At 37.0% G+C, this 72,089-nt stretch overlaps 3 protein-coding genes and 3 non-coding genes across 6 annotated transcripts; 3 read left to right on the forward strand and 3 right to left on the reverse strand.

The window, feature by feature from the left end:
* Window positions 1-780: 780 nt before the first annotated feature.
* On the forward strand, window positions 781-2,111 carry LOC112717331 (uncharacterized). The gene is made up of 2 exons (XM_025769396.1): window positions 781-1,303; window positions 1,432-2,111. The coding sequence occupies exons 1-2, from the start codon at window positions 781-783 to the stop codon at window positions 2,109-2,111; spliced, it is 1,203 nt and encodes a 400-aa protein (XP_025625181.1).
* A 9,362-nt stretch (window positions 2,112-11,473) lies between these two features.
* Window positions 11,474-13,744, reverse strand: LOC112715183 (uncharacterized). The gene has a single exon (XM_025766952.3). The coding sequence runs from the start codon at window positions 13,093-13,095 to the stop codon at window positions 11,767-11,769; it is 1,329 nt and encodes a 442-aa protein (XP_025622737.1). The 5' UTR covers window positions 13,096-13,744; the 3' UTR covers window positions 11,474-11,766.
* A 17,589-nt stretch (window positions 13,745-31,333) lies between these two features.
* Window positions 31,334-31,437, forward strand: LOC112719460 (small nucleolar RNA R71). Its single transcript, XR_003161762.1, has one exon. It is a non-coding gene; the product is annotated as a small nucleolar RNA R71 (small nucleolar RNA).
* An 18,309-nt stretch (window positions 31,438-49,746) lies between these two features.
* Window positions 49,747-50,943, forward strand: LOC112717335 (uncharacterized). Its single transcript, XM_025769399.1, has one exon. The coding sequence runs from the start codon at window positions 49,747-49,749 to the stop codon at window positions 50,941-50,943; it is 1,197 nt and encodes a 398-aa protein (XP_025625184.1).
* A 1,289-nt stretch (window positions 50,944-52,232) lies between these two features.
* Window positions 52,233-52,336, reverse strand: LOC112718487 (small nucleolar RNA R71). The gene has a single exon (XR_003160825.1). It is a non-coding gene; the product is annotated as a small nucleolar RNA R71 (small nucleolar RNA).
* Window positions 52,337-62,990: 10,654 nt separating this feature from the next.
* On the reverse strand, window positions 62,991-63,074 carry TRNAM-CAU (transfer RNA methionine (anticodon CAU)). Its single transcript is given in 2 exon segments — window positions 62,991-63,026; window positions 63,037-63,074. It is a non-coding gene; the product is annotated as a tRNA-Met (tRNA).
* Window positions 63,075-72,089: the final 9,015 nt, after the last annotated feature.

The raw sequence follows: 72,089 nt of genomic DNA on the forward strand, positions 1-72,089 counted from the left end.
AAGGGGAGGATCCTACCCCTCCCTCAAGGTACGTCACACATTTCACTTAACCTATTTCTCACCTGCACACTAACTGACTAGGGCGTCGGAGTGTCTTTGCATGTGACACCCCCTCTTTCCATAACAAGAGCTCGGCTACCCGGCAGATCCGATCCCAGCACAATCGCAAACGAAGCGTTCCCGCCTCCTCAAATCTCCACCCGAACCGTCCGGAAACCGTTCAACCGAACATTGGCGCCGTCTGTGGGGACGCCTAAATGGACGTCGTGCCGGGCATTGGAGACCAAGGCCGAGCAGCCGGCGCAGAAGGGGCAGCCTCTGTCGCCTCACCGAGAGGGCAACGAAGGTCCCCCCCGACAACACACTGAACCACGCACAGGAATGCGACCCTTCGGAGGAACTGGCGGTGACAGCGCCAGAATAATGCAAAAGCTACGCCATAGGGTCCAGAACCTGGAACGACAACTAGCCGATCAGGAACATGATCGACGAACCACCGATCCTAGCTACTCCCCGTCTCCTGAAAGCCGAGAGAGAGATTCCCACCGAAGTCGCCCCCGACACGCCTCCGCTTCCAGAACGGAAGCGAAAAGCACCCGAGAAGATTCGCCTATCCCGAGAAGACGAAACGACACAATCATCTACTCCCGGGGGCGAGATCGTGAAGATGGAGAAGGGAGGCCTGTGAGGACACGGCGACCCGTGATAATGGGCGCCACCCCGTTCCATTGATCCGTCCTCGAGGTCCGGTTGCCGAAGCACTTCGACAAACCAACAGACATGAGGTACGATGGAACCCAAGACCCTCTGGAACACCTCACGGCCTTCGAGGCTAGAATGAATCTGGAGGGAGTAGGAGACGAGGTGAGGTGCCGGGCCTTCCTGGTCACCCTGGCAGGACCTGCGATCCGATGGTTTAACGGCCTCCCGCAGGGATCCATCTATGGGTTTTCGGACATCTGCCGTGCCTTCTTAGCTCAATTCACAACACGAATAGCAAAGACAAAGCACCCGATCAACCTGCTCGGGATAACCCAAAGGTCCGGGGAGCCGACCAGAAAATACCTGGACCGGTTCAACGGCGAATGCTTAGAAATTGACGGCCTAACCGACTCGGTGGCCAGCTTCTGTCTGACGAACGGCCTCCTCAACGAGGACTTCCGAAAACACCTCACCACGAAACCGGTTTGGACGATGCACGAGATCCAAACGGTAGCTAAGGAATACATAAATGACAAGGAAGTCAGCCAGGTCATGGCTGCCAATAAACGACACTCCGGCTACAATCAACCTAGGCAACAAGGTAATGGAGAAAGACAGAAAGAGCAAGCCAGGGAGGGAGGGCCGAGCAAGGCATCCAGACCATTTCCCCGGATCAAAAAATTCACCAACTACACTCCATTCGCTCTTCCCATCATGAAAGTTTATCAGCAAATAGCCAGAAAGGAATCTTGTCAAAACCCCGACCACTTAAGGAACGTACGGGGGGAAACAAGAGCCTCTACTGTGACTACCACAAGGGCTATAGGCACCAAACACAAGACTGCTTTGACTTGAAGGATGCACTAGAGCAAGCGATAAGGGATGGTAAACTAATAGAATTCTCCCATCTTATAAGGGAGCCGAGGAGGCGACATCGCGACCAAGACGAGGAAGGCAAGACCCGGTCGGCAAAGCGGCGACAAGAGCCAGAAGACAAAGACCACGGTCTCACTGTGATAAACGTAGTAACTGCCAAAAATACCGCGCCAAGGTCGAGATCGGCGCACAAGAAAGACGCCAAGGTCCTGGCGGTCTCCTCCTCGCTGGTGCGAAGCTCTAAGAAGCCCCCATCTATCTCCTTCGGCCCGGAAGATCAATGGTTCGACGAGGCCCTTGAAAATCCACCCATGGTCATCACGGCCAGAGTGAGAACCGGCCTCGTCAAAAGAATCCTTGTCGACACGGGGGCAGACTCGAACATTATGTTCCGCAACGTGTTCGACGCACTAGGGTTAAGGGACGCCGACCTATCGACTCACCAGCATGGGATCATCGGGTTAGGAGACCACTTCATCAAGCCAGATGGAGTGATATCCCTACCGATTTCTGTGGGACAGGCCCAAGGCTGAAAATCGGCAATGGCTGAGTTCGTGGTTCTCCAAGATTCCACGGCCTACAACATCATCTTGGGGAGGAAGACGATTAACGATGTTGAAGCGATAATCAACACAAAGCTACTAGTCATGAAGTTTGTCACCGACGACGGATCTATAGGGTCCATAAGGGGAGATCTAGGAACGGCGGTCGCTTGCGACAACGCCAGCCTCTCCCTAAGGAAGAAATCTAAAGAGGAGTCGGGAGTGTTCCTGGCTAACCTAGACGCCAGGGTTGACGACAAGCCCAGACCAAAACCAGAGGGGGACCTGGAAAAGTTCAAGGTCGGTGACACGGAGAAAAAGTTCACGGTTGTCAATAGAAACCTTCCACATGAATTGAAAGAGCCTCTGGTAGAAATGATCAGGGCCAATGGGGATTTGTTCGCCTGGACACCGGCTGACATGCCGGGCATAGACCCCAAAGTCACGTCACACCACCTAGCCATCAAATCGGAAGCCCGCCCGGTAGCCCAGAGGAGGAGAAAGATGTCGCGGGAGAGGGCGGAGGAGGTGGCCAGGCAGACGGCCAGCCTCCTAGAAGCAGCTTTTATACGGGAACTAGACTACTCGACTTGGCTTTCGAATGTAGTTCTGGTAAAAAAGCACAGCGGCAAACAGAGAATGTGTGTAGACTACTCCGACCTCAATAAGGCATGCCCTAAAGATTGTTTCTCCCTCCCCAACATAGATGCACTCGTCGACGCGGTGGCGGGCTACCGGTATCTGAGCTTCATGGACGCCTACTCCGGCTACAATCAGATACCGATGCACCGACCCGACGAGGACAAGATACCAAAGGCTGATGAACAAAATATTTTGCGAGATTGGCAGGACGACTCACCTCGTTATCCCGTTTTCTCGGAGCTTCGGCAACAAAAGCCCTACCCTTCTTTAACCTCATGAGGAAAGGGATAGCATTCGAATGGACGCCCGCATGCGAGGAAGCTTTTAGACACTTCAAGGAAATCCTGGTGACACCCCCTGTGCTCGGGAAGCCGAAGGCCGGGGAGCCATTATACCTATACCTTGCCATAACAGGAGAAGCCCTGGCTGCGGTTTTGGTACGAGAAGAAGGAAGGGCTCAACAGCCAGTCTATTTCGTGAGCAGAGCCCTACAAGGGGCAGAACTAAGGTACAACAAACTGGAAAAGCTAGTTCTGGCACTCTTGACCTCTTCGCAGAGGTTAAAACAATACTTCCAAGGTCACCAGGTTGTCGTAAGGACGGACCAAGGAATCCGACAAGTACTCCAAAAACCCGATTTGGCGAGAAGGATGATAACTTGGTCCATTGAACTTTCCCAATATGACATACGATACGAACCCCGGCAAGCAATCAAGGCGCAAGTGATGGCTGACTTCCTGGTAGAAGTGACGGGAGATCCAACCGAAGAGACGGGCACACGATGGAAGCTCCACGTGGACGGAGCCTCCAATCAGACGTCCGGGGGCGCCAGGATCATCCTGGAAAGCCCAGCCGGGGTCGTATACGAACAGTCGATCAAGTTCGAATTCCCCGTCTCGAACAACCAAGCAGAATACGAAGCCCTCATAGGGGGCTTAGCCCTAGCAACGGAAGTTGGAGCGACAAGGTTGAAAATATGCAGCGATTCACAAGTCGTCACCTCCCAAGTAAACGGGAGCTACCAAGCCAGAGACGCACTATTACAAAAGTACTTGGAGAAAGTCAAGGATTTGAGCCAGAGGTTTGAGGAGGTCACGATCCACCACGTTCCAAGAGACAGGAACACACGGGCAAATCTCCTATCAAAACTGGCTAGCACAAAACCGGGAGAAGGTAACCGATCTCTCATCCAAGGTATGATGAGGGAGCCGGCAGTCACTCTGCACCTGTCAAGGCTAAGCCCCTCATGGTTGGACCCCATCACCAGCTTATTAGAAAATGGCAAACTCCCTGACGACGAAAAAGATGCTAAGAAACTGAGAAGGGAAGCAGCCAAGTACGCGATCATCCAGGGTCAGTTGTTCAGAAAAGGACTCAACCAGCCCCTATTGAAATGCCTACACCCCGACCAAACGGACTACGTCCTCAGGGGAGTCCATGAAGGATGTTGCGGCCATCACATAGGGGGCAAAGCCCTAGCAAGAAAATTAATCCGAGCTGGATACTATTGGCCATCAATGATGGCAGACTCTAAAGAATTTGTTAGAAAGTGCGTCAAGTGTCAAGAGAACGCCAATTTTCACAAGGCACCGGCCTCCGAGCTAAGCTTGTTAACGTCTTCCCGGCCATTCTCACAATGGGGAGTCAACCTCTTGGGGCCCTTCCCGGTTGGTTCGGGACAAGTCAAGTACCTCATAGCCGCCATTGACTACTACACCAAATGGATAGAGGCCAAGCCTCTGGCCAGCATATCCTCATCCAATTGCAGGAAGTTCATGTGGAGACAAGTGATAACACGGTTCGGCATCCCGGAGATCGTTATCTCGGCAACAGGACACATTTTACCAACAAGAAGTTCACGGAGTTCTTGACAGGCCTGGGTATAAGGCAGGAGTTCTCCTCAGTTGAACACCCCCAAACAAATGGACAGGTTGAGTCCGCAAACAAGATCATCCTGTTGGGACTTAAGAAGTGGCTGGATGATAAAAAAGGTGCTTGGGCCGACGAGCTTGCCTCGGTCCTTTGGTCGTACCGTACAACCGAATAGTCATCTACCGGAGAAACTCCCTTTCGACTAACATATGGGCTAGATGCGGTAATACCCGTGGAAATCGGGGAATCGAGCCCACGACTACTTTTGAAGGGAGTGGGGGAAGCTGTGGGAGAAGGACCTAATAGACGAAGTCAGAGAGATGGCCCACCTGACGAAAACAGCGCTGAAGCAAAGAATGGCCCTGCGCTATAACACCAAAGTACTCAGAAGAGAGTTTGAACCAAACGACCTCATCTTAAGGCGCAATGACATCGGCTTACCGACCCCGGGAGAGGGCAAACTGACGGCAAACTGGGAAGGCCCCTACAGAGTTAAAGAGGTGATTGGCAAAGGCGCTTTCAAGTTGGAAAGGCTCAATGGTAAAGAGATCCAAAGAACGTGGAACGCGAGTAACTTGAGAAGGTTCTACTCCTAGCACGCGTAACGACCTACCGACCAAATGAGCTAAGTAGCCAATCCATGAAATTATACTTTTTGCTTTGGCTTATAGACATTTTGTGCAATTACCGACTAAAATATACTTGTCAAACTTTTGTTTGTTTACTTTTCTTGGACAACCCATTGCGCAAATGAACTCCACACAACGCGACGATAATATGCGGCCCCGAGACTGATCACCCCGGGAGCCCGTCAACTACCGCAACAACAAACGGCTACACTAAAGAGCCACGACCTGGCTCAGCTAGAATACCATCAATACGATAAAAATAGTACGAATAACAACGCTGAATATAAACGACGACACAACTAGACGAACAGGAAAGTGTTAACTACAATAAGACGGGCAAACGACCCAAAAAAGTTGTTCATGAAAGTCAAAACAACTTACAAAAAGTTTCACGAAGTTACACAATATAACAAATCATTTCCTAGGCATGTCGACAATCTTGCCGTTTTTGATCATCTTGAAAACACCAATTGCCGACGTGTCGAAGTCAGGGGCAACGATTTTGACCTGAGCCTTAAGGGCTTTCTCAGTCGCCAGTATTGCACCTTTCCCCTGCTTAACGACCTCCTTATACTTTGTTTTCCACCCCGCAAGCTCAGTCTCGGCAGCCTCCTTCGCCAGAACAGCCTCGTCGCGTTCTTTCTCTAGTGCGGTCACTCGCCCTTGAGCCACGCCGACTTGACCTTCCAAAGCCATTTCCCGCTCGACAAGTCGTGAAACGGTGGCATCAGACTGTTCCAGTTTTTTCTCAGCAACAGAGGCCTTATTTTCGGCGGCTTGGAGCTTCTCATTAGCTTGGGTAAGTTGCTCCCGAAGAGTTTCAACTTCGCGTTTAAAAGCATTGTTGGCCTTCCCGGCAGATTCCAACCTCTTGCGGAGAGATTCCATCCCAGACAGCTCAAACTCGGCCTTCCGAGCTATCACTGCGCCACGCAGGAGGGTACGATACATCCACCTTGCTTGCCCGGCAAGAGATGACTCGTGGAAATGCTCTTCAGTGCCGGGAATCAACTGAGCATCTATGAAATTCTCGACGTCAAAAATTTTCTCCATCACAGTATGAACCCCCTCGGGACTACTGGACGCTCTCCTCCTTTTGAGGCTGGGCACCTCTTCCACCTCATCGTCAGCTACTGGGTTGGACGTCGAACCCCCAGTATCGACCACTTCGTGGAAGGGAAAACGCGCACCTCTTTGTCGTTGCGAGCCAGGGCATCTTGAACCGAGTTACCGACCTCATCGGCCACAACCCCCTGCTCGGAAGTGGCCTTGCTCTTGTCCTCGGGGGGAGGAGCCGACTTCTCATTGGCTGCCTCATCGTCACTTACGCACAAAAATGTCTGGAACAAGTCAGGGAGACCCTTCACCTCGGCAGACATCCCCACTGAAACAGGACAAGATGATGGTTTAATCACAAGGGAGTATTGGAAAAAGCAAGAAACGAAAGTAAAGCTCAAGTTAAAACTGCTCACAAATATAGTTCCGACCGACTTCCCGATCACCCATGAGGAGGTGAGGATTCACATGATTCCTCCCGAAGACTGCCAATAACACGTCGGCAATCTTCTTGTCGACGGCGGACATACCCTTATAGGACACTTTAATAAAGGCATTGGACCCCGCCCCGAAGCTCCAATACGTCGGGATGAGGTGTTCCCCCTCTAACGACAACCAGAAAGGATGACGACCTTTGACGGGACGCACCTTGAAATACTTATCTTTGAACCCATGGTAGGAGTCCTCAAACAAGCCAAAAATCCTTCGACTTTGGGCATATCGGAAGGACATGAACCCCTTCTTATATTTCCCTTCCTTCGAAGGGTTTGTAAGGTTGAAAAAGAAAAGAAAAACCTCCACAGACACCAGCAGCTCGAGATATTCACAAACCATCTCGAAACAGCGGATTGAAGCCCAACTGTTCAGATGCAGCTGCGACGGTGCCACGGAAATCCGGCCCAGAAGCGCCATTTGGAAGGCGGAGAAAGGAATACGAACCCCCACTTGAGTAAACATGAATTTATAGAACCAAATCCAGTCGGCAACTCGGGGAGCATTGAAGTTGATCTCATATAAACGCTCGTGGGGAGCCGGGACGTAGACATCGTAGTTAGACTCCTCGTCGGTACCGCCGCATAAGTACTCGTTTTGGTGGAACTCAGTGAGCTCATCCTCGCCCATTTGATTGGGGGAGTCCCTCAGGTCGGAAACCACCCAGGCGTAGGGGTCGTACGCCGCGGGACCATCCAGTCAGTCTAAGAGGTCGGGTACTCGGAGTGAATGCAGAAGCCATACTCAATCTATTCTGCAACTAAGGCTAAACACGGCTAAAAGATAACACCCAAACAAAACCTACCCTAGAATGGCAACCTCCTCCTAATACACCTACTTAGGGCTTAAGATCAACCATCATGCAAAGCTAAAACAAATGGCATGCACAAAAAGGAAGCAATGGCAGAAGCAAAAAAAAACAACGAAAAAGGATAAGAAAGATGCAGAATTACCTGTACTGATAGCAAAGATCCGAAAGGAAGACAACAACAATGCTCTGAAACTGTTGAGGGAGAAGAAGATGGGGATGGCTGAATTGGAAACGAAGGGATAAACGCCAAATGAATACCAAAGGCGTCACAAAACCGTTTTAAAACTACCACCAAAAGGAGCGCGAAAGCCGAGGGGCATATCAGTCTTTGCACGAAGGGTTTTAAACCCATTATGAGCATTTAATGCTCGACACGAAAAACGAGGCGGTGAATGATCGCCCCAGCAACAAACAGGCACGCGCGCAAGAGATACGTCCCTCCCCCCCACGGACTGCCGACTTGGCGACAACGCATGAAGTCAGAGATAACACGCCACCAATAGCCCACGCAACTATTGCTGACGCGTTGGGGGCACTGTTACGGCCTGGCCCAAAGGGAACTTGGGTCGACCCGACCTGAACGATCGAATGATGCACTCATATCCGGCCTGAGCACGCGTCCGGGACAGCTGGCCGTCACAACTGTACAAGGAAACTTCGAAGAAGGTGGGTTCTACCTTCGTGGGACCCACATCTGACATAGTATATAAGGGGAGGGTCCTACCCCTCTCCCAAGGTACGTCACACATTCCACTTAACCTATTTCTCACCTGCACACTAACTGACTAGGGCGTCGGGGTATCTTTGCAGGTGACACCCCCTCTTTTCATAACAAGAGCTCGGCTACCCGGCAGATCCGATCCCAACACAATCGCGAACGAAGCGTTTCTGCCTCCTCAAATCTTCACCCGATCGAACCGTCCGAAAACCGTTCAACCAAACAATAATATATATTAATTAAAATTAACGATTATAAAGATTGAATTGAAATTTCCGTCCTATCAAATTCGACCTTCGTGTACATGCCTAGAGCATATTGAATGTGTGCTCCTGTTACCATACTCCAAAAATGGGTATAGCCACTTGTCCAGCGTATATAGCACCGACAAATTGAAATGGTAACGAACCCCGTCGGTGCTTCATCAAGTTATGTAAATAGCTTATATAATAAATGAAATACAGATATTTTAACAACAATTCCTATGTATTCGATACATGCTTTTTAAGTAATGTTTCTTCACCCAGCTGCCCCTACTCAAATTTCATGATTAGAATTTGCGTTTTACTTTAGTTTAAATTGAATATCATCAACCCGTCTGTTAAGCCGAATTCTCTCACCGAGCATCTAGAAAACAAATATATTTTTTTTGAGATAATTTTAATAAACATATTACAATACATTCTTGATATATTTTTATTACAATACTAATATTTTTATTCATAATAATATTACGAAAACATAAATATTTTAAAATTATATCGACTTTATCTTAATATTATAGATTATAAAAAAAATAAATATTTATAAAATTAAACTACTTTTACAAAAAGAATTATATAAAAACATTTCTATCAGCTAAATTATATTTAATAAATATTTAAAAAATAAAAATAAAAATATATACTAGAAAATAAACGATAAAAATTTAAAATTAAACAAAAAACTAAAAAATATGCATATAATAATAATAAAATATTTATATAAATAATATTATTAGATTATTTTTTAATTATATTTAATTATAAATTTAATATATTTTTTTATAATTTTATGAATCTATTTGAATTATATTATTTTATTAATTTTATCTTTTGTAGAACAGAAATATAAAAAGCTAAGAAATAGATAATGAGAAAAAAAAGAGAGATAAGATAAAGAAAAAAAAAGAGTAAGTTTATTAATTTTGGAGAATTTTTTTTATTATAATTGTAATAAAAAATATCTCGTGACACTTTTAGTTTATCAAATTAGTAAAATAAAATTTAAATTATAAGTTATATATAGAGTGGAAAGGGTAGAGAGAAATAGAGAAGGAGAGAGATAGATAAAATGATGGAGGAAGGAAATTTATTAATTTTAAAAGAAATATTTCATCTTAGTTTTAATAAGAGTGTCATGTGATATATATTGGTTGTTAAATTAGTAATATAATATTATTATATTTCAATTTCAATTTCAATATTTTAATTTTAATTTTAATTTTAATTACAATTAAAAAATATCATATTATATATTTTGATTGTTAAATTTATTATTAATTATTGATGATGATATATAAAAAAGATAGAATGAGTATAGGAATAAGAGAAATAGAGTAGGTGAAAAAATGGAAAAGATAGAAAAAAAGAGAGGAAAAGGAAGAGAGAATTTTTTTATTTTAAAAAAAAAATTGATTTTAATTGTAATGAGAGAATGACATGTGATAAATTTTAATTATAAAATTAATAATATATAATAGATAATAGATTTATCTTATTTATTTTTAAGATGGTTTTACATACAATATGTACTTAATATCTTAATAACATATTTAAATTAAGTTTGTTTTAACTTAAGTTATTTGGTAAGATTTTGCATGTCTTAAAATAATAGTACCATAACCGTTGCACAAATAGAAAATAACACAAGTAATTACTATAATTATTTACTGAATAAGTAGATAGATATATCATAATTGTTTAGTATCAATTAAAGAGAAAAAAAATAAGAAATGTAAATTTTTTGTATGATAGTTATTCAATTGTATCCACTTTTTAGATAATTATTGACATAGGTGATGTAAAAAATAAATTTTTTATTAATATAATACTACGTAATATATAATATTTTATACTTGAAATTGTATGAAAATTAAAGTGTATTAAAAATACGACTAGTGTTGTGTATTTATTATATTCTGACTCCATGCGTACAAACCATTGAATGGATAAAAAAAGCCAAGGATACATAGATCATAAAGCTTGACTCAGCTTATATCAGATAGACTTAGGGATATAAAATAAAATTAGTTATGAACGCAATTTTGGCAAATATTAAACAAAGAAGGCATCAACACTGTAGAACGCGGAAACACATATAACGATGATGATATCCCAAACCACGTTAAATGAAAGCAGAAAGAGAATCCCCTATGGCTAAAATATTATTATTGAAAAAAGAGAAAATGGAGACAGATCCCATGCAAATTAAATTAAAGCCACTTTTAGGAAAACCAGTATTAAAAGGTGATGCTTCATATATACGTATGTGTCAAAGCAAATGAAACACAAAGCATATGACGGTGGTATTGAAATTGAAATATCCGATATGAAACAGACATATTTGATATTTCGGTGTAAATATTTACTGTCACTACTCACTAGATTTGTTTAAGAACTTCAAGACCATACTTTATTTTAATAATTATTTTTTTTGACAAAATTGATTTTTATATAAGCAATAATTATATATGATAACAAATAATTTACATTTAATTTAGATAATTTAACTGAAAAAGAATTTTAAATAAATTTTTTATTAAATGGTATAATTTTCGTATTTGTTCATAAATTTTTTAAAAATAGTACGAAATAATTATTGTTTATATTTTTTATTTTTGAACATTTTTATAATCAGTTGAGTACAATTATTTGTTACACTTCTATAAAATAATTAGTTATGCTTATAACTTATAAACATAAGCTTCAAAATATTATTTATTCTTAAAATATTATTTCTTAACTTAAAGTTAATTAACCCTTAAAAAAACTATCAGCCTTATATGATATTTTACGCCTAAAGTTGTAACCTTAGAAATATCTTTTCTGGTGACCTAAAACTGCAAATGGAGATAACATAAACGGGAAAAGAATTAAATAATCAGAAACTAATAATTACTCATGAAGCCTTAAATCAAAAGGCAAAATATAATTACACACTATATTATTTTTCCTGAATTCGAACTTATTATATCTGTGGAATAAATATATATAGAAGCCCAAAAAATTAAAGCCTTGCGGCATTACATTATTATACATTATGAGTAACAACTTCGGTTTTTGCAGCTATGATTAAATAATTTGCAACGTCAATTTTTGTTTTAATTAATCAACGTTGTATATAAATATAAAGTATAAGCTGTAATTAAATTTTTTGAAATTTAATCTAATTTTCCTTCCCTTCTTCCCCACCTTCTTCCAAGTAAGTCTTCTTCCTCGTCTCAGCCCTGGCCACCAAACAAATCAGAAAGAAACACGTGGCATAAATCCCATGAACCTTCCAATTAGTCCTTGGCGCCTGCCGCAGCACGACCCTATGAAACACCGTCATGTAGTAATGCAGGCCCACTGAAAAGCCCACAAACGTTTGGGCCAGGCCCAATAGCCTGGAGCCCAGGCCACAGTCAGTAGAAAACACGAGAACAAGGTACATCACCAACAGGAGGAGGTAGAATACATAAGCCAGCGTCTGAAGAACCTGCAGGCAAACGTACGTGGACCGCGAAGTAGCGTAGAAAAACCTCAACGGCTCAAGACCGGTAACAATGGAGGAAAGACAGAGAATGAAGAAGTAGATCGAGAGATAGGCTTGGATGAAGATCAAGAGTTTCTGGAGAGAGAAATAGGTTTTGATCTTGTTGAAGAGGAGAGACACGAGAAGCAATGGGATAAGAACGAAGGCGCATGATAGCAACGTGGCTATGGTGGGTGCGTACTTGTTCCCAACGTAGGGTTTGAAGCCCTTGGTGATTTCTTTGTTCGCTTTCGTGATGTAAAGCTTTGAGGTCGTTGAGATTCTTTCAAGGTCTGGGAGGAGTGTTTGTTGGAACTTGATTGGTAGATCTTTGAAATCGGAGAGGGCTAATTCGTCATTTTGATTCTCCTCCTGATCGAAAACCCAATCGTCGTTGTTACTGGCTTGTGATTGTTTCTTGGTTTTGTTGCTGCTCGATTTTTTTGGATTTTGGATCTGATCAGGGTTTATCTTAGTGGTGCCGGTGGTTTTTGTCGTTTTGTTCTTGGAGGAGCTTGATTTTAATGGATCCAACGATTCTTTAGTTTGAGATGAAAGATATAAAGAAGCAGAGGATTTTGACGTGGAGTTGAGCTTCTTCTTCTTGATTTTGAGTGTGGTGGAGTTGAGCTTCTTGAGGGAAGTGTCGGTGACGGTGGTTTTGGCTATCTTGGTTTGATTCTTCTTGTTGATATTGGATTTGATGGTTTTGGTTTGGTTCTTGAAGGAACCAACGCCGTCGTTTTTGGTTTTAGTTAGCTTGGTGGTGGTGGTGGGTTTCTTTTTCAAGGGTGGCTCATAGGACTCCTCTTCTTGTTCTGAATCAAATTCCAATAACATTCTTCTTCTCATGCTACTACCACTGTTATCACTAGATAGAGCTTTGGATTGAGGCTCACTCAAACAAATTGATGCAAAAAGGAGCAACAGAACAGAAAGAAAGAGTACCTGCCTGAAACCAATGTACACACGTGGAGCCATTTTGTGAATGTACACTGGCTTCAACTTCAGGATCTGATTAAAGGGGAAAGGGTATGTGTATGAGTATGGTTAATTTCGAAGAAGATATGATTCTACAGTAATGGAGAATGGCCTAAAAGCCTACCCAAGAATTTATATTAATTAGGGGGAGAGGGAGGAAAGTAGTGGAGGATAAGAGTGTATTGCTGTCATAGAGTGATGGCAGTGAAATGAGTGAATGGTTTTATAGTTTGTACTGGTTTTTATTATGGGCCATGTAGGGGGCGCATGGTATGAAAGAGAATATGGAGTTGAAAAAGAGTTTAAAGGATCTCTAATAGTGTAAATGTGTAATATATAAGTGTCAAATTGGGAAGTGGATGGATTGAGAAGAAAACATTAACAAAAGGAAAAGAACTCTAAACCGCTCAATGATTATTTCGAAAAATAACGAAATTTTTAATAAAAATAAAATATTTTTTTATTTTTTATTTTTATTTTTATAAAATTAATTAGTTTTTTATTAATATTTTTTTACATTAATAGAATAAATTTATATAATATATTAAATTATTAATTTATTTATTAAAAGTCAATTAGAATTGGCAAATATTTTTTTTAGAAGTTTCGTTGTCTTTAAAGATAATTATTAATACTGTTTACCTTTTTTATATTTTTGTTATTTTTTTTAAATGCATTAGTTAAATTTAAGGTATAAAACTAAAAAATATTAGTAGTTTTTGTTTTTATTTATAAAAATTAAATAAAAAATATATTAGTAATTAACATGTCACATAAATATATTTTTAAGAGAGATTATTAATAGAGAGACTAATTAGTCCTACAAAATTAAATATCAAATATTGAAAAGGATATTTTTTCTTGTCAAAGATTTCAAAATCTTTCAAAAAATTATTAGAAGCTGTGATAGATATTTACCCAAAAATAAAACAATATATACAGGCATCTATATAAAATAAAGAAAAATATTAGGAAGCAATTGGCTAATGTTAATTTAAACATACGATAAAAATAAAAAAGGTTCATCACTTAAAAGTTTAAATGTAAGAAAAAAAGTATTAGATCATCTAAAACTTCTTGCTTTGACTCTAAAGAGTATTACAGAAATAATCACATCACATTCACATGCATTGAAATTTTATAAAAACATGAATTGTGTAACTCTAATTATTTATATTAGAGGAATGATACAAATAACAGAGTTGGGATAGCGAGAGGGAGGCCTACTACCACATGGAGCATGGAGACAGTGGCGTTGATTTCCCTACCCATACGCGGTTTTAGCTATTCTTTTACGTTTCTTAATGCTAATTGGGCACCAATTTCATATTCCAACAAAAAGGTCAATGTTTTAAGCAGTGTTCATTGAGTTCAGACCATGACTTTCGATAGTCAATAATTTCAATGTGTTTGGTACTTATGAGGAACGAAGATAGTGTGTCTTAACCTGCCAACTAGACCTCTGAACTCTGAAGTAGTGGTAGTAGTAGAATAGTAGGGACTAATATTGGGTGAAGATTTATTTATTGCCTTTTAGTTAGCAAACTAATTTTGACTAGTGGTGTAGATTTCAATTGGAATTGGAATTCGTTACAAGAGTCACAAAACGAAGAACAACTTGGCTCAATATATAATAGAGGTGAATATTAAATCGGTATTTAAAAAATTATAATGTTGATAAAATGGTATTTAACTTTTGTTATTAATAAAATAATTTTTAAAAAATTTTAAAATTTGATAAAATTACACAAAATCACCCAACTATAAAAAAATGATGTTACAATAAACAAAAAACGTTGATGTGGTCGTCGGAAGAGAATTTCGATGATGACAGATAGTTCGAGCGATGTTTCCAGTAACCTTCTTCTACTTTGTGTTTGTTACTTCTTCTTCTTCAACACGTCATTGTATCCCTTTCCGTCATGGTAGCTGAAGAAGAAGACTGTCATGGCACACCACTGCACCCGCCACGTTTTTCGTATTTGCTGCTTCTTCTTCTTCAACATGTCGCTGCGTCCCCTTCCACCATGGCAGTACTTCACTGTGTTTTCGTGTTTGCTGTTTTTTCTTTTTCTTCTTCAACACGATGTTGCGTCCTTCTGCGTCCCCTTCGCCATGGCAGCACCACACCGCTGCATCCCCTTCTGCCATGGCAAAGAAGAAGAAGAAGTGTTTCTTCCGCCATGGCAACACCTCGCCGCTGCATTGCCGGAGCTCTCTGCCAACATCGGAGTTCTCTTCTAACGGCCACATTAGCATTTTCAATTCACTATGACATCATTCTTTCACGGTTGGGTGATTTTGTCAAATTTTAAAATCTTTCAGTGGCTATTATGCCAATAACAAAAGTCAAGTACCATTTTGTAAGCACCAGAATTTTTCGAATATCGATTTAGTATTTACCTCTATATAATATTGAGTACTAACAAATCAACAGTCACAAAAGAAAATATACCATGTCATATCTGATTCGATAACGTTACCAAAAAAGCTTTGCATCAAATAGCATTTGCTCTTTCTTTCAGATTTGAAAACATCTATATGTTTTTGAGGATCTATGACCACCTCATATATCAAATTTGTTGGCTTGTCGAAGTTTTTTGCTAGTCAAACCTAAAAGGCACGAAAAAAAAAAGGATCTGCCTCATTATAACATACTCACACGTATCTCTATGACTTTTAAGATTTTCACTCTTTAATGAAGTTCTTCTTTAAGACTAAGTTGAATGCGATTCAGTTTTATATCGGCTTCCGGTGTCTCGATGTTTGTCTTCAAGTCGTGGTGACTCTCTTGTCTCTCCAAGGTGAATGAGAGATCAATCCCTTGGTATCGCCAATAATACTGGTCTAGTGTTCTTCTTTTCTGACTATCACGGCAGCCTCTAGTGGTGTGACTCTAGGACCTGGATTGTTGAGATCATTCTACGAGTTGGCATTCGAACTCTTGGATGCGGTGATGCATCTCTTGCATAGCATGGACAAAATCTTCTCGCTCCTAGGCCAGCAATGCCAATCTTCTGTGTTTTGGTTGTCTCCCCAATTAAAACCACGGAGCTATGGTCTTGATGTCCTCTTTTATTGGGATCAAGAGTAACATTAGTTTTATGCCCATCTTCTCTAGCTTGATTCTTTTATATAGTGTTACTGGTTGAATTTTAGATTTTAGTTTAACATCACGATCATCCATGGTTCCAACACCTTAGGTCCCTACATATGACACTAAATGTTTGGATCTAAAAGTGTGATTCTGAGCTCAAATGTTGATACGGATCTAAATTCTTATCTTATTGGTGACCAAATCGAAAAAGTAACTTGTAAGAACATTTTAATGCTTAAGTTAATAAGTGTCTTTAGTTAATAGCTTATAATGTATCTTTTTGGAAGTATTTGCTTTTTTTTTATGGAAAAGTATGAGGAATTAATAAAATACTTGTACAATGTGTACAATAGAGGTTTATGAAGTATTAGAGATATAATCATTAGTGTTACTTTTCTCATTAATTGAAGTTTTTGGGATGAGTGGTATCATGATATGGTATTAAAGTACTAGATCTGAAAGATCAAGAATTCGATATTTGATGAACTCTAAAATCAGTTTAATTTTTTGAGAAGACGTTTATTATCTCTAGTGCTCGAATAGTTATTCTAAATAATATGTGAATACTCATTTTATAACTTAATAATCTATTATACACATTATACAAATAATTCATTGTCTTCCTAGCGGAATTTCTTTATAATGTTTAGAGACGTTACCATTATTATTTAGCCATTTTCCGACTTAATTCTATGATTTTGTAACGTTTTTATTTATTGCTTATTCATAGCTTTTAATCCTTTTCTGATAAATTTTTATCGAGCTCATCAAGTTGGATATCCTTTATTAATGATTATTGGGCCTTGTCCATAACAGTATCTTTTTAAATTTTTCTTTTAATACAATTAGTTGCTTTTCTAAATTAAAAAAAAGAAAAACCTTTTTGGAATGTATAATATTGATCTTTTGACTTAGTAGTTGTTCGGGAATTTGTCAACTTATGTAAGAATAGGTCTATGTTAGGAGACTAGGAGAGTATATCCAGAACACACTGAATTTTAAGTTACTTAATGTGTGTTTTGTGATATTGGCTATCACACTTACATTTTTCAGTTCTATCTTCCCTTTTATAGTTTCTTTCCCTGTTTCTTTAGTTTAGAAATTATTTTCTTCGTTAATAAGATATCATTACTCTAGTCGTTATACTCATTAATAATTATAGAAGGAGTTAATGAAAAATTTTGATAATGTGTACAATGGACTAGTTATTTAGTTCAACATGGATATATAATAAATTTTTTTATAAATTATCTTAAATTCAAAAACTCTTATTCATTTATTTCACATTAAATTTTAAATTTCAAATTCTCCAATCTTAAATTTTAAATTTTAAAAAAATTCAATTAATTATTTTAAAAGAATAACCATCAAAATCTTAATTTATCAAAACATTTCATTCCAATACCCTCTTCTTTTTCAACCGGCAGTTCGCTGCTTGGCTTGCCATACGCCATTCACCTTTAGTAAAAATAACTATCCACTTAAGAATAAAAATAATCATCCGCATACCTAATGAATTGAACATCCAACATATTTTAATTATATATAACAAAACCCAATCCAGTCAAAATAATCATCTACGTAAAAATTAAAATAACCATCCGCATACCTACTAAAATGACCATTAAATACATTAAAATGTCTCATTTACATTAAGAATAAACATCTTATTTACATGAAAAATAAACATCTACATGCATACATAAAACTTTCACTGCATATTGTCTCCCAGCATCCGTCTGCGCGTCCAGCATCGATCTTCTTATCTCTTCTCTGGTGACGCTGTTGTCGCCACCATCACGCCTGTTGTCGTTTCGTGCCGACTCGCCATCCTCAGACTCGGCGTCTCCATTCTCACTAAAATCCTTCCATTCGCTACGGCGTTCTCAAGCTTTGGCAACTCGATCCCGTGGCTCGTCTGCCTCGCCTTCTTCTTCGTCAAGCTTGTAGATGAAAAAGTGGAGAAACAGAATTATTTTGACAAAGCATTGAAGGTCTTTAAAAAGTGGAGAAATTCATGAGCTTTCCTGTTGCAAAGTCTTGTTGGTTTAATAAAGACGAGTATGATATTCTTGGTTTCTTGAAAGTAGTTGTTGCTGCTAACGATGATGAATTATAAAAAGATGTGTATGAGAATTGTGATGTTGCTGCTGCTGCCGCTTGGTGTTTATTATTATCTTTTTCTTTTGAGGGTGTCTTCTTCGTTGTTATGATACTACTACTTGTACTTGATGATGATGATTCTTCTTTCACCACAACTTGCTCCAAGGAACAATCATTCTCGTAACTAAAAATTCAAAAAATGAAATAAATAAACAAAAGAGAGAGAGAGTGAAGAAAGAGAGGGAGAGTGACTTCTTACACCAAGGTTGGCTTTTTAAGGGATTCATCAAGCTCGGCCTCAGGAACCGCGTCGCGTACCAGTTCATCTCACTCTTCGAAAGCTCCTTACTGGGGTTAGGGTACAACTTGGTCTTCAACAAAACATTTCTCGTGTCGGCGATCCCGTAAGTTTCGGCGGCACCGATGAGAGAGGATGGAGAGGAAGAGAGAGGGAAAAAGGGAGATCGGTTGGAGGTGTTCGTAACTGTTTGGACTCCTTATTTGTTTTGTAGTTAAAATTAGAAATAATTTTGTAATTAATTAATTTAATTATCATTTAATGTTAATTTCAAAAATACCTCCATTGTACACTAATTACAATGGCTCCTCATACTTTCTCTTAATTATATGAACTTATCACTATTATGAATAACGACTTGACCGTTCAAAATCATTCCAGCGTGCCAAATTTTAAGTATTTTCATACCACTTTCAGTTAGGGGTGTGTAAAACCCAACCTAAATCCAAAGTATATATTGTCGGGTTTAGATTTATTAATTTTATTTGGTGTTGTTTCCAGGGTTACCTGAAACGTTGATTTGGGGCTGAACGTGAGGTCCAGATCCCTTTAGATAGTAGCATCCGACTTGTTTGATATCGAGGTACCGTATGTCCGAGTTCCTCGTGAGGAGGTAGGGGGTGGTACCTGTAAGGGACTCCGATGCTTAAGTTAGTAAAGGTTTTAGGCAGGTTTTTAGTATATTAGAACGCAAATTATACCTAGGGGTGCCAGTGTATTTATGTGGAGTTGATGACCTCCTTGATTGTAGTAGTTCCATCTTATCTGGTGGATAACTGTTCCCTGTATCTTGGGAGTTTGTTGGGGCCTATCTTTTGGGAAAGATAGGGTTCCAGTCGAGGCTTCTGGAAGCGGTTACCTGCTTTGGGCGGGTAATGTTCAGCTTCCTTGGTTAGTGTCCGACCTCATTAAAGAGGTCGGGTACGTTTGTGAAGGCCACCTTTATTGTGGACCTTTTTGTTTGTTGGGCCTAGCTTTGTTTGTTGGGTCAAGGTATAAACAATACCCCTACTTGAGTCATGATCCTTTTTATAAGTCGGGCTCAAGCATTTTTGTGGCTTCATCTTGGACGTCGGGTTCCCCCTTTCTTCATAGGTCGGGTACTCGATGCGTTTGAAAAATTTTAAAACGTTGCCTTTCTTTAAATGAGGGGCTGAATTGGCACGACACTTTTCTTGATCTGTGCGCACGTTTTAAAGAGGAGTTATTAGGCCCGTTACCCTTTGTTTCTTATAAAAGCATCATGGCCTTTCTTTTTCTCCCTTTCTCTATTTCTGAAATTCTTTCCATTTCTCCCTTTCTTGCGAAAGGACTTTTCCTCTCCCTTTCTTGCTCTTTCGGTTGTTCTTGTTTCCAAGATTTTCTCTATCTTAAGTTTTTCTGAAGCTTCTTCCTTGCTGGTACGGAGAGGAACGTTGATGTCTTTACTGTTGTTTGACGTGCCCTTCCCTTCTTCGACTTTTACTAAGGTTAGTGTTTTTGTTTGTTGATGACTTCGCGTTTCTTGTCTGCTTTGATATTATCTTGAATGGTCTTTGGTAAATGCGGATAGTGGGTTGTTGTCGATTCTGATTTTTGATGATTTTTTCTGTTTTTTTTTTGAAAATTTTCTTTTTTGCTTGATTACTGCTTCCTTGCTAAAAGGCTCCCCTTACTTGATATCCCTCTTTGGTTATTTCGGATTTTCTGAACTTGTGGAACTATGGTTGTTTTGTTGTCTGTTTGTATTTGTATTGCCCCCAAAGGTGTCGCTGCGATGTGTCGATGTTGCATGGGAAAGACACCTTTGGTTGTTTCTTGGAAAAATTTGAAAAGAATAGATTTATTTGGTTTCGTTGTTGTTATCCGACCTATTTTGTATGATGTCCGAGTTCTTTTTGGTGATACATCTTTCACTTTGCCTTTTTAGAGGTAGACTTTATGTCTCGTTTGACTGTTTTCAGCATGTCGACTAAGGTTCTTTCTAGTCTTTTAACCTGGGTAGATATCAATGTCCTGTCTTGTGTTTTTGCAGTGTATAGGGAGTACTACGAGGCTTACCATAGACATCATATGATTTGTGAGAATAGGGAGGATGAGAAAAATTATGAACTGGTAGCCCCCGATCCTGAGGAGAGGGTTTGTTTTTCTCCTTTAGATAGGTTGGAGCGTCCTTTCTTTTATGCTTATGACTGCTTTTTTACCAAGCTAGGCACATCCTTTCTTTTTACTGACTTTGAGACCGACTTCCTCTGGTCTTGTAATGTGCCTCTTCTCAGCTTCATCTAAACTCTTGGGCTTTTCTAAAAAAATTTTAGCTTCTATGTCGAGAGCTGGATGTCCCACCTTCCAGTGAACTCTTTCTTTACTTGTTTGTTTTGACCAAGCCCGGGATGCTAAAAGAGAAGGCCTCTTGGTTTTCCTTCTATGCCGTTCAGGACAGGAATGGGTTTTCTATTTTTGATGAGTCTTTTCATGATTTTAAAAATACTTTCTTTAAAGTCTGAGCTGTGGAGGGTGCCTAACCTTTCTTTTTGGATGAAAATGACGAGCCAACCTTTTCCTTATTCTGGAAAAAGCACCTTGTAGTAATCAAGTACACCATAGATAGTTTAAACCAGGTTGAAAAAGCCTTCGTGGACGTGTTACACGAGTGTTGGGGCCGGGCTCCTCATTTGGACACAAAGAGGTTTTTAGGGGGCCCTAGTCAACTTTCTTTTTGAGCTGCCTTTTGCTGTTCCTGACGTGTTTCTTTCTTGCAGAAACCATGGCTTCCAAAACCTCATCTATGAAGTACCTTTGCAAAACCAAAAAGGAGGTGGTAGTTCAGAGTCTTCAGGGCCAAGAAATAGAGGGTGCTTCCTCTCGACCTTCTCCCTAGAAATCAGGTTCTAGCGCTGCTGCTTAGAGGAAGGTTACCCTTACTCTGGTTGTTTGCTTAGTTTCTCCCGACCTGACCTTGGAGAGTTTGGGAACTCCATTGCCTCAGGGACCTCCTCCTAAAAAATAGAAGACCTTCGGGGGGTCTAGTATTAATGATATAGAGTTCGACGGGTTTTCCTGGAGTAAAAAGAATATCCTTCCTTACAGCCAGATAGCCATGGATGATGTGTCCATTCAGCATCATGTTCACCATATGACTAGTAATTGTATTTGTATGGTGGTGGTGAATGCTTCTCTGGCTAAGGCTCTAAAAAAGACCCTTGTTCACACTACTCAGGCGTTCCTTGACTCTGCCTGGGCTGAGGTGGAGAGAGTGAATGGTTTGAAGTCAGAGTTTGAGGAGGAGAATGCCAAGTTAAAGTCGGAGCTAGAGTAGGCCCGTTCTCGAGCGGTGAAGGCTGAGGCCACGACGTTATTAGCAGAGGAGATGAAGAAGAAAATCGAAGAGAGCTATTTGCAAACTTACAGAGAGTTGATGTGTACTGGGGAGGAATTGAAGACTGCCCGAGATGACCATGCTGACCTTCAAGAGCATGTGGTTGGGGGATGAATGAGATGTATGAGAACCTGAAAGCGTAAGTTTGGAGTCTTGCCCTCGACCTAGATTATTCATTATTTAGCACGGATAATATTATTGTAGATGGGAAGATTGTGGCTGCTCCTGAGGATGAAGAAGAGGAACTTGTGCCCGATCCGAAGGTTCAGACCGTTCGGGTCTCCCCTACTCCCGAGGTCCAACCCAAGGTCGTTAATGTGGAGACTTTTTCTTCTTCCAAGACTAACCCGACAGTACCGGTCTCTATGGTTCTCCCGACTCCTTCTGTTCCGGGAACGGATGTTGCCACGGGCGAAGGGCTCAACTTGCTTTTTGGTGAGAAGCCTTAGACATGTGGGGCTTATGACATTTAATTTTTTTCAATAGTTGGTGGCTTTCTTAAACACTTTTACTTTTTATTTTTAGTTTCTTCTACAACTTTATAAAGTAATGTTCAAAGTTATTCTCTTTATATCTCAGAAAAATTTTTCAGTATTTGGAATGATGTTGTGTCTTTGTAGTTGAACATAGTTTGCTTTGACTTTCGGTTCTTTAGTAAATTATAAGTTATTAGTTTCCTTTCATGGTTCCAACTTCAAGTAGTCAGCCCTTATTAAGTTCCTTTTACAGCTTATTTTTTGTCCGATCTCGTTGAGTTTGCTTTGTACAAGTTGTTTATATAACTTTTTACATTAATTTGTACCTCGTCGCTTCATCTTGCTGACCATTTTTAGGTCAGGTAATAATTTTTACGGTTTACCAAGCTTAAATTAATGCGTTCTAGATAGAAAACTTTTTGGAGAAAGAAATAGGAATTTTCATTAGTAATTAAGAAATTCCTTTACAGAAATCTATGTGCTAGGGGATTGAGTACTCCTAGATCTTGTGCTGGTGCTTCATTAAAAAACCTTAAAATTGGAAAAAAAGAGTACACTTCTGCACAAGGTTTGCTTTTCTAGCTATAGCATGTCCTTAGGTTACATGTGTGCCAAGACCTCAGGAGCTCCCGCCCTTGGAGGTCGGACACTTTATAGTAACCTTTGTCTAAGACCTCTACTATCTTGTAAGGTCATTTCTAATTAGCAGCTAGCTTCCATTCTTCTGACTTTTGTACCTCGATGTCATTTCAGATCAGGATGAGATCGTTGGTGGAGAAGCTCCTTTTGACTATCTTTTGGTTGTATCTTAGAGCCATCATTTGTTTAGAGCTTCTTCCTTAATCCGAGCTCTTTCTCGGACTTTTGGAAGGAGGTCGAGCTCTTCTTTTTGTGCCTGGATGTTGGCTCTTTCATTGTAGAATACTACTCTAGGTGACTCTACAGTTACTTCTATTGGAATTATGGCCTCCATTCTGTAAGCAAGTCAGAAGGGTGATTCCCCTGTCGTGGAGTGTGGGGTAGTCTAATATACCCACAAGACTTGAGGGAGCTCGTCTACCCAAGCCCCTTTCGCGTCTTCTAGTCAGCGCTTTAACCTGGCCAGTACGACTTTGTTGGCTGAGTAGTACGTACTTTGATAGTGTGAGCTTAAAAGTAAGGTCGGAGTCTTCGAGATGTGAGGATAAGGGAAAAGACAAACTTCTCTATCTTTTGATAGTTTAACTCTGCCCTTTGTAAGGCTTTGTTGATAAAATAGATAGGTTGTTGCCCCTTCTCTTCTTCCCAAACCAGGGTAGAGGCTATGGCCTAGCTTGCCACAACCAGGTATAGCACGAGTTCTTCTCCCTTTATTAGCAGGTGAGTATTGGGGGTTGTCCCATAAATGTCTTGAGGTTCTGAAAGGCTTTTTCACATTCTGAGGTCCACTCGAATTATTTTCCTTTTCTTAGGATTGAGTATAAGGAAAGTGATTCCAAGGCTGATTCGGCTAGAAATCTGGACAGGATTGCTAACCTTTCATTTAGTTGCTGGACCTCTTTGACACAAGTCGAGTTTTTCTTGCTGAGTATAGCTTGACATTTGTCTGGGTTCGCTTCTATGTCTCTTTGGGTCAGCATGAATACCAAGAATTTTTCAGTTTCTACTACGAAGGTGCATTTAGAGGCGTTCAACCTCATTCCCTGCTCCCTTATGGTAGAGAACACTTTGCCGAGGTCGAGAAATAATGTCGCTCCTCTTTGGTTTTGACAAGCATGTCGTCTATGTATACCTCCATGAGTTTTCCCAAGAAGAGAATACTTTGTTTATTAAACGCTAGTATATAGTCCTTGCGTTCTAGTCCAAAAGGCATTACTAGTAGCAGTAGTTGGCTTTTGGAATTATGAACGAGGTCTTTTCTTGGTCCGGTTTGTACATCAAAATTTGGTTATATCCCGAGTAAGCATCCATGATGGACAAGTATTGGTAACCTGAGGCAGAGTCGACCAAAGTGTCAATGCTTGGGAGAGGATAGGGATCCTTAGGACAAGATTTATTGAGGTCAGTGTAGTACACACACATTTTGTTTTTTTACCAAAATGACGTTAGCTAGCCACAATGGATATTTAACTTCCCGTATGAACCCTGCTTCTAACAAGGCCTGTACCTGCTCCTCCACGACCTACGTCCTCTCTGGCCCGAGCTTCTGACATCTTTGTTGGACAAGTCAGGAGTCCGGGTGTACTGCGAGCTTGTGGGACATTAGGTAGGGGCCGCCTGGTTGGGGGCGCAGTTCCTCCCGGTGGTAGACTCCTCCTAATTCAATTATGTTGACCTCTTTGCTTCCGCAACCGTTCTTTAGGTTAAGGCTTTCATTGTAGCACTTACGTGCCAGCTTCTGATCTCCTTTATTCATGACGATTCCTTCTGTGGTAGGAAACTTCATGCAGAGGTGAGGTGTGGAGACGACGGCTGCCAGCCGGTTTAGAGTTGCCCGACCTATTAAAGTGTTATACGCCGAGCTGACATCGACTAAAATATAATCAATGCTTAATGTCTTCGACTATCACCCTTCCCGAAAGTAGTGTATAAGGAGATGTACTCGAGGATTTGGATTGGTGTGTCCCCTAGCCCAAATAGGTTGTCTGGGTAGGCCTTTAAATCCTTTTCTTCCAACCCAAGCTTATCAAAAGCAGATTTGAATAGGATCTTGGTGGACGAAATTGTGATACAAGAGTTCCAGGCACTGTTAGAGAAGTCACAACTCCGTTCAACTTAACCAGCAAGTGTACTGGGTCATCCAAGTAATACCTTACGTGAGTAAGGGTCGATCCCACAGAGATTGTTGGTATGAAGCAAGCTATGGTTACCTTGTAAATCTCAGTTAGGCAGATTAAATGGTTTTGGGTTTCGAAAATTAATAATAAATAGAAAATAAAAAGGGATAGAAATACTTATGTAAATCAGTAGTGGGAATTTCAGATAGGCGTATGGAGATGCTGTGCTCCTCTCAAATCTCTACTTTCTTCTTACATTCATCCAATCCTTCTTACTCCTTTCCATGGCAAGCTGTATGTAGGGCATCACTATCATCAATGGCTACTTTTAATCCTCTCGGGAAAATGGTCCTATGCGCTGTCACTGCACGGCTAATCGTCTGGAGGCATCACCCTTGACAATGGCTATATCCCATCCTCTCAGTGAAAATGGTCCAAATGCTCTGTCACAGCACGACTAATCATCTGTCGGTTCTCAATCAGGTTGGAGTAGAATCCATTGATTCTTTTGCGTTTGTCATCACGCCCAGCCTTCAGGAGTTTGAAGCTCGTCACAGTCATTCAATACCGGAATCCTACTCGGAATACCACAGACAAGGTTAGACTTTCCGGATTCCCAGGATCCTACTCGGAATACCACAGACAAGGTTAGACTTTCCGGATCCCCATGAATGCCGCCATCTATCTAGCTTATACCACGAAGATTCTATTGGGGAATCTAAGAGATATGCGCCCGGCCTAGAGTAGCACAGAAGTGGTTGTCAGTCACGCGCGTTCATAGCTGAGAATGATGATGAGTGTTACGGATCATCACATTCATCAAAGTGTTGTGCAACGTATATCTTGGAATAAGAATAAAAGAGAATTGAATAGAAAGTAATAGTAATTGCATTGAAACTTGAGGTACAGCAGAGCTCCACACCCTTAATCTATGGTGTGCAGAAACTCCACCGTTGAAAATACATAAGTGAAAGGTTCAGGCATGGCCGAATGGCCAGCCCCCTAAAACGTGATCAATAGCCTCCTAAGATGAAGAATAAAACAAAACTGAGACCAAAGATGTAACGTGGTCAAAAGACGACTAATACATTTATACATTAGTAAAAAGTCTTATTTATACTAAACTAGCTACTAGGGTTTACATGAGTAAGTAATTGATGCATAAATCCACTTCTGGGGCCCACTTGGTGTATGTTTGGGCTGAGCTTGATCTATCCACGAGCTTGGGCGTTTATTGGAGTTGAACTCCAAGTTATGGCGTGTTTTGGGCGTTCAACTCCGGATCATGACGTGTTTCTGGCGTTTAACTCCAGACAGCAGCATGTACTTGGCGTTCAACACCAAGTTACGTCGTCAATTTCTGAATAAAGTATGGACTATTATATATTTCTGGAAAGCTCTGGATGTCTACTTTCCAACGCCGTTGAGAGCGCGCCAATTGGAGTTCTGTAGCTCCAGAAAATCCATTTCGAGTGCAGGGAGGTCAGATTCCAACAGCATCAGCAGTCCTTTTGTCAGCCTTTTTCAGAGTTTTGCTCAAGTCCCTCAATTTCAGCCAGAAATTACCTGAAATCACAGAAAAACACACAAACTCATAGTAAAGTCCAGAAATGTGAATTTAACATAAAAACTAATGAAAACATCCCTAAAAGTAGCTTGAACCTAAGCATTTTGTTTTCCAGTATTACCACCGGATACACAAATGCCACAGACACATAACTGGGTGAACCTTTTCAGATTGTGACTCAGCTTTGCTAGAGTCCCTAGTTAGTGGTGTCTAGAGCTCTTAAGCACACTCTTTTTGCTTTGGATCACGACTTTAACCATTCAGTCTCAAGCTTTGGACCTTCATGACACAAGCACATGGTTAGGGACAGCTTGGTTTAGCCGCTTAGGCCTGGATTTTATTTCCTTGGGCCCTCCTATCCATTGATGCTCAAAACCTTGGATCCTTTTTACCCTTGCCTTTTGGTTTTAAGGGCTATTGGCTTTTTTTGCTTGCTTTTTCTTTTTCTTTCTATTTTTTTTCGCCTATTTATTTTTTTTCGCAACCTTTTTACTTTTCACTGCTTTTTCTTGCTTCAAGAATCAATTTTCATGATTTTTTCAGATCATCAATAACATTTCTCTTTGTTCATCATTCTTTCAAGAGCCAACAATTTTAACATTCATAAACAACAAGATAAAAAATATGCACTGTTTAAGCATTCATTCAGAAAACAAAAAGTATTGTCACCACATCAATAAAATTAAATTAAATTCAAGGATAATTTCGAAATTCATGTACTTCTTGTTCTTTTGAATTAAAACATTTTTCATTTAAGAGAGGTGAAGGATTTCATGGAATTTATTCATAGCTTTAAGACATGGTTACTACATATTAATGATCATGAAATAAAGACACAAAACATAGATAAACACAATATAAAAACCGAAAAGCAGAAAGAAATAAGAATAAGGAATGAATCCACCTTTAGTGGCGTCTTCTTCTTGAAGGACCAACAATGTCCTTAAGCTCTTCTATGTCCCTTCCTTGCCTTTGTTGCTCCTCCCTCATTGCTCTTTGATCTTCTCTTATTTCATGGAGAATGATGGAGTGCTCATGATGTTCCACCCTTAATTGTTCCACATTGTAGCTCAAATCTTCTAAGGAAGTGTTGAGTTGTTCCCAATAGTTGTTAGGAGGAAAGTGCATCCCTTGAGGCATCTCAGGGATTTCTTGATGATGAGCTTCCTCATGCATCTCTTGAGAACCGTGAAGGGTTTCTCTTGCTTGCTCCATCCTCTTCTTAGTGATGGGCTTTTCCTCTTCAATGGAGATGTCTCCTTCTATGATAACTCCAGCTGAGTAACATAGATGGCAAATAAGGTGAGGAAAAGCTAGCCTTGCCATGGTGGAGGGCTTGTCGGCTATTTTGTAGATTTTATTGGAGATGACCTCATGAACTTCTACTTCCTCTCCAATCATGATGCTATGAATCATGATGGCCCGATCCACAGTAACTTCAGATCGGTTGCTAGTAGGAACGATGGAGCGTTGAATGAACTCCAACCATCCTCTAGCTACAGGCTTGAGGTCCAGTCTTCTTAGTTGGACTGGCTTGCCTTTGGAGTCTCTTTTCCATTGAGCTCCTTCCACACATATGTCCATAAGGACTTGGTCCAACCTTTGATTAAAGTTGACCCTTCTAGTGTAGGGGCGTTCATCTCCTTGCATCATGGGCAAGTGAAACGCCAACCTCACATTTTCTGGACTAAAATCTAAGTATTTCCCCCGAACCATTGTGAGATAATTCTTTGGACTCGGGTTCATACTTTGATCATGGTTCCTAGTGATCCATGCATTGGCATAGAACTCTTGAACCATTAAGATTCCGACTTGTTGCATGGGGTTGGTTAGGACTTCCCAACCTCTTCTTCGGATCTCATGTCGGATCTCCGGATACTCATTTTTCTTGAGCTTGAAAGGGACCTCAGGGATCACCTTCTTCTTTGCCACAACATCATAGAAGTGGTCTTGATGGCTCTTGGAGATGAATCTTTCCATCTCCCATGACTCGGAGGTGGAAGCTTTTGTCTTCCCTTTTCCTTTTCTAGAGGATTCTTCGGCCTTAGGTGCCATTGATGGTAGTGGAAAACAAAAAAGATTGTGCTTTGACCACACCAAACTTAAAATATTGCTCGTCCTCGAGCAAGAGAAGAAAGAAGAGAAGAAGAAGAAGAAGAAGAGAATATGGAGGAGAAGGGGAAGTGTGTATTCGGCCAAGGGGGAGAAGATTTGGTTGTGTTGTGTGAAAATGAAGTAGAATGGAAGGGTATATATAGGGAAAGGGGAGAGGGGAGGTTTGGCCATTTAGGGTGGGAATGGGTGGGAAAATGTTTTTGAATTTTGAAGGTAGGTGGGGTTTATGGGGAAGAGTAAAATAGGATTAGGAGGTAAGGTGGGAATATAGTAGGTGGAGATCCTGTGGGGTCCACAGATCCTGAGGTGTCAAGGAATTCCATCCCTGCACCAAATAGGCATGTAAAATGCCATTGCACACCATTCTAGCGTTTAAACACTGAGTGGTGCACATTCTGGGCGTTCAACGCCCACATGTAACATGTTTCTGGCGTTGAACGCCAGTTTCATGCTTGTTACTGGCGTTCAGCGCCAGCTTTTCCTCTAGGCACATTCCTGGCGTTCAGCACCAGAATGTTGCTTGTTTCTGGCGTTCAGCGCCAGTTTCATGCTCTGTTCTGGCGTTGAACGCCAGCCAGATGCTCCTTACTGGCGTTGAACGCCAGTTTGTGCTTCCTCCAAGGTGTGATTTTTTTCTGCTGTTTTTGATCCTGTTTTTAATTTTTATATTTTTTTCCTGACTCCTCATGATCATATACCTAATAAAACACAAAATAACAATAAAATAAAAATTAGATAAATAAAATTGGGTTGCCTCCCAACAAGCGCTTCTTTAATGTCAATAGCTTGACAGTGGCTCTCATGGAGCCACAAAGGTGATCAGGTCAATGTTGTATAGTCCCAACACCAAACTTAGAGTTTGGTTGTGGCCTCACAATACCAAACTTAGAGTTTGACTGTGGGGGCTCTTCTTGACTCTGAACTGAGAGAAGCTCTTCATGCTTACTCTCTTTTGTCACAGAAGGATGGCCATGTGCCTTAAACACAAGGTAGTCCCCATTCAATTGAAGAACTAGTTCACCTCTGTTGACATCTATCACAGCTCCTGCTGTGGCTAGGAAAGGTCTTCCAAGGATAATGCATTCATCCTCTTCCTTCCTAGTGTCTAAGATTATGAAATCAGCAGGGATGTAAAGGCCTTCAACCTTTACTAACACGTCCTCCACTATTCCATAAGCTTGTCTCAATGACTTGTCTGCCAATTGTAATGAGAACAAGGTAGGTTGTACCTCAATGATCCCCAGCTTCTCCATTACAGAGAGTGGCATAAGATTTATCTCTGACCCCAGATCACATAGAGCCTTTTCAAAGGTCATGGTGCCTATGGTACAAGGTATTAAGAACTTGCCAGGATCTTGTCTCTTTTGAGGTAAAGTTTTTTGAATCCAAGTATCTAGTTCACTAATGAGCAAGGGAGGTTCACTTTTCCAAGTCTCATTACCAAACAACTTGGCATTCAGCTTCATGATAGCTCCTAAATACTGAGCAACTTGCTCTCCAATCACATCTTCATCCTCTTCAGAGGAAGAATAATCTTCAGAGCTCATGAATGGCAGAAGAAGATTTAATAGAATCTCTATGGTCTCTGTATGAGCCTCAGATTCCTTTGGATCCTTAATAGGAAACTCTTTCTTGCTTGAAGGACGTCCCAGGAGGTCTTCCTCACTAGGATTTTCGTCCTCCTCCTTCCTTGTGCATTCGGCCACATTGATCACATCAATGGCCTTGCACTCTCCTTTTGGATTCTCTTCTGTATTGCTTAGGAGAAAACTGGGAGGAGTTTCAATGACTTTCTTACTCAGCTGGCCCACTTATGCCTCCAGATTTCTAATGGAGGACCTTGTTTCACTCATGAAACTGAAAGTGGCCTTTGACAGATTAGAGACTAGATTGGCTAAATTAGAAGTGTTTTGTTCAGAATTCTCTGTCTGTTGCTGAGAAGATGATGGAAAAGGCTTGCTATTGCTTAGCCTATTACGTCCACCATTGTTAAAACCTTGTTGAGGCTTTTGTTGATCCTTCCATGAGAAATTTGGATGATTTCTCCATGATGAGTTATAGGTGTTTCCATAAGGTTCACCCATGTAATTAACCTCTGCCATTGCAGGGTTCTCAGGATCATAAGCTTCTTCAGAAGCTGCCTCTTTAGTACTGTTGGATGCATTTTGCCATCCATTCAGACTTTGAGAGATCATGTTGACTTGCTGAGTCAATACTTTGTTCTGAGCCAATATGGCATTCAGAGCATCAATTTCAAGAACTCCTTTCTTCTGAGGTATCCCATTATTCACGGAATTCTTCTCAGAAGTGTACATGAATTGGTTGTTTGCAACCATGTCAATGAGTTCTTGAGCCTCTTCAGGCGTTTTTTTAGGTGAATAGATCCACCTGCAGAATGGTCCAATGACATTTTCGAAAATTCAGATAGACCATAATATAATATATCTAATATGGTCCATTCTGAAAACATGTCAGATGGACATCTTTTGGTCAACTGCTTGTATCTTTCCCAAGCTTCATAGAGGGATTCACCATCTTTTTGTTTGAAGGTTTGAACATCCACTCTCAGCTTGCTCAGCTTTTGAGGAGGAAAGAATTTATCCAAGAAGGCAGTGACCAGCTTATCCTAGGAGTCCAGGCTATCCTTGGGTTGTGAATCCAACCATATTCTAGCTCTGTCTCTTACAGCAAAAGGGAAAAGCATGAGTCTGTAGACTTCAGGATCAACTCCATTCGTCTTTACAGTCTCACAAATCTGCAAGAACTCAGTTAAAAACTGATAAGGATCTTCAGATGGAAGTCCATAAAACTTGCAGTTTTGTTGCATTAAGGCAACTAGCTGAGGTTTCAGCTCAAAGTCGTTGGCTCCAATGGCAGGAATGGAGATGCTTCTTCCATCAAATTTGGATGTTGGATTTGTGAAGTCATCAAGCATTCTCCTTGCATTATTATTATTTTCGGCTGCCATCTCCTTCTCTTGTTCTAATGTTTCTGAAAGGTTACCTTTAGATTGTTGTAACTTAGCTTCTCTTAATTTTCTCTTCAGAGTCCTTTCAGGTTCTGGATCAATTTCAACAAGAGTGCCTTTATCCTTGTTCCTGCTCATATGAAAGAGAAGAAAAACAAGAAAAGAAAGAGGAATCCTCTATGTCACAGTATAGAGATTCCTTTATGTTAGTAGAAGAAGAAAGAGTGAAGAATCCAAACACAAGGGATAGATTATGTTCGGATTTTTAGATGAAAAGAGGTGAAGAGAAGTGTTAGTAAATAATTAATTAAATAGAATAAGAAAAGAGAGGGAGAATTCGAAAATAATTTTAAAAAGGGGTTAGTAATTTTCGAAAATTAAAGATAAAATATAATTAAAATTAAAATTTAGAACAAAAAGAATTTTTGAAAAAGAGGTGAGATATTTTCGAAAATTAGAGAGGGAAAAGTAGTTAGGTGGTTTTGAAAAAGATAAGAAACAAACAAAAAGTCAAAGAGTTAGTTGAAAAAGATATTAAAATCAAATTTGAAAAGATAAGAAGATAAGAAGTCAGATAAGATATTTTGAAATCAAATTTTGAAAAAGGTAAAATTTTTGAAAAAGATAAGATAAAAGATAAAAAGATTTAATTTTTAAATTTAAAATTACTTACTTCACTAACAAGAAACTTCAAGATAAGATTCTAGAACTTAAAGATTGAACCTTTCTTAACAAGAAAGTAACAAACTTCAAATTTTTGAATCAATCACATTAATTGTTAGTATAATTTTGAAAATATGATATAAAGATAAGAAAAAGATTTTGAAAAAAATTTAAAAAAAATATTTTTGAAAATTTTCGAAAAACAAAGATAAAATTGAAAAGATATGATTTTTGAAAAAGATAAGATTTTTTTTTTAAATTGAAAATTTGACTTGACTTGTGAGAAACAACTAATTTTAAAAATTTTTGACCAAGTCAACCCAAAATTTCGAAAATTTGGAGGGAAATAAGGAAAAGATATTTTTTTTATTTTTGAAATTTTAAAGATGAGAGAGAAAAACATAAAAATGACCCAAAATATGAAAATTTTGGATCAAACACATAATGCATGCAAGAACACTATGAATGTCAAGATGAACACCAAGAACACTTTGAAGATCATGATGAACATCAAGAGCATAATTTTGAAAAATTTTTGATGCAAAGAAAACATGCAAGACACCAAACTTAGAAATTTTTAATGCTTGAAAAATATGAATGCAAAAATGCACATGAAAAACAACAAACAACACAAAACAAGAAAACATCAAGATCAAACAAGAAGACTTGTCAAGAACAACTTGAAGATCATGAAGAACACTATGAATGCATGGAATTTTCGAAAAATGCAAGAAAAATTTTTAAAGCATGCAATTGACACCAAACTTAAAAATTGACTCAAGACTCAAACAAAAAAAAAACACCAAATATTTTTTATTTTTATGATTTTCTAATTTTTTTGGATTTTTATTATTTTTTTCGAAAATATTCTTTAGAAAAACGAAAAAGAAAAGACAAATTTTGAAAAAGATTTTTGAAAAGAAAATTACCTAATCTGAGCAACAAGATGAACCTTCAGTTGTCCATATTCGAACAATCCCCGGCAACGGCGCCAAAAACTTGGTGGACGAAATTGTGATACAAGAGTTCCAGGCACTGTTAGAGAAGCTCACAACTCCGTTCAACTTAACCAGCAAGTGTACTGGGTCATCCAAGTAATACCTTACGTGAGTAAGGGTCGATCCCACAGAGATTGTTGGTATGAAGCAAGCTATGGTTACCTTGTAAATCTCAGTTAGGCAGATTAAATGGTTTTGGGTTTCGAAAATTAATAATAAATAGAAAATAAAAAGGGATAGAAATACTTATGTAAATCAGTAGTGAGAATTTCAGATAGGCGTATGGAGATGCTGTGCTCCTCTCGAATCTCTACTTTCTTCTTACATTCATCCAATCCTTTTTACTCCTTTCCATGGCAAGCTGTATGTAGGGCATCACTATCATCAATGGCTACTTTTAATCCTCTCGGAAAAATGGTCCTATGCACTGTCACTGCACGGCTAATCGTCTGGAGGCATCACCCTTGACAATGGCTACATCCCATCCTCTCAGTGAAAATGGTCCAAATGCTCTGTCACAGCACGGCTAATCATCTGTCGGTTCTCAATCAGGTTGGAGTAGAATTCATTGATTCTTTTGTGTTTGTCATCACGCCCAGCCTTCAGGAGTTTGAAGCTCGTCACAGTCATTCAATACCGGAATCCTACTCGGAATACCACAGACAAGGTTAGACTTTCCGGATTCCCAGGATCCTACTCGGAATACCACAGACAAGGTTAGACTTTCCGGATCCCCATGAATGCCGCCATCTATCTAGCTTATACCACGAAGATTCTGTTGGGGAATCTAAGAGATATGCGCCCGGCCTAGAGTAGAACGGAAGTGGTTGTCAGTCACGCGCGTTCATAGGTGAGAGTGATGATGAGTGTTACGGATCATCACATTCATCAAAGTGTTGTGAAACGTATATCTTGGAATAAGAATAAAAGAGAATTGAATAGAAAGTAATAGTAATTGTATTGAAACTTGAGGTACAGCAGAGCTCCACACCCTTAATCTATGGTGTGCAGAAACTCCACCGTTGAAAATACATAAGTGAAAGGTTCAGGCATGGCCAAATGGCCAGCTCCCTAAAACGTGATCAATAGCCTCCTAAGATGAAGAATAAAATAAAACTGAGACCAAAGATGTAACGTGGTCAAAAGACGACTAATACATTAGTAAAAAGTCTTATTTATACTAAACTAGCTACTAGGATTTACATGAGTAAGTAATTGATGCATAAATCTACTTCCGGGGCCCACTTGGTGTATGTTTGGGCTGAGCTTGATCTATCCACGAGCTGGGGCGTTTATTGGAGTTGAACTCCAAGTTATGGCGTGTTTTGGGCGTTCAACTCCGGATCATGACGTGTTTCTGGCGTTTAACTCCAGACAGCAGCATATACTTGGCGTTCAACGCCAAGTTACATCGTCAATTTCCGAATAAAGTATAGACTATTATATATTTCTGGAAATCTCTGGATGTCTACTTTCCAACGCCGTTGAGAGCGCGCCAATTAGAGTTCTGTAGCTCCAGAAAATCCATTTCGAGTGCAGGAAGGTCAGATTCCAACAGCATCAGCAGTCCTTTTGTCAGCCTTTTTCAGAGTTTTGCTCAAGTCCCTCAATTTCAGCCAGAAATTACCTGAAATTACAGAAAAACACACAAACTCATAGTAAAGTCCAGAAATGTGAATTTAACATAAAAACTAATGAAAACATCCCTAAAAGTAGCTTGAACTTATTAAAAACTACCTAAAAACAATGCCAAAAAGCGTATAAATTATCCGCTCATCAGATCTCTGCCGAGCTACCTTGGTTTATCAGGGTTTTGCGGAGGTTGGCATTTGATAGGATCATTGTTATCACCACGGGATCATCATGTCCAGGTGTTATTCCTTCGACGTCTTCTTTGGTAAATAAGATAGTAGGCAAGTCGGATAGTTTAACTCCCTTTCCGACTTGGTACACCTCCTTGAGGTGCCTTTTCTGTGATGATTTTGACATTCCTCCCCCAGCGAATCTCCCATTGATCATGTGTACGTGTCGTTCTGGGGTTTGAGGTAGGTGCTCTCGTTGTCCTTTCTCTTCCTCTCGCCTTCTCTTCTTTGGGTCACCCGACCTGTTATCTTAGTACCTGTCTAACCAGCCTTCTCTGACCAACTTTTCTATAACATTCTTCAAGTTATAACATTCATTGGTGCAGTTTTCATAGAGCTTGTGGTAGTCATGGTATTCTGTCTGGCTTCCTCCCTTTTTGTGTTTGATCGGATAAGGGGGAGGAAGTTTCTAGGTGTGGCATACTTTTCGGTAGACATCCACTAGGGAGACTCTAAGGGGGGTATAATTGTGGTACTTACAAGGCTTTTCTGTATTTTATTCCTCCTTCTTTTTAGGTTCCTTCTCCTTCTCCCGGGCTTAATAGGGTAGATTTGGCCAAGGAAGAGATTTTTTGAGTCGGAAATTCTCCTCCATGTTGATGTATTTCTCCGCCCTTTCTCGAATTTTGTTTAGGGAAGCTGGGTGTTGCTTGGATATTGATTGGGAGAAGGGTCCCACTTTGAGGCCATTGACTAGTCCTATGATCACGAGTTTAGTGGATAGGCTCTGGATCTCCAAGCACGCTTTGTTGAACTTTTCCATGTAGTCTCGGAGGGTTTCTCTGACCTCTTATTTTATTCCTAACAAGCTCGGTGCGTGTTTCGCTTTATCCCTCTGGATGGAGAATCTGGTCAGGAACTTCCAGGATAGGTTGTTGAATCTAGTTACCGACTTGGGAGGTAACGTGTCGAACCATTTTATGGCCGCTTTGGTCAGAGTAGTTAGGAATGCTTTGCAGAGGGTGGCATCAGAGACATCAGCCAGGTACATCCTGCTTTTGAAGTTGTTGAGGTGGTGCCTAAGGTTGGTCGTTCTGTCGTAGAGGTCCATGTCGGGGGTTTTAAAGTTACTGGGTAATTTGACCCGCATGATCTCTTCCGAGAATGGTCTTCTTCTTCGGGTTGTCTTCCCGACTTGTTCGATTAGTTCGGTTTCAAAGATCGGTTTCCAACTTCAGGAGCTTTCCCTCTAATTCCCTTCGTCGCCTTACTTCTCTCCGTAGCTCTCGTTTGGCCTCTCGATATCGTCCAGCTTGGTTTTTGAGTTGCTCTAGCCGATCTTGCTAGCCTCGGATGAGACCGAGTATTTCTGCTGTTTGCGGGGGTTCTTCTTCTTTGGGGTGACGGACTTCCGAATGAATCCGCCTTGGCTATGGGTTGGCGGATGACCCTTCCCCATGAGGACCATGTGTCTGGTGTGGCGGAGGTAGTATAATGGCGTTGCCCCCAGGTTAGGGTTCAGCTTAAGATTCAGGCGCCGTATGGCCGTCTTCATGCTGGTGGTCCACCATTATCAAAAGGTGAATTCCTAGTCTCCGGAAACGGCGCTAATGTTCTAAGGATTACTTGAAACATTGATTTGGGCCTGAATGTAAGGTCCAGATCCCTTTAGATTAGGGGTGTTCCCGGTGCGATTTGGATCAGTTTTGAGTCAAAAACTCATCCGATCCGAACACTAATTTTACTTACGGTGCGGTTTGGATTGGATGCTTTTAAAAAAATCCGATCCGATCCGATCTAATTTCAAATGGTTTGGATTGGATTGGATTTGCGGTTTATAAATTAAAATAATTAAATACATATAACAAGTCTCAACATCAAATTTTAAATAATCAACAATGACATAACAAGTCTAAAAAATATCTTAAAAATCCAACGATAATATAACGATAGAAATAAAATTTTAGGTTAGTTAAAATAAATAAATAAATAACATTTTGAACATAAAATATTTATTAAATAATAATAATACATGAATAATATAAAAATCTATAAAAATTTCAACATGTTATAAGTATAATTGTAAATATAATAATAAAATAATAATATTATAGCACATTGTGCGATTTGGATTGGATTGGATCGGTTATGAAAAGTAGATCCGAAATCCAATCCGATCCAACATTTTGTAAAAAATAGAATCCAATCAAATACAAATTAGTGCGGTTTTAATCAATTTTCGGTTTGGATTGAATTGGATGAGCGGTTTAATTTGGATCAGTTTGAATTTGAATTGCTGGTTTTCGAGTTGCTCTAGCCAATCTTGCTGGCCTCGGATGAGACCTAGTATTTCTGCTATTTGCAGGGGTTCTTCTTCTTCGGGGTGACGGACTTCCAAATGAATCCGCCTTGGCTGTGGGTTGGCAGATGACCCTTCCCCATGAGGACCATGTGTCTGGTGTGGCGGAGGTAGTATAATGGCGTAGCCCTCTGGTTAGGGTTCAGCTTTAGATTCAGACGCCATATGGGCGTCTTCATGCTGGTGGTCCACCATTATCAAAAGGTGAATTCTAAGTCTCCGGCAACGGCACTAATGTTCCAAGGATTACCTGAAATGTTGATTTGTGCCTGATTGTAAGATCCAGATCCCTTTAGATGGCAGCGTCTGACTTGTTTGGTGTCAAAGTATCGCCTGTTCGAATTTCTCGTGAGGAGGTGGAGGTAGTACTTACAAGAGACTCCGATACTTAAGTGATGTTGTGAGTGCTCTCGATACTTTAACTCCCTTCTTTCATCGTTGACTAAGGCTTCAATTTGATATTTCCAATCTACAAATCCTTCCTGGTTTACTTCCTTCACCAGAGTGTTTTGGGATTTGGTTTTGAGGATTATCAACCAGCTTGATGACGAGAGAAAATCCAATAAGTTGTTTTGTGGATTTTGTTAAATGAAAGTCCCACGCTCGTATTCAGCAGTATCTAATCTGAGTTTAATAGATGTTTAGCAGTATCTAATCTGAGTTTAATAGATGTTTAGCCTTTAGGTGAAGATAAATACTTTTGGATAGCAATAATTCCAAAAGAAGACAGGCGTGGTACCATCTAATGCTCAAGTCAATTGTCGTCCAAGAAGTATAACTATTAGAAAAAATAAATATAGTTTGATGCAAATGTTCCAACTTGTATTTATAATATGGTGAATTATATGGTAAAGATGTAAGTTTACAGATTTTTTTTTTAATAGAATGAAAGAGAGATTAATAAAGGTAGGACCTATATTTTGAATAATAATAAAATAATAAAAAATAACTATAAAAAAATTATATTCTTTCTCTATACTACTCCAATCTGTACAATAAAGTGTCCCTTTATAATATATTTAGAGAAATATAAAAAAAATCTCTAAAAAATTTATAATGAATTTGGCGAATTTTAAGACGTGATCTGAATTGGGTATATTGTGTCCCTAGAAAGGGGTGCACTTGAAAAACCACAAGAACCATGTATCGAGTCACCTAAAAAAAATTTACAATTCAAATTATTTTATAGGGTAAAAAATATTTTATATCCTTAAAATTTGTAAAAAAATTTAAAAGTTTTCTCAAATTTTATTAGTTTAATTTTTTTTCAAAAAATTTTCGCTTTACATCCAATAATAAACCATTGATAGCTAAATTCTAAAAAAAATTAAGACCAATTTCACATACTTTGCATACCTGTATTATTTTCAAAAATTCTAAATCTATGATTTAAAAGAATCATAAATAAAGGAGAAAAGAATTGTATATAAAATCTCACGCGTAAGGGAAATGCATTAATTGAATTATGTTATTAGAACCTCGTTGTCCTAATTGAACTTTTACATATCATTCCCAATATATATTTATGTATATCAATAGATTCATGCTGGATCCAACATTGCTAAAAGGCAATATGAAAGGAAGAAACTTTATTAATTTGAATCTAAATCAAATCATCAACGTAATGAGACTAATTTTTACATAGATTTTGAAGACCTAAATCCAAAATTACAAACCTTAACAGATTATTTTTCAATTATCCAATATTAATAATAATCATAGAAGATTTTGATACCAGTTATTAAAAGTCTTTTGAATTTCTTAATATTGAGATCATTAAAAACAAAAAAGATATCTAAAAGACAAAAGCATACTTAGATCTATTAGTACGGCTGAAGAGCTTGTAGCTCATGATTTTGATTTATTGTTCTTGATCGAATCATTTGGTCTTGCTCAATGAGAATTTATAGAATCCTTGTTAAAGTTGAAAACCCCGTCCTTATCGGCCTCATTGCCACAGCTACTTCTATAATGTGAAGAAATCGTCATCAACATTAAGAGGAAGCAGGAAGTTCCAGACTAATCTTGCAAATAGGCACTCTCGAAGGACATGCATGGAAGTTTCATCATTCATGTGTCATCTCGAATAGTCTGAGCTATAAGTTAAATGTCTTTTCCTCCTCTCCGTATTAGTAAGGATAACGTCATTAGCCACTAGACAGAGAAAAGCGCGAATACGTTTCAGGCCTTTCCAATTCCACACTATCTTGAAAATACAAAGGATCATCATCAAACGAGAGGTAAGTTATCTTCAAACTAAAGGCTCTGTTAAAAGAAGGTGCTCAAGCTATTTGATCATTGCCTTTCCATGGAGAAGGAGGTGTTACAGCAAGAATCCTCTTAACAACCTCTCTTGGCAGCCACTCCTTTAACTTCCCTTCATCCCAACCACCTGAAACAGCAAGGAAATCATATAGTTGAATGAGAGATTCAAAATGCACTACAAGAAAAAAGGCCTGTCGGCACACTTTTTTTTTTGCCAGTGATCAATGGTCACACTTTTGCGAAGGTGGCCACTGATTTGTGATTTAGCCACGCTTTTTTTTGTCACACTTGAAAAGCGTGACCATAGAGAAAAATCGGCACGCTTTTATGAGGGTAGCCACTTATTTAAAATTTGGCCACGCTTTTTTATTGCCACGCTTGAAAAGTGTGACCATAGAGAAAAATTGGCACGCTTTTACGAGGGTGGCCACTTATTTAAAATTTGGCCACCCTTTTTTGTCACGCTTAAAAAGCGTGGCCATAAAGGAAAACCGGCACGCTTTAAAAGCGTGGCTATATTGTGTTTATTTTGGCACTGTAAAACAACGTGCTGATAGAGTTCCCTCCCCTAAAATTTAGTTTTCCACTTATTTTTTTCCACACTTAACTTTTTCGTCCTATGTTTTCAAATTTTAACCCTAAAAATAATAACAACAACACACTAGTTTCTTATTGTTACCAAATTCACTTTCAAACCCTAAACTGCGCCGCCAGCTTCATCTTCACTCTCGAACCCTTAGCTTCCTTCGTCGTTCATCGTTCAGCTTTATCGCACCCAGCAGCCTTCATCGCCATCATCGTCATCTTCATCACTGCCATTCATCACACCCAGCCTTCACAGCCTTCATTGCCGTCATCGTCATCTTCATCGTTCATTACAGTGGTCTTCCTCGAGCTTGCCGTTGCGGTCACCATCAGTAGTCATTGTCTTCCTCGACGCTGCTTTGAAAGGGTTTTGAATGGCTTTTCCTTGAAAGGTTCAGAAAACCCTAACCTTCATCACGCCGCCATCTATCTCACCGTCGCCACCCTTCGCGCTCAAGATCGCAACCAAGTCGCCGTTTCAGAATTGGTTTTAAGTAGAAAATGAATGTATATATGCTTGCATTAAGAGATGAACAAAGAATTATATCTCTGTTCTCTCCTTGTTTAAGTGAATGCTCATTAGCTCAGGAGCTTGTGTTGGAAAATTTACTCGTAATTAATGAGACTGAGCTTATATTTATGCAGTATAATTGAATGGTTTTGCAGGATTCTGGCTAAAGTTGAAAACCTTGCAGGATTCTGGCTAAAGTTGAAAACCTTGCTGCTAATTGTAACAAAACTGAGCTTATATTTAAAAAATTGGCTTATTTTCTTAATTTTTCTTTTTCGTTTCCTTGGACATAAGTTGGCTTATTAGTCAAGGCAATCAAGTTTATGTATCTAGCTTACTTGTATATGTTCACTTTTAGTTGCTAGAATTCCTTAATTATTTTTCCATATTTCAAGTTTTGGCATCCTATCTCGTTAAACTTCATGCAAAATGTAGTTAATGGAAATCAGAATCCTGTAATAGCTATTACCGAAGGATGCCAGGTGAATTTTTTCAGTTGATAGTTTATTTAATGCTTTATTGTCATAATGAGTTCTTCCTTATTCCTTCCTCCAACTACATGGAACTTCTCACAAATACCTTGGACCATGAAAATTGGTCACTGGTTCAATTCCTCATGTCATCTTCTTACAGTGGATATGACACCTCCAACTTGCAACAAGTAAACAACTAAATTATTCCTGGTTTTACCATTCTTGTGACTGTTGCTCTAGAATATTACATTACAATTTGCAATTCAGTGTAGTACGACTAACGTTTAGCTCAAGAAATTATCTTTTGTAGGTAAAATGTTCACAAATGTTCCAGAAACAATTATGTATGATCTAAGGGAAGGAAGTTTAAGAGGGCTAGAGGAAGGAGGAACAACAAAGAAAATAGAATTTAAGTTGTATTGTTTCTGTATTTTTTTTCAGTTTTTAGTTTTGGAATTCGAACTTGAGATTCATTTTGTATTTGAGTATTAGTATTTTAATGTATAAAACAATTATCACAAAAATTATGTCACTAATTATTGTTTGATTTATCTTATACTAAAAATTGCATACTATATTTGTAGGTTTGGTAATAAAAAAGGATTGAAAATTTATATTTTGCAACGGTGAAGGTAAAAATAAGAAAAATAATTTTTTTAAATTTTATAAGGCTATTGCTAGGCTTTTAAAGCGTGGCCGTATCACTGGCTATCACCATGCTTTTAAAGAGTACCCAAAACAAACATTCTGGGTCGTTTTAAAAGCGTGGTGATATGTGTACTTTTCGGTACGCTTTTTAAGCGTACCTATAGTTTAAGACCTATGGCCACGCTTTTTAAGCGTGAAAAGAGATGAAAGCTTGCCAACAAAAAAACATGCCGATAGATCCACAAAAGCGTGGCGATAGAGCAACCAGCACGATGGCGGATGTGACCCTTTCAAAAGCGTGCCGATAGCTCAAAAAGCGTGGCAAAAAGCTATCAGAACGCTTTTTTGCACTTTTCGGCACGCTTTTAAAGCGTGACAGAAAGCTTATTTTCTTGTAGTGATGGTTTATTACTTGCGTTGGATGCTGGTCTAGCCGACCAATCTTTGAAACCCAATTATGCACCCAAAAATTTATTTGGGTGCTGTTGCCTATGCACCAGATAGAATTCCATTTCACATCACTCCAAGCATATCAAATTCCCTTCCAAAGATTAGAATCATTGCTCCTTTTATTAATCCTTGGGAGAATATCGAGCCCACATTTGTATTTTGATCTCAAAAATCTTGAAAAAGCATTTTTTTTCAAAAAGTCCCCATCCAACCTTTACGATGAAAGCATGATTCAAATATTTTGAATATCGAATTTCTAAAATATTTAGGCTTATTAATTTTCTTCTAACCCAGAATATGGATTTTTTTTATTGCCCCGAGTCACTCCAAATAAAGTTTCAGCGTTTACGATCAATCAAGCTAAAAGTATATAAAGGTAAACTCGTAGTTTACATAGTATAACTAAAAATATAACAAAAGATAAATTTCACGAAAGTGATTCTGCCAACCAGAAAGAGCGAGAATAAGATGCCTTCCAACTATTCAATCTTCCATTGAGTTTGTTGATGATGTTGTTGTTGTATGTATCTTTAGTTACTTTAAAGTGCATAAGAGAAATTCGAAGATACTTCTCTAGAACCCCGTTCTTAGAATTGGAGAGTTTCACTTATCTCACTCCTCACAACATCCCCTACAATGTTTCAAAATAAAATTTTTTATCTTTTCATTTCTCTTTTTTTTTCTAAGTTGCTGCAAAAAGCATCCAGAACTCTACTAATAACTTCGGCTTGCTCCATGTTGTCTTCAACAAATAGAATCAGATTATCGACAAAGCATTGATGGGAAAGCTTATACCATCTCTACTTAGTCAAATGGGTCTCCAAAAATTATGCTTAACTGTCACACTGATAAGCTAAAATAACATTTTCTTGCACAGAACAAAGATGTAAGAAGATAAGAGATCTCCTTGTCTAATACCCCATGCTTTCCCATTCTATAAAACTCACATTCTTGCTATGGAAATGCACGTGTAGACCAAATTAATAAGGGTTGAGGAAGCCCGATGTCCATCAAAGTATCATTAATAATGTTTAATTTCAATATGTCATATTCTTTTTCAAGATCAATTTTAATAGCCATCTAACCCTTCTTCTCTATTCTGCTTCTCATAGAATGGATGACTTCTTAAGCTATAATAATATTATTTGAGTTGTTTCTCCCTCGAACAAAGCTGCATTGATTCAGCTTAACCAATTTCTCCATAACCTTCTGCAAACATCTGGAAAGTATCTTAGTAACAACTTTGTAACACATTACACAGGTTTATAGGATGCATTTGCTAATAATTCGTGATAGACTCAACTTTTGGGATAAGAGTAATAAGAGTCTTATTTATTTTTTTAATACCTTAAGGATTACCGAAAATACTCTCCACTAGTTTGCATAGATTCGACCCAATAGTACCCCACTTACATTGATAAAAATTTTCTGGTTGCCGTGTCGCCCGGGTCTTTTAGACTATCCATATTAAAAACAAAATCTTTGATATACGTATGAGAAATATTACATTTAAATATATTTATCAATACTAAGCAAGGGACAAACTTGATGCAGCATATAAGGACATTAGGTAAATCATCAAGGAACAACTTAAAGTAAAAGGAAAAAGCCATCACCTCTAAGTTGTTTCTGTATGAGACCCAATTTCCATTCTTATCTTCACGGCAGTTGATGAGCGGATAATTTATACGCTTTTTGGCATTGTTTTTAGATAGTTTTTAGTATAATCTAGCTACTTTTAGGGATGTTTTCATTAGTTTTTATGCTAAATTCACATTTCTGGACTTTACTATGAGTTTGTGTGTTTTTCTATGATTTCAGGTAATTTCTGGCTGAAATTGAGGGACCTGAGTAAAACTCTGATAAAAGGCTGACAAAGGACTGCTGATGCTGTTGGATTCTGACCTCCCTGCACTCGAAATGGATTTTCTAGAACTACAAAACTCCAAATAGCGCGATCTCAAAGGTGTTGGAAAGTAGACATCCAGAGCTTTCCAGCAATATATAATAGTCCATACTTTATTCGTGATTAGATGACGTAAACTGGCGCTCAACGCCAGTTCCATGCTGCATTGTGGAGTCAAACGCCAGAAACACGTCACAAACCAGAGTTGAACGCCAAAAATACGTTACAATTTGGCGTTCAACTCCAAAAGAAGCCTCAGCTCGTGTAAAGTTCAAGCTCAGCCCAAGCACACACCAAGTGGGCCCCAGAAGTGGATTTTTGCATCAATTACTTATTTCTGTAAACCCTAGTAGCTAGTTTAGTATAAATAGAACTTTTTACTATTGTACTAGGTGTCTTTTGATTGTAAGGTCTTTTGACCATTCGGTCTTTTGATTGCGTTTGGGGGCTGGCTATTCGGCCATGCCTGAACCTTCATCACTTATGTATTTTCAATGGTGGAGTTTCTACACACCATAGATTAAGGGTGTGGAGCTCTGCTGTACCTCAAGTTTTAATGCAATTACTATTATTTTTTATTCAATTCAGCTATTCCTGTTCTAAGATATTCATTGTACTTCAACATGATGAATGTGATGATCCATGACACTCGTCATCATTCTCACCTATAAACGCGTGACTGACAACCACTTCCGTTCTACTTTAGACCGGGCGCATATCTCTTGGATTCCTTAATCAGAATCTTCGTGGTATAAGCTAGATTGATGGAGGCATTCATGAGAATCCGGAAAGTCTAAACTTTGTCTGTAGTATTCCGAGTAGGATTCAGGGATTGAATGACTGTGACGAGCTTCAAACTTGTAATTGTTGGGCGTGATGACAAACGCAAAAGAATTAAGGGATTCTATTCCAACATGATCGAGAACCGACAGATGATTAGCTGTGCCGTGACAGAGCATTTGGACCTTTTTCACTAAGAGGATGGGATGTAGCCATTGACAACAGTGATGCCCTACATACAGCTTGCCATGGAAAGGAATAAGAAGGATTGAAGGAAGGCAGTAAGAAAGCAGAGATCCAACAGGGACAAGCATCTCCATACACTTATCTGAAATTCCCACCATTGAATTACATGAGTAACTCTATCTTTATTTTCTGCTTTATTTATTATTTGAAAACTCCATAACATTTACTATCCGCCTAACTGAGATTTACAAGATGACCATAGCTTGCTTCATACCAACAATCTCCGTGGAATCGACCCTTACTCACGTAAGGTATTACTTGGACGACCTAGTGCACTTGCTGGTTAGTTGTGCAGAGTTATGACTAAGTGTGATTCACGTTTGAGAGCACTACCAAGTTTTTGGCACCATTGTTGATGATCACAATTTCGTGCACCAAGTTTTTGGCGCCGTTGCCGGGGATTGTTCGAGTTTGGACAACTGACGGTTCATCTTGTTGCTCAGATTAGGTAATTTTCTTTTTATTTTCTTTTCAAAAAGTTTTCAAAAATATTTTTCAAAATTCTCCCTTTATTTTCGAAAAATTCTTCAGAGTTTAAGAATGAATTCTAGAGTTTCAAAATGGTATGTTAAAGCTTGGCTGGCCATCAAGCTTTAGACTAACCTGGTATGATTCCTGGAATTTTGATTGAGGACTTTGAATTCATTACTTCCTTTTTCCTATATGTTTTCGAAAAAATAAAATAAAATCCAAAAAAATAATAAAATAAAAAAAATAAAAAATATTTTTGTGTTTCTTGTTTGAGTCTTGTGTCATGTTTTAAGTTTGGTGTCTATTGCATATTCATTTTGTTCTTGCAATTTTCGAAAATTCATGCATTCATAGTGTTCTTCATGATCTTCAAGTTGTTCTTGGTAAGTCTTCTTGTTTGATCTTGATGTTTTCTTGTTTTGTGTCTTTTATTATTTTTCATGTGCATCTTTGCATTCATATTGTCTAAGCATTAAAGATTTCTAAGTTTGGTGTCTTGCATGTTTTCTTTGCATAAAAATTTTTTCAAAAATATGTTCTTGATGTTCATCATGATCTTCAAAGTGTTCTTGGTGTTCATCTTGACATTCATAGTGTTCTTGCATGCATCATTGGTTTTGATCCAAAATTTTCATGTTTTGGGTCATATTTGTGTTTTTCTCTCTCATCATTAAAAATTCAAAAATCAAAAGAAAATATCTTTTCCTTTTTTCTCTCAAAATTTCGAAAATTTGGGTTGACTTAGTCAAAAAATTTTAAAATTAATTAGTTCTTATAAGTCAAGTCAAATTTTCAAATTTTAAAAATCTTATCTTTTCAAAACTTTTTCAAAAATCAAACCTTTTTCATTTTTTTATGATTTTCGAAAATTTAAAACTATTTTTTCAAAATCTTTTTCTTATTTTATTTCAAATTTTCGAAACTTAACTAACAAGTAATGTGATTGGTTCAAAAATTTGAAATTTGTTACTTTCTTGTTAAGAAATGTTCAATCTTTAAATTCTAGAATCTTATCTTTTAGTTTCTTGTTAGTTAAGTAATTAATCTTAATTTTAAAAATTAAATCTTTCTTATCTTATCTTTTATATCATATCTTTTTCAAAATTTTATCTTTTTCAAAAATTTGATTTTAAAATATCTTTTCTAACTTCTTATCTTCTTATCTTTTCGAAATTGATTTTCAAATCTTTTTCAACTAACTATTTGACTTTTTGTTCGTTTCTTATCTTTTTCAAAACCACCTAACAACTTTTCTCTCTCTAATTTTCTAAAATACCTCCCTCTTTTTCAAAAATTCTTTTTTTAATTAATTAATTGTTTTAAATTTTAATTTTAATTTTATTTCTTATCTTTATTTTCGAAAATCATTTAACTCCTTTTCAAAATTTATTTTTGAAAATTTCTCCCTCTCTCATCTTATTCTATTTATTCATTCATTTACTAACATTTCTCTTCATCTCAAATCACTGCCCTTATCCTCACCCTTGTGTTTGGATTCTCCCTTCTTTATCCCCTTTCTTCTTCTACTAATAATAAGGAACCTCTTTACTGTGACATAGAGGATTCCTCTTCTTTTTCTGTTCTCTTCTCTTTCATATGAGCAGGAACAAGGAAAAAGGCATTTTTGTTGAAGCTGATCCAAAACCTGAAAGGACTCTGAAGAGGAAACTAAGAGAAGCTAAATTACAACAATCCAGAGACAACCTTGCTAAAATTTTTGAACAAGAAAAGGAGATGGCAGCCGAACCCAACAACAATAATGCGAGAAGGATGCTTAGTGATTATACTGTACCTACTTCCAAGTTTGATAGAAGAAGCATCTCAATTCCTGCCATTGGAGCAAACAATTTTGAGCTAAAACCTCAATTAGTTGCTCTAATGCAACAGAACTGCAAGTTTCATGGACTTCCATCAGAAGATCCCTACCAGTTTTTAACTGAGTTCTTGCAGATCTGTGAGACTGTTAAGACCATAGTTGTAAGAACCAGACCGGACCGGCCGGTTCGACTGGAAAACTGGTGAACCGGACCCAGAACCGGTCCGGTTGAGTGATATAACCGAATAAGGAATAGAACCGTTTTGAACCGGGTTGAACCAGCCAGTTTTGATAAAAACCGAAAAACCGACGGTTTCTGGTTAACCAACCGGTTCAGGAAATTTTTTTTAAATCTTTTTCCAAAACGACGTCGTTTTGGTTTATTTAAAAAAAAAAAAAGAAAAGCCGTACGGGCTACCACCCCCACGCCCCACCCGATCCAGTTTGCAGTTCCAATTTCCCTCCCCTTTTGGCTATTCCCCCAACCCTAACGGCGAAACCCTACCACTACCAGCCCTCCGCCAGTCCGCCGCCCTCACCTCACTCACCCAGCACCCAGCCCGTCATCCTCTTCGTCTCACCGGCGGTCTGAGCTCTGAAGAAACCAACTCAACCAACTCAGCCCGTCATCCTCTCCGAACAGCAGACCCGCCACCCGCGAACTCGCCGGTCAGCCGTTGTGCGCAGTCGAACTCGCCATTCCAGCGCCATCGCCCTCGCCCAGTCGCCCTCCCCGTCGCCCTTCTGCTCTAGTGCTACTGCTCTGTGACTCTGTCAACAGGTAAGCTCCACTGCTCCAGTTCTGTAATCTGCTTCTGCTCTGTTCTGCACTTGAAGTTTAATGATTGTTGTGTGAAATACATTACACTCTGCTCTGTTCTGTTACTGTAAGTTCTGTTAAGCTGAATTTCCTTGTTGAATATGCTTGTTGAAATTTGAAACTGTTGAATACATTACACTTGAATATGCTTGTTGAATTTCCTTGTTGAATTTCCTTGTAAATTTACTGTTGGATTAGGACATGAAATATGAAACTGTTGGTTGTTGCATTTTTCATGTTATGTAAATCAAATTTTTCATGTAAATCAATTTATGTTTTGTTGATTTGTACTGGAAATATGAAACTGTTGGATTATATGCTTGATTTGAATCTATGAAATATGATTTTGCTTGTCTTGCTGAATAGGAAATTTAACTATTTAAGAATTTAAGGTTGCTGTCTTGCTGAATAGGGAATAGGAACTAGGGAATTTAGGATTGCTATTGTTTTATAATTTTGCGGTTTTGCTACTCCATATTCTTTTAGAATGGCTTCTGCGAATACACCATCAGAAATACCATCTTCGCAAGAACAAGGATCAACTCCTGATGCATCAATCGGAACCCAAAAAAATAATAATAGAGCAAAAACCGATCCTGCATGGGGTCTTTCCAAACAAGTTGTGGAGTCTGGAAAAACAATTCTGCTATGCATATATTGTGAGAAGCTTATTAGGGGTGGAGGAATTCATCGGTTTAAACTTCATTTGGCTGGAAAAGGAGGAGATATTGAGTCTTGTCGAAAGGTGCCAGCTGCAGTGAGACACCAATTCCATGAAAGTATTGAAGAGCTTCGAAGCAAGAAAAGAAAAACTCAAGAACAATATGCCGAAAGTTATAATGCTTGTGATGATGTTGAAAGAGAATTTGATGAGATCGAACGTAATGAGATGCAACAACAACAAAAATCCAGGGTTCCAACACCTATCTCTAGAAAAGGAAAACAAGTCAAAGGTTTACAATCCTATTTTCCATCGGCAACAACACCCGGAGCTCAACCAACTATCAAAAGCGTTATTCAAAGCAAAGAAATTGTGGAGAAGTGTGATATTGCTATTGCGAAATGGATGGTGGATGCCTCTATTCCATTTAATGCGGTTAATTCAGCTTACTATTAGCCAATGATTGATGCTATTGCAAGCATGGGTGCAGGGTATAAAGGGCCAAGTTATCCAAGAGTCCATGGGTATTTGTTGAGTAAATTAGTTGAGGATGTGAGGAAGATGATTGATGGTTATCGTGAGATTTGGAAGCAAACTGGATGCACTATTATGGCCGATGGATGGACTGATCGTTGTAGGCGTACTTTGATTAATTTTTTAGTTTATTGTCCTAAAGGAACTGTTTTTCTAAAGTCAGTTGATGCTTCTAATATCTCAAAAACTGCTGAAAATTTGTTTAAGTTGTTTAGGGATGTTGTATTGTTTGTTGGTCCTGAGAATGTTGTGCATATTGTAACGGATAATGCTACAAACTATGTTGCTGCGGGAAGATTGTTGGAGGCTGAGTTTCCTAAATTGTATTGGTCCCCTTGTGCAGCTCATTGTGTTAATCTGATGTTTCAAGATATTGGGAAGTTGCAAGAAGTGAGTCAAACTGTGTCACAAGCTTCACTGATCACTAAGTATATCTATAATCATTGCTATCCACTGTTCTTGATGAGAAAGTTTACAGGTGGGCGGGAAATACTTCGTCCAGCTCCAACTCGGTTTGCTACTAATTTCATTGCTTTGCAAAGTATTTTAGCTCAAAAGGATCCTCTGAGAGCTATGGTGACTTCTAAAGAATTTACAGGCTCAGCTTACTCCAAAGAAGCCAAAGCTAAGAAATTTGTGGATCAAGTCTTGGATTCTAAATTTTGGAGTCAATGCACTGATATTGTTAAGCTTACTTCGCCACTTGTTCATGTTTTACGTATTGTGGATAGTGAAGACAGACTTGCCATGGGTTATCTTTATCAAGCTATTTATAAGGCTAGAGAAGAAATGGTGAGGAGGTTTCAGAAAAGAAAGAAGGTTGTTGATCCTTATCTGAAGATTTTGGATACCCGTTGGGATGCACAACTTAAGAGAAATCTTCATGCCGCTGGTTATTGGTTAAATCCATCTTTTCGATTTAATGCTGGAGAATTTGAAAATCACAAAGAAACGATTTCTGGCTTGTTGGATGTCATTGAGAAATATGCTTATGATGATCCTGTATTGAATTCTAAGCTGACAAGTGAGAAGAGGATCTTTAAGAATGCTGAGAAAGATTTTGGAAGACCCTCTGCAATACGTGAACGAACCACTGTTATGCCAGGTGAAATTTCTTCATAAATTTGGTCTTTTACTATTGTGATGAATTTATTATGTGATATTTATGATTGTGATAAATTATTTATCTGTTTTTTATGTTAAGATCAATGGTGGGAATCTTATGGTTGTGGAGCACCAAATTTGCAAAAGTTGGCTATTCGTGTTTTAAGCCAGACTTGTAGCTCTTCAGGTTGTGAGCGTAACTGGAGTATTTTTGAACACATTCACTCAAAGAAGAGGAATCGGCTAGAGCATTAAAAACTTAATGATCTTGTTTATGTTCATTACAACTTAAGGTTACAACAAAGGTACTTTCTTGATTGTTTTAAGTTGAAACTTGAAAGCATTATTTTAAAATCTTAATCATCACATGAGTAACGAAATATATTGATAACATAGGAACCAAATGAGAAACCAAGTTTATGATCCAATTTGTCTTGATGCATTTGAGGATCATTCGGAATGGATACTGGAAGATTCACCACCATTTTTAACTCCTGAAGAAATTGATGCTTTACGAAATGATCTTACAAATATGTCTCTTCAATCACCTTTAGATGATTTAGGTATGCTTTTATTTATTTATGAATTTTGATCAACTATGATTTTCGTATGCCTTATAACATGTTTTATATTATTTTTTATCTTGATTTGTGAAATATTATCTATAATGCTAGATCAATTGGATTTGGAAGATGATCGGGAGGATGATGGAGCTAATAATTCTGTGGAAAATGCAAATCAAAATGAAACCAATCAGGATGTAGCTCCACATTTGTCAGATGAAGAGCAACTTGCCGACTTCGAAATCACTCCTTGGATTTAGTTTATGAATTGTTATCCATATTGTGTTTAACTAAGATACTAATGTACTAGTACTAAGTACTAACTACTTTCATGTTTATCTTTGTATTAGTTATATTTAGACTTTGAAACTTGGTTGTCTTTAAAATGTTGGTTAAGAACTAACAATATGTATTTTGAATTTATTAAGTTTATGACTATTTTTAGTATTTTATATTTTTTATTCATGTGAAACCGGTTTTACCGGTTCAACCAACGGTTTATCGGTTGAACCAATAAACCAGTGAACCAGTAACCTGACCGGTTCGATCACCGGTCCGGTTCTTACAACTATGGTTAAGACTAATGGAGTAGATCCTCAAGTCTACAGGCTCATGCTTTTTCCTTTTACTATAAGAGACAGAGCTAGAGCATGGTTAGGCTCTCAACCTAAAGATAGCCTGGAATCCTGGGATAAGCTGGTCACGACCTTCTTGGCTAAGTTCTTTTCTCCTCAAAAGCTGAGCAAGTTTAGAGTGGATGTTCAGACCTTCAAACAAAAAGGTGGTGAATCCCTCTATGAAGCTTGGGAAAGATACAAACAGATGACCAAAAGATGTCCTTCTGACATGTTTTCAGAATGGACCATGATATATATATTCTATTATGGTCTATCTGAGTTCTCTAAGATGTCATTGGACCATTCTGCAGGTGGATCCATTCACCTAAAGAAAACGCCTGCAGAAGCTCAAGAACTTATTGACATGGTTGCAAATAACCAGTTCATGTACACTTCTGAGAGAAATTTCGTGAATAATGGGACACCTCAAAGGAAGGGAGTTCTTGAAATTGATGCTCTGAATACCATTTTGGCTCAGAACAAAATGTTGACTCAGCAAGTCAACATGATTTCTCAAAGTCTGAATAGATGGCAAAATGCATCCAACAGTACTAAAGAGGCATCTTCTGAAGAAGAAGCTTATGATTCTGAGAACCCTGCAATAGCAGAGGTAAATTATATGGGTGAACATTATGGAAACACCTATAATTCATCATGGAGAAATCATCCAAATTTCTCATGGAAGGATCAACAATAGCCTCAACAAGGCTTTAATAATGGTGGAAGAAATAGGCTCAGCAATATCAAGCCTTATCCATCATCTTCTCAGCAACAGACAGAGAATTCTGAACAGAGCACCTCTAACTTAGCAAACTTATTCTCTGATCTGTCTAAGGACACTTTAAGTTTTATGAGTGAAACAAGGTCCTCCATTAGAAATCTGGAGGCACAAGTGGGCCAGCTGAGTAAGAAAATCACTGAAACTCCTCCTAGTACTCTCCCAAGCAATGCTGAAGAGAATCCAAAAAGAGAGTGCAAGGCCATTGATATAATCAACATGGCCGAACCTAGAGAGGAAGGAGAGGACGTGAATCCCAATGAGGAATACCTCATGGGACGTCTCTCAAGCAAGAAGGAGTTCCCTATTGAGGACCCAAGGGAATCTGAGGCTCATATAAAGACTATAGAGATCCCATTAAACCTCCTTCTGCCATTCATGAGCTCTGAAGACTATTCTTCCTCTGAAGAGGATGAAGATGTAATTGGAGAGCAAGTTGCTCAATATCTAGGAGCTATCATGAAGCTGAATGCCAAGTTATTTGGTAATGAGACTTGGGAAGGTGAACCTCCCTTGCTCATCAGTGAACTAGATACATGGGTTCAGCAAACCTTACCTCAAAAGAGACAAGATCTTGGCAAATTCTTAATACCCTATACCATAGGCACCATGACCTTTGAAAAGGCTCTGTGTAACCTGGGGTCAAGCATAAATCTTATGCCACTCTATGTAATGGGGAAGCTGGGGATCATTGAGGTATAGCCTGCCATATTTTCATTACAATTGGCAGACAAGCCAGTAAGACAAGCTTATGGATTGGTAGAGGACGTGTTAGTAAAGGTTGAAGGCCTTCACATCCCTGCTGATTTCATAATCTTAGACACTAGGAAGGAGGAGGATGAATGCATCATCCTTGGAAGACCTTTCCTAGCCACAGCAGAAGCTGTGATAGATGTTAACAGAGGAGAATTAGTCCTTCAATTGAATGGAGACTACCTTGTGTTTAAGGCACAAGGATCTTCTTCTTTAACAATGGAGAGGAAGCATGAAAAGCTTCTCTCAGTACAGACAAAGCCCCCACAATCAAACTCTAAGTTTGGTATTTAGAGGCCACAACCAAACTCTAAGTTTGGTGTTGAATCCCCACATCCAAACTCTAAGTTTGGTGTTGGGAGTCTACAACATTGACCTGATCACCTGTGAGGCTCCATGAGAGCCCACTGTCAAGCTATTAACATTAAAGAAGCGCTTATTAGGAGGCAACCCAATTTTTATTTATCTAATTTTATTTTATTTTCATTGTTCTTTTATGTTTTATTAGGTTCATGATCATGTGGAGTCACGAAAAAAATATTAAAATTAAAAACAAAATCAAAAACAGCAGAAGAAAAATCACACCTTGGAGGAAGGACTTACTGGCGTTTAAACGCCAATAAGGAGCATTTGGCTGGCGTTCAACGCCAGAACAGAGCATGGATCTAGCGTTGAACGCCAGAAACAAGCAGCATCCTGGCGTTTGAATGCCAGGAATATACCCTGAGGAGAGCTGGCGCTGAACGCCAGAAACAAGCATGGAACTGGCGTTCAACGCTAGAAACATGCTGCAGTTGGGCGTTGAACGCCCAACATAAGCATCACTTCGGCGTTTAAATGCCAGAATTGTATGCAAAGGCATTTTAAATGCCTAATTGGTGCAGGGATGTAAATCCTTGACACCTCAGGATCTGTAGACCCCACATAATCATCTCAGGATCTGTGGACCCCACAGGATCCCCACCTACCTCAACTCACCTTCTCTCTTCTTCACCAATCACCTCAATCTCTCTTCCCTATCACCTCTTCACCACTCACATCCATCCATCTCTTCCCCACCCAATCCCACCCATATGGCCGAAACATACACATCTATCCCTCTCATCCATATTTTCTCTTCTTTTTCTTCTTTTCTTTCTTCTCTTACTCGAGGGCGAGCAATATTCTAAGTTTGGTGTGGTAAAAGCATAGCTTTTTTGTTTTTCCATAACCATTGATGGCACCTAAGGCCAGAGAAACCTAAAAAAAAGATAGAAAAGGGAAGACAAAAAAATTTTTCTATCTCAAGGGTCCATAGCTCATTAGAAGAGCATTTGACTGCACATCAAGAGAGCATGGGGATTTCCTCATCAAGAAATCCCTGAGATACCTCAGGGGATACATTTTCCTCCATACAATTATTGGGAGCAACTAAGGATAGGAGCACCAAAATCACTAGGGATCAAGCAACAGAGGCAAGGAAGAGACATAGAGAAGCTCAAGAGCACCATTGGTTCTTCAAGAGGAAGACGCCACCCACACTAAGGTGGACTCATTCCTTAATCTCCTTGTCTATTTATTTGCTGCTTTCGATTTTTATGCTTAATGTTTATTTATGTTTGTGTCTTTCCTACATGATTATTAGTAGTTAGTAACTATGTCTTAAGGCTATAAATAATTCCATGAATCCTTCACCTCTCTTAAATGAAAAATGTTTCTAAAACAAAAGAACAAGAAGTACATGAATTTCGAAATTATCCTTGAATTTAGTTTAATTATATTGATGTGGTGACAATACTTTTTGTTTTCTGAATGAATGCTTGAACAGTGCATAATTTTGATCTTGTTGTTTATGAATGTTAAAATTGTTGGCTCTTGAAAGAATGATGAACAAAGAGAATGTTATTGACAATCTGAAAAATCATGAAAATTGATTCTTGAAGCAAGAAAAAGCAGTGAAAAAGCAAAATCTTGTGAAAAAAAATGGCAAAAAAATTTAGAAAGAAAAAGAAAAAGCAAGTAGAAAAAGCCAATAGCCCTTAAAACTAAAATGCAAGGGTAAAAAGGATCCAAGACTTTGAGCATCAATGGATAGGAAGGCCCAAGGAAATAAATCCAGGCCTAAGCGGCTAAATCAAGCTGTCCCTAACCATGTGCTTGTGGCATGCAAGTCCAAGTGAAAAGCTTGAGACTGAGTGGTTAAAGTCGTGATCCAAAGCAAAAAGAGTGTGCTTAAGAGCTTTGGACACCTCTAACTGGGGACTTTAGCAAAGTTGAGTCACAATTTGAAAAGGTTCACCCAGCTATGTGTCTGTGACATTTATGTATCTGGTGGTAATACTGGAAAACAAAGTGCTTAGGGCCACGGCCAAGACTCATAAAAGTAGCTATGTTCAAGAATCAACAAACTTAACTAGGAAAATCAATAACACTATCTGAAATTCTAAGTTCCTATAGATGCCAATCATTCTAAACTTCAAAGGAGAAAGTGAGATGCCAAAACTATTCAGAAGCAAAAAGCTACAAGTCCCGCTCATCTAATTAGAATTAATATTCTTTGATATTTTGAAATTTATAGTATATTCTCTTCTTTTTATCCTAATTGATTTTCAGTTGCTTGGGGACAAGCAAAAATTTAAGTTTGGTGTTGTGATGAGCGGATAATTTATACGCTTTTTGGCATTGTTTTTAGATAGTTTTTAGTATAATCTAGCTACTTTTAGGGATGTTTTCATTAGTTTTTATGCTAAATTCACATTTCTGGACTTTACTATGAGTTTGTGTGTTTTTCTATGATTTCAGGTAATTTCTGCTTGAAATTGAGGGACCTGAGCAAAACTCTGATAAAAGGCTGACAAAGGACTGCTGATGTTGTTGGATTTTAACCTCCCTGCACTCGAAATGGATTTTTTGGAGCTACAGAACTCCAAATGACGCGCTCTCAACGGCGTTGGAAAGTAGACATCCAGAGATTTCCAGCAATATATAATAGTCCATACTTTATTCGTGATTGGACGATGTAAACGGGCGCTCAACGTCAGTTCCATGCTGCATTCTGGAGTCAAACGCCAAAAACACGTCACGAACCAGAGTTGAACGCCAAAAACACGTTACAACTTGGCGTTCAACTTCAAAAGAAGTCTCAGCTCGTGTAAAGTTCAAGCTCAGCCCAAGCACACACCAAGTGGGCCCCGGAAATGGATTTTTGCATCAATTACTTATTTCTGTAAACCCTAGTAGCTAGTTTAGTATAAATAGAACTTTTTACTATTGTACTAGGTGTCTTTTGATTGTAAGGTCTTTTGACCATTCGGTCTTTTGATTGCGTTTGGGGGCTGGCCATTCGGCCATGCCTGAACCTTCATCACTTATGTATTTTCAACGGTGGAGTTTCTATACACCATAGATTAAGAGTGTGGAGCTCTGCTGTACCTCAAGTTTTAATGCAATTACTACTATTTTCTATTCAATTCAGTTATTCCTGTTCTAAGATATTCGTTGCACTTCAACATGATGAATGTGGATCCGTGACACTCATCATCATTCTCACCTATGAACGCGTGACTGACAACCACTTTCGTTCTACTTTAGACCGGGCGCATATCTCTTGGATTCCTTAATCAGAATCTTCATGGTATAAGCTAGATTGATGGCCGCATTCATGAGAATCCGGAAAGTCTAAACCTTGTCTGTGGTATTCCGAGTAGGATTCAGGGATTGAATGACTGTGACGAGCTTCAAACTCACGATTATTGGGCGTGATGACAAACGCAAAAGAATCAAGGGATTCTATTCCAACATGATCGAGAACCAACAGATGATTAGCCATGCCGTGACAGAGCATTTAGACCTTTTTCAGTGAGAGGATGGGATGTAGCCATTGACAATGGTGATGCCCTACATACAGCTTGCCATGGAAAGGAATAAGAAGGATTGAAGGAAGGCAGTAGGAAAGCAGAAATCCGACAGGGACAAGCATCTCCACACACTTATCTGAAATTCCCACCATTGAATTACATGAGTAACTCTATCTTTATTTTCTGCTTTATTTATTATTCGAAAACTCCATAACATTTACTATCCGCCTAACTGAGATTTACAAGATGACCATAGCTTGCTTCATACCAACAATCTTCGTGGGATCGACCCTTACTCACGTAAGGTATTACTTGGACGACCTAGTGCACTTGCTGGTTAGTTGTGCGGAGTTGTGACTAAGTGTGATTCACATTTGAGAGCGCTACCAAGTTTTTGGCGCCATTGTTGATGATCACAATTTCATACACCAGCAGTCAATTTGGTACTATGATCCCCAAATTTAATCCACTTGCGCTTGAATTTTTGAAACTAGAGAATTTTTTCTTGAGAGAAAATCTCTTCATATTCCTTTTACAAATCACTTTGAAGATTTTTTAGAAAATGGTTGCTATTGAGACTTAAGCTAAAGACAATTCCTTGAAGCCTTCTGTGAATTCTATCATTATTTCTTTGAATATTGTTAAAACATTGAAATTCCAAGAATCCCTCAAAGTTCAAATATTTGCCATCATATTATTGAAATCAGGGTGCATAAGCCAAGCTATCACAAACTTGATAGATCTTCTCCTTCTATTTGAGAGGGGAAGGAGGGAGAAGGGGAGAACTGAAGACAAAGAGATGAGTAATCAACTTCATCATATGTAGGTGTCTAATTTTAGCTTTCGAAAAAGTAATCTACCTATCCAAATTTCTCAAACTCCTTTTAAGCCTCTCAATAAGGCTATCTCTCTTTCAAGTATATGACCAACTAGAAAAATCCAAATTCAAAAGACTACAGTCGAATATCGCAGTTTGATTGGGAGAACCCCCTTTCCTTTCATAACTTGCAAAATAACATTAAAATCACCAGTGAAACGCTAGGGGAGATTCATATTAGCACTTAAGGAATGGAGAGAATCACAAAGAGTTTGGTGCTGCATTTTTAAGGTTGTGAGAAATCTTATTTTTATGACGTGATCCTTGAAAATGATCTTTTACCATCTATAAAGTTTCAAAAGATTTCCATTGTTATTGCTGCATCACTCAAAGATTTTCTAACATCATCGTTTTCATAGCTTCTATTTCTAGATTTCTGGTGCGTGATCTCAAAACTGGAAAATTTGAGTTAGTTGGTTTGAGAAGAATTAAAAAGCTTATTCACCATTTTTTCAGTTCCTTTCAACTTAAATTTGAAATTTTTCCAAATGAAATTAGGTCCTAGGTTATTTTTTTTATTCTTTGAGAATTTTTACCAGTCCCAACTCTAATAGTTTATTTTTAGATGGAGATCATATTATTTTTACAGCATGAACTTTAGACTCCTTTGACCCACTATGCATGGCATTGCTTGCCACTTCCTTTTGTGTTGCATTTGTTGGAGGAAAATCTTCCAAATTATTCTAAAAGAGCACATCAAATCTTGAGCCATTACTCATGATCTAGAACCATATTCTCATCCTCTCTATTACTTTAAAAATCATTTCCATTTTAAAATTCTTTATTACGACGGATATACTTCTTTTGTTTTTTTTTTGTATTGCCTCCGTATCATTATCCGCAACTAAAAAATAAATTAAAAAATAGCCATAATTCATATTAATAACATTTATATTACTTTTTTTAATTCAGTCTCTTTTTAGACATTGCTCTAAGAACTCCAAACTCACTCTTTTGCCAAGAATTTTGACGATAAGAGCTATCTGCTAGGGTTTTCACCATTCATCAAATTCTTCCTTCGAAACTGAAATGACAGGACATGGATCCAAAGGCTTCTCTCCTTTGATAGCTCTCTCATCATCTTTATACCAACTGATTCTCTGGATCCAATGTTTTCTCATCCACCTCTTCTATAACTTAGTTATTTTTATTCACTAATATACCCGATGTTGATAACAGAAAATTTATGATACATTTTTAGATGTAAAAGGTCTTGCATAATCTTCAACCACAATCTCCATACCTTTATTATTTAGATTCAAATTAATGTCTTCATGCTGTTTAACCTTCTTAGTGTTTCATTATGCTATGTTAGCCTCTTGTGGTAAATCACTATGACAGCCTCCTTAAGTAATATTTTTTCAATGTACTAAGACGTCAAATATAAAATATAAAATATAAAATATAAAATAACTCATATGATCATATTTATTAATATATGTATACAATTCAAAAAATAAAAATTTAATTATTCTGTTGATTCTTGTAGTTTCATTAAATTTACAATTAGGTTTTTATATTTTTTTATTTTTTATTGGGTCTCTACATTACTTTTAATTTTATAATTAGATTTTTTGTGTGTCAAAAATATTAAAATTAATAGAATATTTCTCTCAAAAAATATGTGGTTAAAGATCTAATTATTTTTTAATTATGTGTACCTTCAATTTGTAAAAAAATATTCTGTTAACTCTAACATTTTTTACACTAACAAGAACCTAATTACAAAACTAAAAGATTTGTTGGAATCCAATCGCCCAATTAAAAAAATGTAGGAACCTAATTATAAATTTAGTGAAACTATATATAATAATTAAACAAAAAATAAACTTTAAAAAAAAATAAATTTCCTAATGGAAATTTTTTTTACATAATCAAAGCCTACCTTTCAAATTAAAGTCGACAATTTTGAAACAATAATACTATTACTACTCGTACCTTTTGTTTGGGATGAGTTTGTAAATTTCAAAGATCCTGACTTGAATTGTATCCACCAGACCAAGTTGGGAGAGCAACCTGTGAAAGCACTTCGAAACTTAAGTCAATCATATACTTAAAAAGATTGAAGTATTTTTGTTTTATGTCTCTTGAGTCCCCTTTTCCTTATCTTATACCTTTCCTGGGTATCCATTAGGCATTTATTGCCCCGAATATATGCTTTGTCTTAGTAAAATTTGCCGTTTTACCGATTTAATGTTATCTTTTATTATTATGTTATTCATGTTTTTGCATAAGGTTGGTAATGTATGATCTCAATATTCGTTCTTGTTTAGACCAGTGCCCCAACTAGGATTTTTTTACGTACGACCTTGTCAAGTGAATTCGAGTTTTAATAGACCAGGCCCAGTTGAAATTTTTAGAGTTTTATGCACCAAAAAATTTACGATACTTTTTCAGTTTCTTCGAGCGGTTTCAACTTTTTTTATTTTCGAATTGTTAGCTTTAATTCGCATTTCTCTCTCTTTTCATCAATCAATGTCACATTTATTTTTACTAGAAAGCTCTTCACTTCTACTTCACCTTCCATTTTTAACTTCTCTCTTTGAAAATTATCTTTCTTTATCGAAGAAAAATTCCATTCTCTTTTCGTTTTTCCAAAGTTCTTGAGCGCTTGAAGCTCCCTTTCCATCTTCTTTTCTTTTTATGGCTACCAATTTTATTCAGATAAAAAAATTTATCCCTTTTTATTTCTTTTTTCCTGCTTTGTTGCTTTGGATTTTTTTGGGAATGATTTATGGAACTTTTGTATTTCTTATTACCTCTGCATGTACATAACCTAGTTCATAATTAGGGCTTTTTTGTGTCAAAAATATTAAAATTAAATATTCTTTCAAAAAATATGTGATTAAAGATCTAATTAATTTTTTAATTATAAATACCTTTAATTTAGGAATAAATATTCTATTAACTCTAATATTTTTTACACTGGCAAAGACCTAATTACTAAACTAAAAGCATTGTTGGAATCCAGTCACCCAATTAATATATATATAATTATAAATTTAGTGAAACTATTGAGACAAACAGAATAATTAAATAAAAAATCAACTAAAAAAAGTGAATTTCCTAATAAAATTTTTCTTACATAATCAATGTCTACCTTTCAAATTAAACTTGACAATTTTAAAATATACAATACTATTGCATTGGTAACCCCACAAAGGAAAGAAAGCAGAAAAAAGACATAAATCTACGAATATAAGATGGAAAAAAAAATAATACAAAAATTTTATCCATATCTCAAAATATAATAGAAAAGTAAAATATTATTTTAATCTATAAAATTTAGGCTAAATTTTAATTTTATTTCTAACATTTTAAATATTTTATTTTTATCCCAAAATGTTTTAAACATGTTTAATATAGTCCTATCATTAAATTTGACACTAATAATTAGCAGAATGAGTAACGTGAACGTTAATAATATTACTAGTTAAGTCATATATTTTTTTATGTGTTAGAAAAAATATAACTAAAACCTTCTTATAATACTTCTTTTATTTAATTTCTTTTTTTTACCAAACTCCAAATCCTAACAAACAATTATCACTTTTTCAAAATCAAAGAAAATTTTTTTATAATAGTCATCATTGGTGGATCGATTTTAGTTATATATTGAAATCAAATGCTATTGAATCTTCGATATGTGAATTGTTTGTGTCAAATTTAATAGTAAAACAACATAACATTAAACCTGCTAAAATTCTTTTGGGATTGAAATAAGAGGTTTAAACATTTTTAAGATTGAAATAAAATGTTTAAAACATTAAAGATCAAATTAAAATTCGATCTAAACTTTAGAAACCCAATTACAAATGTCTGGAAAAGTTTTATTGCTATTTCGCGAGGTAATCCACATCGATGTAATGAAAGTGATGGTCCTACTACAATAACAGAACGCCCCGAATAATCAACCCTTTTTCCAAGCAGGGTTTCGCGAAATCTTCCCTCTTTACCTTCAATTATATCTGAAAATGATTTGTAAACCTTATTATGACCATCCCTCATCGGTTGCCCGCGGATTCCATTATCCAGAAGCGTATCCACGGCTTCTTGTACCAAACCCTATAATAAAATTAACACAGCCAGCATGTGATGAATGCGTGACAAGCCGAACTTGTTAATTTTCTGTGTCGGATGGATCTGTGGAAACTGGAAAGATCTATAGTCATAACTAGAAATGCTAAAAGAATGAAGATGAAACTACGCATATTGGAATCACTAAAACTTGTTTGATAAAAATCTATAGAAGACAATAATTAATGTTCCTAAAATCCTAAAGTCGTCTAGAAGCTTTGTCACATGTATCTCACACAGCAACTTGTACATAAAAATATGTGTGCTGTTGGATTTCCTTAACTTCGTCTTATTGACTTATTGTATTAGTAACTGATTCCATTTAAGAGCCTAACATTAGAAGACCAGTGATATTTTGATAAAGACTAAACAATTGATTTGGTCTCTAAATGATTATAATATTGACGATTTTATCATTTAAAAGATACATATATAATCTTTGCAAATATAAATAATGTTTGACAAAATGTCTTAGTTTTTCTATTTATTATTTTGAAATATTTTATCAAACATCTATGATTGTTGAATTTGGAATGAAAAATGTAGCACAAAAAAGGAAAAAATTGGGGTGAGAGAGGCTCGAACTCTCGACCTCAGGATTACTCTAAGCTATGAGACCTACGCGCTAGCCAACTGCGCCACCACCCCAAGATGTTCAATTTGAGAAAAATTAAATAATTGAAGTTTTCTATATGTACTTCAATACTTGTAATTCATATATTTTTGGAGAAAAAATCTGAAAATTTATATGAGTGATAATCTTAACCAATATCCTAAAGGAATTTTTTTGGAATAAAAAAGAGAGAAGGAAAAGTCATAATATTAAATTATAAAAGACCACGAAGGAAGGTTAGCTAAGCTATCACAAAGGAGTTTTTTTTGTGGATAAAAAAAAAAGATGAAAGTGGGCCTCTCGGGTAGTACCTAAAGAACATTTTGACTTTGATTCAGAGAAAAAGAAGTAGACCCTGTTACAAAAATGTAACAAAAAAGTAGACCCAAATCACTGTATACATTTTGAGTAAATTACACTTTGGTCTCTTGAGATTTGCCGAAAGTCTGAAACTACACAAAACTCCTATAGTTGACCAACATATACGATGAGACGCAACCCACTGGCCACTGTACTATTACTACCCCTCTCAACAACGTTAGAACCAGACGGTGTTAAAATTTTGAGAAGTCTAAGTCCTTTTTTTTTTCGGTGACATTTAATTTTTTTGGGAGGGCTATGATATGGATGTGAATAAAGTAATAAACATCCATAGATATGGATTTTCGGTAGCTAGTTTACTATGTTGGAAGGGAATGGCACATGTTTAGTTTTATTTGTCTAAAAATTAAATTAGACTATTTTACCAAAAAAAAAACAGATTACTTTCCATGTTTATACTAATTATGTGTTTGTGATTTTTTTTTGTTGGCAGTTGGCACACCTACAAAGGTTTTTTTTTTTGTGGACTTGGGGCTCATTGGTTGTATTATAAATTTCTTAATTGTATTGTTTCAACTTTTGTGTGTGTGTTATTTGCGGGTTTCTCTAACTTGACTTTTCTTTTTTTGTACTAAAAGAAAAGATTGCTATTTTGAACTATTATAAAATATGGTTTTAAAAGACATAGTATAAAATATGGTTTAAAAAAACGTAGAAAAGGCAAAATATATTTGTTCCATTTTTTTTAAATTGTGCCACTCTTTTCCTTTGTCTTTTCTTTTTTCACATAATTTACACAAAATTTATATTGTTTTAATTTTTTTTTAAATTTATGTATAACAAATTAATATAAATTTATAAAATTAGGAATTTATGTAACAGAAATACTACACAATTACTTTTTTTATTTACTTAAAATCTGTAACTGAATCTGAAGTTAATATTCTATTTTTTTTAATACTAAGCAGGTAAGTGGTTTTTCTTTCTTTATTTTACATTTTGTTTTATCTAATCACATTTTTAAACTAATGTATCAAACTGGTTAAGCTGAAATAATGTGATAAATTTTTTTGGTCTGAAAAATTTTATCTTTATTTTTTTTTTGGTGACTGAAATAAATTAAACAAAAAAAAAACAAAACAAGGAACTGCTTAAATAGAGGGGCAGTCCCGTTTAAGACTACTCTTAAACTCCTCCCAAGGTGAAAGAAGCTCCACATGCGAAAGTTGTAACTTCATCGCCATCTTTGTCATAGTATCTGCCACCGTGTTTGCATCTCTCATAATCAAACGAAAGTCAACACGCCAATTCCAATGCATGATATCTCTTATTTTGAGCACCAATAGATCAATAAACCCAAAACCATCTTGAGTAACAAGATTAAATGCTTCCACACAATCCGTCTCACAAATAACATCTCGTTGATCCACATCCCAAGCTAAGAGATATCCTCTCCAAATAGCAAACAATTCTCCTTGAAGAATACTATTACTCTCAATCATTCCCAAACACCCCCTTTGCCAACTCCCATTACAATCTCTAATAACACAAGCAAAATCAACACTATCACCCGAACCAAAATAACTAGCATCACAATTAATCTTAAAAGTACCAATGGATAGGGGATTCCAAAAACCATTTAGAGTAGAGGGAAGGGACATACGTTGTAATTCAAAAATATTCCTAAGCTCCTTTTCTGAAGTTAATGTCAGACAAATCACTTTTTCCGGAGGCCAAGTTTCATGGGGATTAAATATGTCATTATTCCTTGCTCGCCATATCCACCAAAGTCTCAAAAAGAACTTGAACGGATGCTCTCTGCTATGATACAAGAACCAGTTCTTCAAATCCAAAGGATGACAAGAAATATCCAACCTATGCCAGACAAGCTGAGCTTTTGAACAATCTCGAATACAATGTAAAATCGATTCCTGGCTAGAAAGACATCTTGGACACCTATCCGATGACGACATCCCTCTTCTATAGCGAAAACTTGCAGTAGGAAGAGCCTCCTTAAGACACAACCAAGCCAAAAACTTATGCTTTTCCGGAACAAGCTGACGCCAAAGCCAAAGCCAATTCTCCCGCTCCTCCCAACCAAACAGTTGCTTACACAACCACAAGTAACCATTGCGTGAGTTATAGACTTTGGCAGCAGACCCACTCCAATACCAACCCACTTCCGGACCTGCTTGTTCATCTGGATTGTAAGAGAGAATATCACCTTTCAGATTTTGAGATAAAGGAGAATAAAGAGTATCCAAATGCCACCTACCAACCGACCAAATATCCTGTATCCGGAGATTTGAATCAGAAATGTGAACATAATCCATCTCATTAGATAACCATCCTTCTCTCCTCCAGCTAGAAAACCAAAAATTCTGGTTCAAATCTCCAATACACCAAGCAAACCCATCCTTCAACAGTTCCCAAGCCTTGCAAAGACACCTCCAAATGGGAGAGTTCTTGTTCTTAGGACAACTAAAACAGTCATGTAGAGATGATCGGTACTTAGCATCCAACAATTGGACCCATAGCTTGTTTGGTTGCTGGAAAAAAGTCCAAAGTAGCTTTCCAAGAAGAGCAATATTTACACAATAAGGATCTCTAATCCCTAAACGCAATTGATTATGCTAACTAGGTTTTAGTAATATTAATGCAATTGTTATTAACAAACACAAATTCAGAATTTTATGATAAAAATAGTAGATACAAAAATTACAAAAATAAATATAATAAACAAAGAGAGACAAAGAGGAACTTACAAGAAGCTGCGACGATGATGGGCTCCGGCGACGGGCTCACAGCAACACCGACCAATAAAGACGTTGCAACGACTACCCTGTAAAAGAAGAAGAACTTACATGCAGATTCACAAATCATAATGTGACGGAGTGAGAGAGAGAGAGAGCAAGAGATATAGAGAGAGGAACTTACATGAAGAGGATGACACGGCGACGGACTCGGCGGAAGAAGAAGCTTTGCTTTCAGGCAGAGGACGGCGGGTTTTCTCAACCACGGAGAAGAGAAGCTCTGCTGATCTGCTCTCTGCCTCTCTCCATGGCCGTGACTCTGTCTTTGGTCTCTATTCTCACGTGTTGGAGAAGAAGAAGAAGCCTCACTCTAAACTCTGATTCTCTAAAATTTTGGGGTTAATTTTTGAGCTAAAATGTAAGTAGGGAATTGAGTGAAATAAAGGACGCGAAAAACAAACGTGGGTGTAATTTTTTGTTAATAAAAATCGACGGCAATTTCATTAATTTTAGTTAATCGAAAATCACCACCCTAGCCATCTATTTTATATTATAAAATACCCCCATTTATTTACTTTTGAAAAGAGATCTCCATCGTCTAAATTTCTCGACAACAAAAGCTTTCGATATTATAATTATTAAAATAAATAACCAGTCTGTCGATTTTAAAGAAAAAAATCTCAAATCACCACTTCATTAGCAATGTGACGATAATATTAAAACGTTAGAAGATTGCTAAAGTAATAAACGACATGATCGTCAATTTTAATATTTTATTTCTACTTATTTCTTTTTCATTTTATCGACGATAAACCGTCGAAAAATATGACGAAAAATCTGACCGTCGATTTTTGGCGGTGATAATTACACTGTTTCTTGTAGTATTTTCTTTGAGATGTGAGCCATCAAACTATTCCAACGATTTTTGAATACTGTTGATAGGGGGTGTACATGGGTCGTGTGAAGTCAGGTTCGCTTTGACCTAGACCCGACCCTAAATAATGACTGGATCTATTTTTGAAACATTTATCCGGCCCTAAACCCAGTAAAATCTTACTACTTTCGGGTCACGCTAAAACCGGGTCTAACCCGGTGAAGTGCGAGTCTTGATAAACTTTATGTCAAAAAATTATGATGTACTTATTTATAAAGAAAAAAAAAACATACTTATTACCGAAAAATTAATATCTATATTTGAACTTGAATTTGTCCATGAATTCTAATTTCATACTTCTTTGATCTATTTTCTAATTCAACAAGTATGATTAAAAATAAAACATTAAACTTATAATAAATATAACATAATATTGAAATTAATTTATAACATATATACTTTTTTTTAGTCTTTTTAGAGTGTACATGGATTGGGTGAAGTTGGATTTGTTTAGATCCAGACCCAACTCTAAATAATGATCGGATCTATTTTTAAGATTCTTACTCGATCATAAATCCAATAAAATCACACCAAATTAATTTCCAAAATATTTAGAACTGAATCGAATCTTCAAGACGGTCGAACCATATGCACCCCTAACTATTGGAATACACTTCAAGTTTCCTTTTCTTCAACGAAAATGTTTCCAAAAGACTTCTTTAATTGAACTTCCGCACTTCTTTCTAAACGGCTGATTGGCTCCTAACAAGATCAGGAGAACCAGAATTCCATACTTTATGGACAATGTAATAGAAATAGAGATGAGTAGTTAAAGTTCTTACATTTTCATATATATATATATATATATATATATATATGTATTTGAAATTTTCTTAAGCAATATACAAGTAAAAGGTCTATTCAATCAATTTTATATTTTAACTTATTGAAAGTGTAATTTGATTTCTTGTCCTAAAACATAGCATAATTCTCCTATAAATCATAATTCTTGTCGGGCATCATATAATCTGCGCAACATTGTAAACCCATGAATAAAATCCATGCCAGCATAGTTCTGAAATACTTGATACTTTTACATATTATTTTTGTTGTCTTTAATTTCTTTATGTTGAAAAATTGTAACAAAGTAGATATATACAGAGAGACTAATGCAATTAATTTAAATTGGTGGAATGATTAATTTACTAACCTATTTAAATAAGTATTGATAATTTAAATCTCATTTTATGTATTTTATAATTTATTAACTAAAAGTAAATTTTTAAATAAAGTTCAGACTTACAAAGATTAGTCTTTCACCTATTAGACTAGACGATATGGTTAAATAAAAAAAAAGGCGAGGCAATGGACAATGGGCGGTATGAGCATTATTATTTGAATGGCTGGGGTTACTGAAAATAAAGGATAGTGGCAGACATAGTAGGGTTCATGAAAATCACCCCTGACCCACTTACTCATTATATAAGATAGTGTGAGAAAACTAGGGATGACAATGCATATATAGTAGTAATGAAGTAACAACAACAACTACCACAACTAATCTCCTTGATTTGAGATGCATGACTTTTTCATACTATCAATGATTTCGGAATTATTAACTTTTTTTAATAATCTTTTGATTAATGCAACTACTTGATATGGTTTATTTTTTTATATATACTAAGACACGATGTATTATATTCAATTTGAATTCACAAAGTAGGCTTATAATGAATATATTAAGAGACAAATAGTTACTACTTTTTTCTTTATTATTAATTTCACTGCAAACTTTATTTATAAATTATAAGTCTATACTTTATAATAAAGAAAATGCTAGATCAACAACTACATCAGCATTTATTTTAAGAACGTATGTATAGACATAAAATAGATGTGTATGCTCTCTCTCTCTCTCTCTCTCTCTCTCTCTCTCTCTCTCTCTCTCTCTCTCTCTCTCTCTCTCTCTCTCTCTCTCTCTCTCTCTCTCTCTCTCTCTCTCTCTCTCTCTCTCTCTCTTCAAATTCACTACTTCTGGACACCCAATAGTATTCCTTTTCAAAAGTCGTTTGTGGTCTGATTTATGTTAACTCACTATTGGTTATAAATACTATTTTAACTGATAATTTCTTGATTTTTTTTATTCATCAAATACATTATTTCGTAAACAAATAATTAGCATGCGAAATACACTACTATAAAGATTTATTTTATATAGATTATATTTTTGTGATTAAAAATAGTTACACGTTTATTAACATACAGTGTCATTAGTAAATTATTTAAAATGAATATCTATAATTTCTGTATAAATTTACATTTTTACACTATAATTAACTTTATCGTTAATGTGATGGATGAATATAGATAATTTCAAACAAGTATATACATACACCGTATTTTTTTCGAGGCTTTTCTAGGCAACAACTAATAGGTTAGCACATGTCACAGGAGAATGGTGGATCTATAATACTTTTTGTATACGTTTTAATATTTATTTTGTACATTTTTGATAGTATAAATTATAAAAGATAAACTTTTATTTTTTGTCTCATTTTTTATCATTCATTTCATTACCAAAAATAAAAAATAAATACAAAAAATATACAAAAATATAACACTTCTCTTTTTAAAATATAATCGTATGCACACATTATTATAACTTTTATCAAGAGAGATAGATAGTGATGAAGCTATTTAATTTGATCAGTAATAGAGGAAAAGGAAAAAAAAAAACAGATATGAATGAAAAACAGGATTGTATTGAGTGAGTACAAAGAAAACCTTACATGAGTTACAATTTACAAGATAGAAGGTATTATAGATCAAATGAATAATATTAATTAACTTATTACTGAATTAGAGAAAAAATTACTAATATACTCAATTGTTTTATTAAAGATATAACCATTCGTCTATCAATTTAAATTTTTGAGATAAGTAATTCATGACATATCTTAATATTATTATTAACAAATTCAGGATATAATCAATTATTATTATTACGCATGTAATAATATAGAGTTATATACTAATGGACTCTTATGTCTAAACCAAAAAAGATTTGTATATAGGTACAAATATAAATGAAACAATCAAGAAGCCGCAAATTAAGGTAGATTTCCAATTTGCCAAACACATGAAGTAGTAGACAACACGTATATATTATATTGATGCAAATTTTTTGAGTGTCTGTGTTTCCTCTATTCACTAAAATCATATTACCGTAAGATAATGATTAAAGAAGAGATTTCATCGTGGTTCTTTCTTCTATATATACAAGTGCCAAAAAAGAAAAAAGAAAAAAACTAAGAGAAGTGTTTGCACCTCCCGTTGACTTTTGTGACTAAAAAAGAGCAATTGGCAATTTCCATGAGTAAAAACTAGTTGCTGGGGTCATGCATCTTATTACTTTAACTTATATCCATCAACATACAGAGGAAAAGTTTCTAAAAACAAACATGTCTACTGTGCATAAATTCGATCTATCAATTGAACTTTAGGGCTGGAATGGATGTATACGAATAAAATTGGTATACGTGCATACATACATAAATACATTAATACATATATAATGCTCTATGTATAATAATTGTATATATCATATAGTAGAATAATTAAAATTGTAAAGAATAAATAATTTAATCTATTTATAGTAGCATATATTCTTTATGAGATATCACTAGTGATTGAATTATGAATATTGTCTTAATAAAGAGTATTTTATTAAACTCTTTAATTTTTTAATTAATTCTTAAATTAAATTCCTTGATTGATGTGTAAGTAACAGTAACAAATATTATGAAATCGATAAAGTATCACCTAATAACTAATAACTAATAAGTGCAACGGAGGTCAATGATGGTAATTAAGAATAAGAATTTGCATTTTGCAAATGTCTCTCAAATCTCAATACTCACACTTTTTTTAACCGCTTTAGTTTTGAGTAAAACAAGTTTGTGAAACTTTCTCTAAATTGCACGTTGTGGCATTATTATTGATGTATAAATTTTTGTACACAAGAGAATATAATCTCTTTAAAACGATGTGCGTGTATATACTCATAATTTTATTTTTTCCATATAGGTTTGTCATTTTCTGGCGTCAGGTACTTGAATGGATGCTTTATCTCTGTAGAGGGAATGGATACAAGCAAAGAGAGAAAAAGAAAATTAATAGTGCAGCCTTTTTGGCGAGGATGCCAAAAGCTGTTCATCTTTTTGAGTTTTGGCTCAAAATTGTAGGGCAGTGTGTCTTTGAGAGCTTTTCTGAGAGGAGAGAGAGTGAAAGAAATTAAATTAAAGAGGCCCTTTTGTTGTGAGGGATATTATATTTGTTATCTTTTTATATATTTTTTACTAAAATTAATTAATAAAAATGAAAAAAATAACATGTTTATTTTTTATCTTATAAAATAAAAATACACAAAATATAAAAAAAGTGGTACAAACACAATTTTTTCCTTTCTTTTTGCACATTGACATTGTCTTTGTGGTCCGAATGAAGAAAGGGAGGTAGTGTGTTGGGAGAAGAAACCATCATTACATGGAAAAAAATATTAGACAAATTCTTAAATTTTTTTATTAAAAATATTTGGTAACAAAAAAATATTAGTAAAAATATTAAAATTTATTGTTTTTAGTTTTATTTAATATATTTTATAATAAACAAATACTAAATAAAATAAGTTTTGAATGTTTTTTATTATCAAATATTTTTAATAAAATAAATTTAAATTATTTAGGCTAATTGTTTTTTATTTTTCTAGCATTATCGTTTTTCTATACGACTTTAAGATTTAGGATTAAATTAGTTAAATTTTTGATAGCACGTCTATTTGTGTTTCAATAAATAAATAAATAAAAGTGAATTATAGGATAAAAATGTGAGTTTATAGATTTTTTTCTTATGATAGAAATAGTACTTAAGAAATTAAAACTCACACTTTGAATAATATTAATATAATAAAAAATAACTATAAAAAAATTTACATTATTCTTCTATAAAATTTTAATCAGTATAGTAAAGTGCGAATAAATAAATAAATAACATCATTGCTAAATAGGAAGTGAAAGTTTTGTGTTCATTGGTATGGGCCACCA

Source organism: Arachis hypogaea, chromosome 10, assembly GCF_003086295.3.
Source record: "Arachis hypogaea cultivar Tifrunner chromosome 10, arahy.Tifrunner.gnm2.J5K5, whole genome shotgun sequence".
NCBI lineage: Eukaryota > Viridiplantae > Streptophyta > Magnoliopsida > Fabales > Fabaceae > Arachis > Arachis hypogaea.

Excerpts from the sequence above, each read along its gene's own strand:
- LOC112717331 (XM_025769396.1), top strand. The coding sequence starts at position 781 with ATGAGGTACGATGGAACCCAAGACCCTCTGGAACACCTCACGGCCTTC. Across the intron at positions 1,304-1,431 it reads CAATCAACCTAGGCAACAAG|CAAATAGCCAGAAAGGAATC; the intron begins GTAATGGAGAAA and ends AAAGTTTATCAG.
- LOC112715183 (XM_025766952.3), bottom strand. The coding sequence starts at position 13,095 with ATGGCTCCACGTGTGTACATTGGTTTCAGGCAGGTACTCTTTCTTTCT.
- LOC112717335 (XM_025769399.1), top strand. The coding sequence starts at position 49,747 with ATGATTGATGCTATTGCAAGCATGGGTGCAGGGTATAAAGGGCCAAGT.